This window comes from Gossypium hirsutum, chromosome D02, assembly GCF_007990345.1.
Source record: "Gossypium hirsutum isolate 1008001.06 chromosome D02, Gossypium_hirsutum_v2.1, whole genome shotgun sequence".
NCBI classification, from domain to species: domain Eukaryota; kingdom Viridiplantae; phylum Streptophyta; class Magnoliopsida; order Malvales; family Malvaceae; genus Gossypium; species Gossypium hirsutum.
In genome coordinates, this window is record NC_053438.1 from 22,159,266 (window position 1) to 22,231,354 (window position 72,089).

The following is a 72,089-nucleotide window of genomic DNA, read 5'->3' on the forward strand; positions in this document are numbered from 1 at the left end:
GATAGAGATTTTAAATGTTAAACATTGTCTTTAAAAGGTTCAAATCTAGTGAATTTGGGAAATATTTAGTTGTGGTAAGCTAAGGTAGTGGAGGTAGGCAATTGGGGTCAAACTACTATAAATTCTTGAGTCTCCATTGTTTGTCATAATTACTTCAAAAAATTTTAAACACCAATTTACCCCTCTTGGTGATTATTGATATTAACAACATGAGAAGGCTTTAAGCCTTCACTTAGAACCATCCCCAACCATTAGTTCTTCTCCCACTCATTATTATACTTTGAAGTATATTTTAGGAAATCTTTTAATTAAGATTTTCATTAGTTTGTAAACTTTTTAGTATTGGTGAAGTTATCATCTGGTGTTGGTGCCCAAGGAAGTAGATAATTTGCTAAACCTTGTAAATTTGGTGTGTTCTCTCCTTTATTTATTAATTTTTGCATTTATTGGTTTTTCAATCACATTTTAATATTCAATAGTTATTTTTCGGGTTTATTCGTTGTGCTTGGATAGTTTCAATTTGGTATTGGTGTTCCCAATTAGATTTCAGTGTTCAATATTCAAGGTACAGTTGTGTGGGATATTACTTTGTGTTCTCACCAATTGGTAGTAAAACTCAGTGAAAAAATGTTAATTTTCTTAGTGTGCTTTGTAGTTGTGACATTGTATGATCTTCCATATCATAAAATAAATTTTCACTATTGGAGATTATTTGTGATTGTTCAGTTACTGGATATAAGTGTAGTTGTGTGAAAGTGAATTTCTAAGAAAAGCTCTAGCTAGGAAAAACTTGGTTTTTAATAGCGTCTTTATGACCCATCTCTTTTTCTTAGAAACTATCGCGTGTGAATATAATATCCGAATGTGTAAGTGTACACGTCGAATCAAGTAATAAAGCAGTAAGTAAGACCATCTCCTCAAGGATCAGATAGGATTAATTCGGTTAAGCTATTACTATAAACTATATGAATCAGGCTGTGGCAAAATAGAATAACAATTTGTAGAGGAATAATCACATATGTAATATTAAAATCAAATATCTAACTTAAAATGATGTGGCAAAGATACAGAGACAAAGTTGAGAGGATCTACGTTGTTGAATGGGAAGGTTGGGATTACTAAGATTCTTTCCTCATAACACAATAATGCCACGGGAAAATCTTAACCAATTTATTATTCAGATTAAATATAAAGCAGTCTACTTCTTTCGAGAGTTAGACTTCAAGCTAACCTATCTAAGGCTTTGCATGTCTACAAGCCTTAAGAAGGATACCCAGCACTGTTTCTTCCTTTCTCTGTACAGAGCACATCGCTACGTCTAGAATGTTGAGTATTCTATCGAATACTCGCTTGTATCATTCGATCACAATCCAACTCATCAAACCTTTTCAGAATTAAATCACGTTTATGGACATGCCATAAATTCATCTATGTCTAGAGACTACATATATACATTTTAAAATAGCGCAAATTGAATGAAACGGTAAATCTAATCAGGATAATCCCTTGTTTATTAAAAGAACTAAAGATTCATCCAGTAATCCCAACTCGATGAGATTGGCTCATGAGTTGGAAATTAAAATCCAAAATGAAAGTATTATTCAACAACATATTTCCATAGTTAAAATTAGCAGAAAAAATTAAGATAATGAAGAAAGAACTTCAGGAAGCTTTCGCCAACCTAGCTTTCAACTCTAGTGCTACAATATCTTACAAATCCCAGGGTTGAATGCTTCTCCTTCTTCCTTGTGTTGTTGCTCTATTCCTTAGCTGCTACCCACTTTTCTTGCGTCTCTGGATCTCCCACGAGAAACTGTGTAAGCGGAAAAATCACCTCCTTCCTCTCTTTCTCTTTCTTCTATTTGTAGGGTAGGTCCCCCTTTCAGCACACACTCTTTTTTCCCTCTTTTTCAGGTGGATATTTCTGGTACAATTATAACTGGTTGAGAGTGGCATGGATTGACTACTGAGTCAGCATCTTCCTAGAATTGTCATGGCATTTGTGCTGGCAATCTATCCAACCTTTTGCCAAGACAAAACTTCACTTCTTCACTTTTCCTTCTTTCTGCACTTGCTATAAACAACACGTAATTACTTTCCTTCCACAAGTAAAAGTAACATCTAGTGACATTGAAAGCAAAATCCAAGCTTCATGATGCAGTGTTATAAAAAAACTAATATAATATCCTAAAATGCAACTAAATTTACTCAAGTACAAACAATTAACCAAGTCTAGAGGCCTGAATTATAACTTTTCAAGAGTTATCACACCCCCAAACCTGAATTTTTACTTGTCCTCAAGCAAAATATGTATGAATGCATGATTGAATGAATGAATTGCCACAATAAGATAATTACCTTTTGTAATGTCAGACTATGTAGAGCATATTTTATACTTTAGTTCCCAGCAATCTTCTGTGTCCAAAAATTTGCTCATGTTTTATAAGCTTGTTTAGAAAAAAAAAGTGCAAAAAATATTGCTCTAAAAATAAAAACTTCTAATTACTCATGCAATTTCAACTATAACAAGCACCTCCTAATGTACTTAGGTGTAATTGTTATCCAAGCTTAGTTTCCTTTTAACAATCTGGCCTTGCATAATTCAATCACAAGTATTTTTACTAGAGGATTCATCTTGTCACATGATTTTCTTTATTTGACAATCTCAGTGGAGCATGCATTAAATTGCCAGGTATTCCATCATGTCGCAATTTGAATACTCACTCATAAAGTTAAGGCTTTTAACTTAGAAGATGGATGGGGCAAACAACTACCCCTTAGCTACTCAACCTAGCACTATAGTGGAGTGTCCCTAAACTGCTTCTTTTATTGAATCATTCTTACTTAAACTTACTTTTCTAATCAACAACACGATGGAGCAAACAAAGTGATGCTGACTTACTAGGCAATTCTAAGCATTGGAGTATTTGATGATATCATTATTTTAAAATATTATATATTTTTTAATCATTGAGTATTGTTGTTGCACCGAACTTAGCCTCAAGAATTTCTAAGTCTATCAAAACAAACCTACTATAGACTAATTATAATTGAAATGAATGGATTCTACTTTTTGGGGTCAACTTTCAAGCATCTATCCTAAGCTAAACTAACCTAATTCACTGTCACAATTTTCTAGGAATGTCGAAGAATTAAATTCCTCATTGAACATCATAGGAAAAATACACTCATTATAGCCTAACAATTCTTTGGCATTTATGTGTCATGGCAAAATGAATGTCAAAGACAAAATGAACAACTATTCAAATGCAACATATATGCACAACACACCCTCAAACCTATTGGATGCATTGTCCTCAATGCATGAACATACAAAAATTATGAATGCACAAACATATATATGGATAGAAAATGATAAGACAAAAATGATGAATGCATGCTAAAATGAAATGAAAAACAAATAACATAAAAAAATGAATGAAGCTTTGAGTGAAATTGTTGTTACTTTAATTTGGACAAGTGGATTTTCATGTAGCATGCTTGTAGCACTGCTTCCTTTTCAACATGTTGATTGCCACCTCATCTTCCTTATCATCTAATTTTGTGAGATCATCAATCAGCTTATTGATTTCATGATCTTGTTGTGTCATTGGCGTAGTCAATTGAGGTAGGACAAGTGCAGTAGCATCCGGAGGTGGTGCAGAAGTTGTGTTTGCTTCTTCTCTATCACGGTTAGTCTCAATACTCACTGATTCAGTCTTCTCATCTTCCTGTCTATTTGTATATCTGTTTTAATGGAAATCTATACTTAACATCATTTTATTTGTTTGCCTTGTAATTTATTAAACTAACATATCTAACTTTAGAAATTGTGATTTAATTGTATATCACTCTAAAATTATATGTTTATATGTATTATCTTGTTAATACATTTCTGCCTAATTTCTTGTATCAAGCTAGCTCGAGTACATTTTCTTTTCTTTGAATGTTTATTTCCAGTTTTTAGTTTAGTTTGTTTTTTTTATTTTGTTTCGCCTAGTTTGCTTGAGGACAAGCAAAGACTTAAGTGTGGGGGTATTTGACCTATCGTCAAATGTAGTGGTAAATTTTGTCCATTTCTGCACTTATGGAGCTTGTTTTCTACCCAATTTAGTATTTAGTATTGTAATTTAGGTATTTAAAGTTAGTATTAAAAGCTAATAAAAATAATTGTTTTTAACACAATTTGTGAATGTTGTGACCTATTAGGCCGATAGAGTCTTAGGTAGTGCTAATTTGTCTAATTGAGTGTGAAGGATGATGATTTTTGGGCCCAATTGATGTAGGAGTGAGGGACGAGTGGTGCACAAGCTTTTCGAGTCATTCAACCATAAAAAAAACCAAAGACGATGTGGATCACATGTATTGTCGCACCATACAAGGCCTATGGCGTGACATAAGTCGACATGTTACCCAAGTTTGTCAGGGTTATTTTATACGAAGACCTAGGACATGCCGGAGACCTAATTAGGGCTGCCAACACTTCTATAAATAAGACCTTAGGGGTTTGATGTAACTAATTCATCTTAAACGCCTTCAAAACCCTCGTAGATTAGGAGTAGAATTAAACTTAGTTTTCTTTCAACTTTTCATAAACTTTTTGTTCTTTCCTCTTGGGATCGATTTTGATCCAAGAGTTATTTTATAATGTCAAAGTATTTCATTTATTTTCTTTTGCAAACGATGATATTCATTATTTCGATCGAGAGATTTACTACTATGTTCTTCAATCGACATCAAATCCAAGATTATCCGAATCTCTTTTATCTTTTGATTCAATTGTGTTCTTTACATTTTTTATTCAATTGAGATTAAGATTATGAATAATATGAGTTGCTAAATCCCTTATGGGAGATTAACAAGTGGATGGGGACGTGATTAATAGAGGATTTAGGGTTTTCTAAGGGATTAGTTGTATAGATTACACGTCCCTAAAACCTAGGCTTAACAACCTTAGGAAGTAATCGTAGGTTAGACGAGATCAAGAGATAAATCTAACCGAGTAAATCGTAGTTTATCTTGGTTGAAAAAATGAGGTTGGGAGATAAGCAAGTATCAACCAATTGATTGACTAGTTAGAGGCTGGAAGCTAATAATTGGTTAATCGGTGACTAATCCACCCTAAAACCCTAATTTGAAGTTAAATACAAACCTTGAAATGGGTTAATCTTCCTGATTAGTTTTATCGATTTAAGTTGTTTGTTTATTTTCTCGTTTATTTATTTATGTTATTTAATTTCTCTTATTAATCCTTTTTATGATTTGTCACAATATAGGATTTAATTATTACTATTTATACTTATTATTGTAAAAAGGTTTTCTATAGATTTATTTTATCCTCCCTTGGGTACGATTCTCAAAATACTTCATGTGTCCCATTGTACGCATATACTATATTACAATTTGACCTTTATACTTGCAAACATGTCCGTTCTAATTTTATATGTTTTTGGTATGCTATTTTTACTATAAACGATAACATATTTATAGGCGGTCACCTAAGGACTTCAATTCAAATATATCCATAAATTATTTCTAAATCGGGGTGTTACACTAGCCACTTGTTGGAATAAAGAGCCTGAGCAGCCTCAAAGTAATTTGAAAGGTTGGCTGAATCAATGCTCTCCGCAACACTTAGAGCATACGCCACAAGGTTTCCGTTGCAGAACATCTGAGGTGGTTTGATCTCTCGTCTCTCCCTATCATGAGCTAACTTATAATTTTGTAGTTGAGTTATAGGAGATGCTTATAAATCTGATGGCATCTCTAACTAATCTAGGGTGGCTTTAATAGCCTCTTGTTGTCTAAAAACCCTTCAGATTGACTTAAGTGCGAAGTTCGTCATGAAGTTATGACGTCTTGTGTTTCCTTATCATGACATTGCAACAGTTTTGGCTCCAGGTTGCTTAAAACACTCTTTTTATGTCGACAGGAGTAGGCGACTCCTTTCTTGGGTGAATCATTGTAGTTTCATCAAGTGCCACATCTCTACTAATAATAGTTTTCTTAGTTTCTAGGCACCATAACTTTAAACCTTTTCCTCCGGTAGCAAAACCAATAAATATACATCTCATAGCCTTAGGTTCAAGCTTTCTCTCACTAACACGTGCATAAGTAAGACAATTGAATACTTTAAGGTTGGAGTAATTTAAAGGGTTACCCAACCATATCTCATCAGGAACCTTTTCATCCAATGCTCAATCTGGTGATCGGTTCACCAAATAGCTCACCAGGTTGACAGCTTCTGCCTAAAACTCCTTTCCTAAGCCTGCATTAAAAAGTCTGCATCGGGCTCTCTCAATTAAAGTTTTGTTCATCCTTTCTGCAACACCATTTTGCTATAGGTACCAACAACTGTGCAATGCCGCTCAATTCCTTCCCGTTTGTAGTATTCATTAAATCCAATCGAACAGAAATCGAGACCATTATTAGCCCTTAATCGCTGTACAGACTTCACAATCTATTTTTCTAGTAAGTACTTCCACTATTTAAAAAACTCGAAAACTTCATTCTTGTGCTTCAAGAAATAGACCCAAACCTTCCTAGAGTGGTCATCAATAAAAGTTAGGAGATATCTATTGCCTCTTTTAAAGGTGACTTGAACTGGACCCATAAATTAAAATTAATGTAATCAAGGGTGTCTTTGGTCCTATGGACTACAGAATCAAAATTGACTCGTGTCTGCTTCCCACAAATGCAATGCTCATAGAAATCTAACTTTCCAACTTCTACACCCGGGAGAAGTCCTCTCTTAGTCAAAACGATCATTTCTTTCTTGCTTATATGACTAAGTCGTATGCGTCACAGCAGAGTTGGCTCCGAATCCATAATAGATGGAATTTGTTGCGATGTTACGAGACTCCTCTTCACAACGTGGCGACTATTTCAGCTCCAACTCCGTAATTGCTACTACACCAGTCACTGTTGAACCGTACAGAATATATAGACTGTTTGTTTTTTAACCTTTCATCAAAATGAGAGCTCCACGAGATACCTTAATGTTGCTTGAATCAATTACAATTCTACAATTATTCGAGTCTAAAATACCCAGGCTTAGACTGTTGAATCCTTAACTTTGATTTTGACCTAGACTTGCTCTAACATGAATCCTTAGACTGTTGTTTGCCTCTTACAACCAAAACCGAGGCTTGCCCATCTGACTTTATATTCAAACCTAATTCATTGTCATTCATTGTCGAGTTTATCTTTGCTCAACAAGTTTCCCTTTATATCTTCGAACGATAGTTTATCTCTTCCATAAATTAGGGTCTTCCTGAAAGTTTTATATAAAGGAGGCAAAGAGCACAACAATAGCATAACTTGATCTTCATCATTTATATTAGCCTCGACATTCTTCAGGTCATTAGAGTGAGTAATGAATTCACTGATGTGAGCCCTAATAGACGCACCGTCGGCCATAGGGAACATGTATATGTGTTGTTTTAACACCAACTGATTAGTCAAAGACTTTGTCATGTAAAGGGATTCAAGCTTCCTCTATAAGGCTAATATCGTTTTCACCATAAGCACATCCTGCAACACATTATTCGTGAGGTATAACTAAATTGTAGATATAGCCTTCTCATCAAGCTCATCCCATTTTGAATGATCCAAATCTGTGGGCTTTTGCCCTGTAATGACTTTCTTTAGGCCATTCTAAACCAATATTGTAGTCATCCGAACTTGCCATAAACTGGAATTTGTAATCCTATCAAACTTCTTGATATCGAATCTCATTTTCATCATCTTTGAATGGGTTGATTACATAATCCTAACAAAGCTCTGATACATATTTGTTAGGGATCAACCCGTATAAATAACGAGAAAGAAAGAATAGAGAAAATTGGGTACACAAATTTATATGGAAAACTCCTCAAATCAATAGGATAAAAAACCACGGACAAAGGAGACTTCACTAATGAGAAAAAAAAACAAAGAGTACAAGATGGAGAAATTTAAAACAAACCCTAACCCCGAATACAAAGCTCTCTAGCTAAAACACAAAATTTTCTTAAAGCTCTCTCAAAGCCTTTTCTTAATGTTGTTCAATGTTGCTCTTCCTTAGGGTTACTAAAGGCGCTTTTTATAGGCTAGGATTAGAGGGCTAATTTGACTAAAATATCCCTAGAGTAATTAGAGTTTAACTAAGAGAAGAAACTCATTTATGTAGGGAACACATCGTGTTGTGGTGACGTCGTATGTCTCCTCGTCGTGACATCTTATGTCGCGTCGTCAGGACGTCATCTCTATTTTTCTTTGCTTCGAACGTCTTTGCATTGTTACAATGACTATTTTTCTCGTTGCAACAATGTGTGTAAATGCGAGACACCCTCCATAATTTGAGTGCCAGTAACACTTTCTCGAGCAAAAAGAGGATAAGCTTCAATTCAACTTATCGATAGCTTACCTAGCATGGAAGAAAGGTTATCATGGTTATAGGACTGCCTACTCTATTGTCAATCTAAATGGCGAAACTCTTTTCTAGAAAAGCACATGGCATGAGAATTGGGATCTAACCTCTAGCAAGCTACAAACTATACGTGAAGTCTTGACCAAGTGTGGGTTTGGATGGGCAGTGCGGTATAGTACGATACGGTGCGTTTAGCTTACTTTTTGACTCATGTTACAGTATCTAATCTCACTACTATTGTTGTTTTTACACTAACTGCAGATAAACGCACCTCCCATCCAAACCCACCTTAAGGTGGCATCATTAGGAACATGCATTTATATCATCATGCTTCAAGATAAAAAGATAAAGAAGTTCAGACCAAAGCAAATTCGTGGCACTGGAAATATAATCCTTGGACTGATGACATTCGAATCCTACGCTTTCATCAAGTCAGTAATATGGAGCAATTGAGGAAACAAGCAGTCCATCCAAATCAACAAATGGGCAAAAGTTGCAGCTGATTGGAAGGTTTCACATATTATTGATCCACCAATATTTATATTATTAGTTGCTTACTTCTTGTTTTAATAAAAAAACAATTAAATAGTAACTTGGGTCCATGTAATTTTATTACTTAAACAATAATTTGGGTCCATCCATATTATTAAAGTGAGTTTGAATAAACGATATATTTACTTATAATTAATGTAAAAAAGTAGTGATAATAAAATTAAATACTATGGACCATCTCAAAATTTCGTATCGGAATTAGATTCTATACAAACTGTACCGATTGGGTTTGATTCGCTGCCCCACCAAGAAAAATGTCCACAGTGATGAGCAAAGCTGGTTTGAAGATTTTAATAATGATGAAAAAAACAAAAGGGTGCTTTCAAGCAATGTTGGTTGTGGGTCACTGTGTTAACTTTTTCCTTTATAGATTCCGTGTCAAACTAGGTTTTATCTTAATTGGAAGAAATTAAAATATTTGGATGCTTATACATAACCATGCATATGTGGGTGGATGATTTTCTTTTGGGACAAAAAACACAATAAAATAGGATTGCAAGTTGACTCTGTAAACCTTTTTTTTTATAAATTGTAAAACAATCTTAACAAAATCACATTTTCTAGAAAAAAAATCTATCTGTATTTCTTTTTAATTAACCTTTTCATTTTTTATTTTTTTAAACTTAAATTTATAATTTTTTCAAATCACTTTAAAATAGATAGAATTTTTTTTATTTTTTTTACTTGACATAGATGACACATCAATATTTAATTATTTTTAAAATTTTTAAAAATTCAAAAATATTATAAAAATATTTTTAAAAATTAAAATTATTAAAAAATATTAAAAAATTAAAATTTTAAAAATTAATTAAATGTTGATATATTATCTATGTGACAATATACGGTATACAAGTTTAAAAACAAAAAAATAAAAAATTTAATGAATAATTAAAATAATTTTTTTATAAAGTTGGAGAGAAAAAATCATTATGCTTTTTTTTTATGGTGAGAAATATTTCTAACAATTTTGTAATTATAATTTATCATCAATTTAGTAGCTTTTCATGCAATTGACCAAATTATATTTATAAGAATTTTGTTTCATTGTACAAATAAATTTTAAACGTGGAAGTGAATGAACACCATGTTTCTATCACATAAACATGGAATAAAAAGAATGGAGTCAGTCCATCAATTGAACTGATTATACAGAATTTAATGATTTGTTTTGATCCGAAAAGTATATATAAATCCAAAGAGGGTCAAATCGATAAAAAAAACAACTTAAAAAATAAAAAACATGGATTGAAATCTTAAAACCTGACCTTTTTATGTAATTAATAAGATTTTAACCTTTAAACTTTTATTTTATATTTCTGTTTATTATTAATCATTTTTATTAAATATTTTACATTCAATAATTATTAAAATATTAAAAGGAGAAGATTAATTTACAATTTAAATCACCAAACTTAATTCCTATTTTTATTTAAATCATAAACCTTTAATTTAATCAAATTACATCATTTAGATTTTATTATTAATAAATTGAGTCACTTGTTCTAACATTATCAAAATTATTTAACGAAAGGCTGAATCAATATATATATTTGGCTTAAGCTTTTAAATTTTTTCAAAAAAAAGCAATTAAGTCCTTATTTTTTTTTTGCACTCAATTAAGTACTTGAACTTTTAAAATGTATCAAAAAGGCCCTCAAATCTTTTCAAAAAAACAATTAAGCCCTTTTTTTCATTCTATTGGGTTTGAACTATCAAAATGTATCAAAAAGGTCCTTTGACCGTTAAAGTTAACTGTCTCTAATTTTTTCAGTTAAAGCCACCCTGTGTCACAACTACGACATGACATGTGACAAAAAAAATATAAAAACTAAAATTCAATAAATTTTATAAAAATATTAAATTTTAATAAAAAATTATAAAAATCGTAAAAAATATAAAAATTGTAAAATTTAGAAAAATCATTAAAAATATATAAAATGCATCAAAAAGGCTCTTTAACCATTAACTTTAACCGTTGATTGTTAAAGTTATCGACCCCCTAATTTTTTCAGTTAAACTCATCATATTTTGCAACACAGGGTTACATGTGGTGAAAAATGGAAAAAAAAATAAAAATCAATAAAAGTTATATAAAAATTATAAAATATTTCTTTTGGTACGATAGTTTTTATAATTTTTTAAGAATTTTATATTTCTTTACATTTTTTTATAATTTTCTTACGACTTGATAAAATTTTATAATTTTTTCTATATGTCTTTATATTTTATAATCTTTTACAATTTTTATAAAGTTTTACAATATTTTTATGATTTTTATAATTTTTTTTCTAATTTTTATTTTTATTAAAATTTAATAATTTTTAGGTTATGAGACGTGGTGGCTTTAGCTGAAAAAAATTAGGGGCGGTTAACTTTAACGATCAATTGTTAAAGTTAATGGTCAAAGGGCCTTTTTAATACATTTTGCAGTTCAAGTACCCAATTGATTGCAAAAAAAAAAATATCAGTGGCTTAATTGTTTTTTTGAAAAAGTTTGAAGAACTTTTTGATGCATTTTGAAAGTTAAAATACCCAATTGTGTGGAAAAAAAAAGCAGGGTAATTACTTTTTTTGAAAAAGTTTAAAGGTTTTTATACCCTTAAGCCTATATTTTTATACACCATCTTATTGGATTTTTTGGCAAATATCTTACTGGCATTTTAAGTAATAAAGTAGATTTTTTAGGGTTTTCTCAATTTTTGGATTTGGGTAAACTAATAAGAAAAATTAATCTTTTTATTTCCCATTTGATGCGAGATTGATAGATTTGTCAATTGATTTTTTTTTTCATTTTTTTAAAAATTGGAGTCTATGCCAGACATATTACTTGAGCCATTGGAACTCTAATTGCTTCATCCTACAACCCTTACACCTTGACAGGTTTGCTTACGGAAGCCATATTGAACTCTTTATCAACTCAAATTATGGTTTATATGGCTTTAGTAGATCTAATTGCTGCTGATTTTCTGAGTAAGAGGATGAGCTGCAATTTCAGACTTCAAGTAATAACTTACTTTATTCTTTTACTAGGAGCTAGTTTGATGGCTTCCCTTAATCTAGGCCTAAATTTTATATTAGATTAGACTATTCATTACTTCATCTTTTAGCAGTTATAGTTCTTTTTAAATTTCTTCAAGAAAAGGAAATGATGCTAACATAACCAAGATGGATCATATATTGAAAGACTCCTTACTTTTTTCACTTATTGTAAAATATCCAAATCCAGATTTATAAATAATGAAATCAACACCCAAAGTGAGGAAATTGGTGGTTCAATGATAATTGATATGCAGTTCAAAGAGTTTGCTTGTAGATGAAACATATGTCTATATAATATGTCCTCAAATTGCTTTACAAGGAAGGCTAGTGAGCTTCGTTCTAGTTACGAGTCTCTCTTTCCCTCATTCTTGTGGAGTGTGCCTCGCATTTTGGACAAAACATGGTTGACGTCAGGACGAGGAAAAGCCAACGTCCCAACAACATGACACCAATGACACGACATCGACGTTACGACGAGGAGATTCGCTACGTCCCAATGACGCGATGAAGGGCGTCTCGACGAGGTAGCATGCCACGTCACGACGTGACGAAATGTTCCCTACTCAACCCGGATTATTCTCCTAATTAAAATTTGTTATATTTTCCTAGTCTAACTCTGATTATTCTAGAGATGTTTTAGTCATATTTGTACACAAAATTCAGCATATAAATAGACCTCCTAGCAACCCTGGATTGTTCAGAATAACAACAACAAAATTAAGAGAGAGTTTGTGGGAATTTCATGGAATTTTTGTATTTCAGGTTCAGAGTTTATTTTTTTCTCTATTTTGTACTCCCCTTTCGATTTTTGTCGAATTTAGTGAAATTTTCTTTGTTCGTGGTTTTTTATCCTCTTCGGAGTAGTTTTTCTACTTAAATATTTGTGTCTAATTTTCTCGATTTTCATTCGTGTTTGTTGCATAATTTGGGTTCGACCCAATAAACTAGTATCAAAGCCTATTTGAAGGGGTCATTGTATCCCTGTTTTGATATGCCAATCAGCAAGGCCTTTTCTTTGAGGATGACAAGATGTAGTCACATATGCGTTTTTGTGAGGGTTTTCGTAGTAACTATAGAAATAATTTTTTCTTGAATTACAACTTTGTATTCGGGTTTTGGGTATTGTACATTTAGTACATTTAGGTTTATTTTCTCCATATTGTACTCTTGTTTGTTTACTCATTTTGTGAAAAGTCGAAGCTTCCTTTGCCCGTTGTTTTTATCATATTCAGAGGGGGTTTTCCATGTAAATATTTGTGTGTTTGGTCTTCTTAATTTTACTTGTTCGTTGATTATACAAGTCGATCCCTAATAGTTCTCAATCCTTACATCTGCATCATTTATAGAAAAGAAAAAGAGAAAAAGAAACACCTTTTTTGCCAATTCTACATGAGCAAGACAAAGTAAAAAAGAACATTATGATGTTTAAGTGTGGTAATGAATGAACCAAATAATAAAGGACTCTTCTTTTTTTTCAATATCTTTGTTGTTTAAGATTAACTTCTTTTTGTTTGTTTAAGGTTGATTTCATTGGTATACACAAATGGCATGTACCTTTTAAATACGTAAGTCAAATTAAATTATGCCAGAGTGTCTATAGATATAGGAATTAACATTTTCATACTGGTAAGGGAGTATCACTACAATGGCTATTTTTGGCATCCCCAAGAAAGGACTAAAGCTTAATATTATGGTGACAGCGATGGACATGAAAGTATTCCACCTCTAGATTTTGTTTCTATTGTGGATGTAAGGTATAAAGATAAAACAATATGTTCAAAATTCTCTTGGGGCATTCCTAATGTAGATGGATTGCCTAATAGTTGGTTTTACAATAGCCTATTTTGGATTGATCTTCTAAATTATGTTGCTAAAGCAAAAACTATAGCGAAGTTCTAGAGTCATGTTATTTGTACTCAAAAGTATAGAACGAGTTAAAAAAGGATAAGATGAAGAATTAAATTAGATTTGTAACACCCTCACCCGACTCGATTGTCGAATCCAGGTATAGAGTGTCATAAATGGACCCAATTTGAACTAAGGACCACATTACAAACTTAATAAATTTAACTAAGACTTTATTAAATAATATATGTATCTTATATTCAAATCCTTAATATTCAAACAAAATATTACTATACCAAAATTTTGGACTTCTCAGTAACTACTTAGCTACAACATCATTGACCTCGAGGCGAAGCCTCTTATAATACCCCCTTCTTATATGCACGAAACAGCTACGACATCAAAACCTTGGATTAATTCAGATTGACTTAATCCTTTCGCGAGTTTCTTGGCACGCAAATCCTGCAACACAAGTCAAACCCTTGTAAGTTCGGATGAACTTAGTGAGTTTCTACATTACACGAAAATAGACCATATCTTACAGGGGTTTAATTAAATAGAAATAAATGTAAATAAACTCCCTACTTGTTTGCGAAATTTCTCTCAAACCCATTATAGCAGACTTTATCTTATTCCCGATCCTATCTACTGTCGAATAGATTATTGTGCGATTACCTTCCGGACATCCTATCAGCCTTAATCAGCCTTGACAGTTCCTTTGAATGTCTCGCCATCTCTAAGGATTCCATCCTTTCTTTTACGTATATTCTTTCTTTCACCTATCCCCAAATGTGGATTTCTTTTTCCTACCATCCTGTACTATTAATGCGGCCCTTCGGCCTACCTCCTAAAGTCCCTCAGTGGGTATTCCAAATCTGGTTAGTCCATAACAAACTCTTTTTCTTATCATAATTCCGTATGACTTGTTCACATTCCTTTTGTTCGCATGACTATAGGGGTCCCGTGCCACTTCAGTAGACTAAATCTCACTTGGTCTAAATAGTGGTTAGATTACTTCTTCGTAATCTTCTTTAATCACATTACTTTACCCTTAAGCGTAGCACGCCCTTCTGTTACAATCCATTGTGACCTACAGTACTCAATTAACTGTCACTGAGTGGCCATCTAAGTTCACGATTACTTTTTCATACTATATCCCCACATAACTAGCCTTTTTGGCTGATGTTTCCTCAATAGTTTCCTATTTAAGAGAAATAGTCTTGACATACATGACTGTTACCTAGCACCCATTATTGGTACCTTCCTCTCGCTAATTTCATTGAATGCCTTTTGATGGTTCTTAATGGCACACTCACATCTGCAACCCTAGGGTACATCTTCTCTTGCTTGACTTTACTCTCATCCTTAGCACAGCATTTCCCTTGTTTAAATTTTCCTGGGTTATTACCCATATGCCCTTATGACACTCACGACTACTATTCTAATAGTCTTTTCTCATTTTCCTTATGTTTCCCATTCATTGGCAGATTCCTTCGACCCACTAGTAAACTATTTCATGTCCATACTTTCAATTTCCTTCTAACCTTTTTTATTTGTTTGCTAAAATTTCTACGATTACTACCTTGACTATCTACCTGTGTTTACTGTCCTAGTGGACTACCCCGTGTTTACTGTCCCGGTTACTTATGCTGTTATAACCGAGCTATGGTCTTACACAATATACCTTACGTTTAATGTGTTGACGGACTCCATTGGTTGCCAAAACCTAACTATGGTCTTACACTTTGTGGTCTCCATGTTTATTGTCTCGGCGGACTATCCCATGTTTAATGTCCCGACAAATTGTACTAGTTACCTTAACCTAGCTAATGTCCCGAATGACCTTACCGCCATCGTGGTGTTGACCCATAAAGCTTGTTAACCGCCGTCACGGTGTTACTTTATTGAACCTATTAGCCATCAACATCATCATATCTTGTATACACATTGATGCTAGAAAACATAAGTGTCCCCCTTCCTCCCCCACCGGTAATGCTCGAAGCTTCGCACATCATGGGTGCACTTAATGACACTGTATGGCAATATCTAACAGAGTCATCCATTTTCCTATCCGAACTTTGTCTAATCCTAGTGAATATCCCCTTCCATAATTTCCATATGCAATACACACATTTTATAAATAAAACATTATGGGATCATGCATATCGAACTAAAATGGTGGATACTTATAGACCCATACAATTTTTCAACATATTGAACTAAAATTACGATTCGACCATGTAATATTACTTAATATTAGTTAAACATAAGACAATATTAATTTTCATTTTGCTTTGCATGCAAAAATCATTAAGGATAATATACACAGATATTAATGATATTGATAGATATTTTATTAAACCTATTTCTTTGAAAAATTACAAGCACATATAGACAAAAATCACCACACTAAGGGCACTAGATCCCAACAATTACATCATTAGTTTTGGTCATGAAGTTAATCCACTAAAAATACTATGATTGATCTCCCAATTATATACCATTATGAAGGCAACTTAGATTTATGCTTTTGTCCAATGACCTTGTCATTAGTGTGTTACCCCTTATAGGATATCTTTAATCCTTTGGGTTAAATGTGTTAACTCATTATGGTCCTATTTTATATCATGATCACCATAAAAAATAGTAATAACAATCATTCGTCCTAAATGAATGACCGGTGGTCACGTCTTTTTTCATAATTCATGTAATGCCAATGAGAGGATATCATTTACTTTGTAATCGACCTATGAATTTCACTATTGTAAATGAATCCATGCCATACATAAGTCATATACCCAACATATTAACTTTCAGCTCCAATACCAATGGAACATGGACTTTCAATATATCAAAGTATATGAGTTAGATAAACATGGTCAGTTACTTATATAGGATTGGGGTAAGTCATGCCATAAACGTCACAAGTGAATAAAATCATAAATGGATCCAGAATAAATTCTACTTGAATTTTGAAGATGAAGCACGTGATTCTCACACTTGGGTGAAGGCAATGAACATTACTAGACTGAGCAAACCCTAAGGCTTATTTCAATGTGGTAGGTGAATGGAGCTGGACAAATAGAACGTTAACTTTTGTGTATGGGAAAGGTAAAAATCTCATCCAAAATCTCGATCCCTTTGATAAATCAGTTATTACTAGTATTTTTGGGAGGTTTTCCAGATATTTTTCATCTCAAAAGTTTTAACTACGACTGTGAAAAGAAGGCTTGAGGCCTTAAGTAGTCCAGCTCTCAAGATTAGCCCAAAGAAAGCTAAGTTGGTTACTTTGAAATTGAGGACCACCTAAGTAATGGGACCATCATGAATCCGAAGGAGCAAACCATGGGAGACTTCTACGAGTTGAGTTGCGACATATTTTGAATAGAACTTAATGAACCATTAGGAAAATGGTACCATTATTAGAGGGCTGGTAAAATTGATCCCTTGTTAAGATTCATAAGCGGCTCAGTCTAAAGCACAAAAAGAAAAGTTGAGGCTAAAACAGGTGTAGCATGCTATCCAACTCTTTTGACTGAATGCTGAAGATAAGATTGTTGTCACCTATCCGAATATAATGTTGGGATCAACTTTGAGGCAGGAGGATGATAACAAAAGGGGTGTTGGATAACATCTCAAAGGAAGTTTAAGTTTGTTGTGGGATTTAATGTTCGGACTTTAGTTGACTCAACATCTTGTGTTTGTGCTTGATGTATGCCTTCCTTATCTTTTGCTTGGTCTTATTAGTTACTGAAATTAAGGACTAGAAGTATAGTTTAGATCATATGCATTTATATGACTCATTCATATAAATGACTGAAACCTGGATGTAAGGTGATGATCCGTCTCTCAAATTTATTTCTAGAAAGATTAATTAAACTGATTTGTAAATCTTGACCAAGTTGGCATTGGTGTGTATTTGTCGTATGGACTTTCTTCTATTTTGCAATGAAATGACTTCTTGTAAGCATAAAAATCAATAAAAAAACAAGTCCCACAAAAATTATAAAAATGCTAAGCAACTTGAGTATTAAAATAGAATTCTTTTTTAAAAAAATATCAAATCTTAAACGGGATATTTTCATTTCAGCAAACGAAAGGATAACGCGTGTCAAAATTTCATTATCCTATCAATAATATTGGAACCACCGTTATAATCCGTTGTTTCCTCTTTGAAGGCTTCACTCCACAGAGCTCTTTGCTCTATCCCCTTCCAACGATGGACCGCTTCTCTCTTCTCTTCCTCCTCCTTTCCTCCGTCGTTGCTTCGGCCGTCGTCTCCGACGTTAATAGCGACGGCGATCCTCTCATCCGTCAAGTTGTTTCCGATGGTGGTGTCGAGGAGGACTCCGATGACCATCTCCTTAACGCGGAGCACCACTTCACGCTGTTCAAATCCAAGTATGGGAAAACCTACGCATCCCAGGAGGAGCACGATTACCGACTGGGAGTCTTCAAGGCTAACCTGCGTCGGGCCAAGCGTCATCAGCTCCTGGACCCCAGTGCCGTCCATGGCGTCACAAAGTTTTCCGATTTAACTCCATCGGAGTTCCGCCGCCAGTATCTAGGCTTGAAACCGCTCAAGCTCCCAGCCGATGCTCAAAAGGCTCCTATCCTTCCGACTGACAACTTACCGGATGACTTTGACTGGCGTGACCACGGCGCCGTCACTGGCGTTAAAGACCAGGTAATATTAGAATATAATTAGTTTAATCACGCATATCATCCTTTTTATGTCATTAGTTAAATTTCTCGCTTTGTTTATGATGATTCTTATTTGTTTATGTTTATATTTAGGGTTCCTGTGGATCGTGTTGGTCGTTCAGTGCGACGGGGGCTTTGGAGGGAGCCCATTATTTGGCGACAGGAGAGCTTGTAAGCTTGAGTGAGCAGCAACTTGTTGATTGTGATCACGAGGTTTCAATCTTTCTTACTTTTCTTTACATCTCTTGATTATTTACCAAAAGAATTTTATCCTTCTACTTACAAGAATTAAAATCCTAATTCTATTATTTTAATTTATCCGAATTTAATGATGATATTTTAGTAAAAATGAGAAGTTAATTAAATTGGGTTGATATTGTTAAACCTTGTAGCAAGTTATATGCAAGTAGTTTAACAATTGATTTGTAATAAATTAGTAAAATTTACCTATTTTAATTCATGTATTTACTAACAACTGAACTAACTTGTCAGTTTTTGTGAAGTATGACAACCCTTGTAGAGACTGATGCTTTAGATGGGTGAAAACTGTCTGTTAAGGATGTTAATTAACTGGGAAAACTTTGATGCTGTTCTGTAATTTCAAAATTTTCTTTTACATGGTTTTTGGCTGCAAATTCAGTGCTAACATTTGGCTACCCGCTAAAAACACGCATTAATTATCAATCTAACAAACAACAATCTTTCAACTAAAGATTGGGTATTTTACAGTGTGATCCACAACAATATGGTGCGTGTGACTCAGGGTGTAATGGTGGTCTAATGACCTCTGCTTTCGAGTACACCCTGAAGGTTGGTGGACTTGAGAGAGAGAAGGATTACCCTTACACTGGGAATGACCGTGGTCCCTGCAAATTTGACAAGACCAAAATCGCTGCCTCTGTTTCTAACTTCAGTGTCATTTCTGTTGATGAGGATCAAATCGCTGCTAATTTGGTGAAGCATGGTCCCCTTGCTGGTAAGTTTCATGCCGTTGGGAGTGTCTGTTACGGTCATTGATTTGTGAACGAATCTAATCTAAATATGTTTTGGTTCTTGCAGTGGGTATCAATGCAGTTTTCATGCAGACATATATGGGAGGGGTTTCATGTCCTTATATTTGCTTTAGAACTTTGGATCATGGAGTTCTTCTGGTAGGGTATGGAGCTGCTGGTTACTCCCCAATCCGCTTTAAGGACAAGCCTTTCTGGATCATAAAGAATTCATGGGGAGCAAACTGGGGAGAGGACGGATATTACAAAATATGCAGAGGTCGCAATGTTTGTGGAGTAGACTCCATGGTCTCAAGTGTGGCGGCTTTGCATACAAAGTCTCAGTAGCATTGCCCTGTAAATGACTGATATAAGTAACGGTAATATTAGTATCCGTCAGTATGTCTTATCTCTGGATTTATGCCATCTGCTAGAACGGGTTTATTCCAATCCTGGTTTATGCAGCCACCTTTAAAAGGCTGCATTTAGTAGCTTTAGAATTTGAATCTCAGCATATGAACCTCTTTTTTCTTGGGCAATGATTTTCATTGTACCAAAGAAAAGGGGTGTATGCTAGAGATGATTATTACTTATTTGTGTTGTAACCAAGTGTTGTGATGTATATCAGTCTACCTATATATGAATTTGGAACTTGGTATTATCTCTGGGCAGGCCAATGGCAGATTCCCCTTTATTGTTTCTCCTTTTTCGCGGTAACTCTTGGCCTTGATGATGGTTGTAATACAGAGATGTTGAATCCAGCTATTGGATACTAATACTCGCCATGTAGGGTAAAATGTGTGTTCTTTCCGTCTCTTTCTGTTCACTAATTTTCCCGTGGTCTTCCTTTAGTAATCACAGAAGAAAAAGGTTGTTAGATACATGACGCATACAAGAGCGTCAATTCCTTTTTGTTTTCCAAGACTGCTTTGTAGTTCACCAATCGTTGCGCATAAAAATACAATAATACGCGTCAGCCAAAGGGCCCTTCAGTCTCACCGTCTATTCTGTCTCTATAGTCTCAATAATATCTAAAAGCTACAAACCTTTATTCCCTGATTTGATTCCTGTCCCACGCAAAAAAAAAAAAATCTTGTCATTTCATTTTATTTTTTTTGGGTTATGTGAGTAATTAGGGTAGATAATTGAATTCATCTTACCGGTTAATTATTTATAGATATAATGATTTGATAAATAATACAAGGATTAAAAGAAATTAAAAATTAAAATGAGTATTTTCATTTTATAAAATTAAAAGGCGAAACAAATTTTGATGCCTAACATAAAATACAACTTGATGGTTTTAGACGGGTTATGAGGTAAGCAACGAAAGTCTTCTGGCCCCATTCATGCCTCCTTCGTCATATTAAGTTAGGTGTTTATATTTTTTTATATTTTTCTAATTTCATATTAATTGTAAAAAGATAAGGATAATAAATTGGAATAATAAATAAGAAATCAAATCAATTCATTATTTTTAACTGTAAAATACAAAAATAGAAATAGTGAGAAGATTGCCTCAAGATAATAAGTTGAGTTTTCACACAAGATGGTTGTTAAATTAAATGTATAACATTAAATTATAAGTAATGATTTGATACATAATTTTTAGAGTTTTTAAACTCTTAAATAGACTTTTTCAAGAGTAGAGTAGTTTTCTCAGCCTGATCGACAAGGAATTTTGCACCTCAGTCTGGCCTAAATTTAATTTAAATAATAAAAAATATTTTTAAAATTAAAATTTAATTATAAAATTATATAAAATATCAATTAAAAATATAAAATATAATATTTTATTATTTTTTGAATAGTGAAATGAGCTTTTTAGGCAAGCCGGTTCGCCGAGAAAATGGACTTGAACATGAAAATTTTTGGAACCGGGCCTTGGCCCGGCCCGGCCTGACCCATGAACATCTCTACTCCATGAACATCTCTATGCACATGTATTCACATGTTTATTTATTTTAAATTAATTATATATTTTTATTTTATTTAATTAATGTAAATAATAATTATTTAAAATACATGATCAATTACAAAATATTTATTTAATAATATATTTTTATTTTATGAAATATATAATAATATTACTTATGAAGATTTTTTTTTTGACAAAAAAGGACCCAAAGGTCACTACCTCAAATTAAATTGCATCCGAAATAACAATGTTATGGTTATCACTAGGATAATCCATATTAAAGTTCAAGTTACAACACTTAGAAAGAGACCAGTTACAAAGAAAATCGACTAATTTGTTACAATTGCGATTTTTTATATTTATTACAAAGAGACCAATTACTTATTAAGACTTAATTTAATTAGTAAGTGATTACTATTCTAATCTATTTTTTATATTTTTTACATTATTTTATATTATTTTTATTATTTATTAATAAAATTAATATTAAAATAATATTTTGAATCCAATACTCTATTATATAATAAATAAAAATAGAATTAATATAATTTTATCAATAATCATTCAACACAGTTGTATAGATATTTTTGTTTTGTATTAACTCATATGTATAATTAAAAGAATTAAACTTTGTTATATATATGATTATTTTATATGAATTTAGTTATTATTAATTATTAAATAATATTAAAATAACAATATAAAAATAAAACTCTTTTCAAATTTTATCGATTATTATTATCCACCATAGTTTAAATGTATATAAATTCTATTATTATATTTATAAGACATTATTCATGATAAGTAACCTAATATTTTTATATTTACCCCATCAATTAATATTATTTTTTGTTAATAATAATAAATAATATACTGTAACAATTGATTTTTCGTGGTACCGAAAAATACTATTTCGAAACTCCATTTCTGTAAATCAAGTATAAAAATATATCAAATATTGGTCTAGTAATTTTATCAAATTAATAGTTAATTAAGACTCAGAAACTAAATTGTAAAGTTCAATTGCTATAGAGTTTTAATTGACGAAAGGCGTGGGGACTTAGATAGCAATTAATCAAAGGGTCAAAATGGTTAATAAGCCACTATTAAGTACAAGTTAATGGAAAATGATAACAATCTTTGCTAAGTAAAATTAAAAGTGGATTATGGTAATTAATTATGATTTAATTAAGTTAACTATATACTAATTAAACTATTTATATAAATTTAAGTGGAAAGAAAGAGAATATCATCTTCTTTCTCTTTTTTCGTAGTCCATAGAGAGAAAAAGGTTGAAGAAACTTTCAAACCCTTGGTTATTCAGCTATATATTTAGGTAAGAAATCCAAGCATTTATTCTTGTAATTTTTATAGATTTGTGATCATGGGAGCTTGATTTAACTAGCCATGTATCAATTTCATAATATGTTACAGTTTTATAAAGTTTCCGTTGTACGTTGCTTGAAGAATTATGCTTGAAATTGATATATTCTAAGTGATACGAGTCACAAAGGCCCAACCCAAGTTCAAGAACGTGATGGGCTCAAATTACCACAAGGCCCAATAACGATATCAAAGGCCCGACAAATGCGTTCCAAACTAAATGGGACCATTCAGGAGTTCGTTAGCAAGGCCTTAGATGCGTACACAAAAGAACGAGAAAATCAAGATTCACTTTCTTGTTTTCAAGAAAATCAAGAAACCGAATCTTGGCCCAATTTTGCTGTTTGGAGCGATTTCAAGAATCAAGAAAATCAAGATTTCAAATCTTGGAAATCTTGGTCCAAGAAACCGAATCTTGCAGCCAAAGCACATTGGATCTCCGTCACGAGCATCAACGACTCAATTTCGGTAAAAGATGGATCACAAGCCCAAGTTCTTGAAGGCAAGGCCCAATAAGAATATTTCAAGCCCAATCAAGGAATACACCCATATTTAGTTGAAAATCAGGCCAAATTATCAAAGGGCCCAATTTGTAAACATTTTAATTGTTAATTTAAATTTTAGGCTTTAGGAATGTTACATGTTAAAATTCGGCCCAAAATAGTCCATTTAAGTGCATGGCCGAATTTGCCTATTATTTTTATTAATTAGGTTTAATTTTTAAATTTTCTAATAAGATTAGTATTAGTCTAAGGCCTATTTAAAGGCATGGCCGGCCACCCTTGTATTCACTACTTAGAATTTTATTGAAATTTTAGATTTGTTGAGTGCAGAATTTTCTTTGAGGTTTTCTCCAAGAATTCTCTCTTGAGTTTTCTTTAGAAGTTGTTTTAACAATCTTTTGATTGTGGGAGCCATCTTCAACCTTCTTCTTGCCATTGATATTCTTTGGAGGGGAGATTAGAGTCGTTTGAAGGGAGTTGTGAAGTCTTTCGGGATTTCAAGGCTTCTTAGGACTTTAATTTAATTTCTTGCTGTTCAATTTCTTTTCTTTATTTCTGCTTGTGCTGAGTCTTTATCTAATTGCTTTGCTGTTCTTATTTGCGTTTCAGCCTTGTTTATACTCCAAGAATTCTTCGTCTAATCGGTTCCCTTCTTGGCAGTAGAGAATCGATCCAAAATTCCCTAATTTCTAGGGTTCTTACCGATTATTGCCTCCTCTTTTTGGGTGAAATTTGGCTGTTGGAATTTGGGCATTCTTTGCCGAATTGATTTGTTGGCAGATTCGCATTACTTCTATACTTCCAAAATCATTTGAGCCATCTATTTTATTTCTTTCTTGCCGTTCCAATCCCTAATATTCAATTAAATTTCTAATTGTTTTCTTTTGATCTGAAATCTGATTCGTTTTGTTTTTTTTTTCGTAATTGATAGGGTCGACTGTTGGGAAATCATTGCCTAAGCACAATTCGATTCTTGGCTTCCAAGAATAACCATCTCTAAGGGTGTCTTGGTTTCTTGCTGTTTATTAGTCGTTTGTTTAAGATCTATCTCGTATCTAACTTTAATTTTCTGTTTGGTTCAGATCTGATTGTTTAGAGCCTCGTAGGAGTTTCCTCGTGACTTGACAACTCGATCTTGGTCCGCGCGCAACCCTCTATCATTTGGTATCAGATTTTGGGTGTTTTGGGTGTTCTTGTTTTATTTCTAAAGTGATCTCTATTTTTTAAACTACAAACAGCAGTTTTACCCAGAAAAAATTTTTCGAAAAAAATTCATTTGAGTGGGTAAACGTTGTCTGATTGATCTGAAATTTTACGGAGGCGATTATATATGGAAATTATACAAATTGCATACATATAACTCAATTAAAACATATAAATACACAATTTAATTACACGAACTTACCTCGATGAGTATATGTAGATACGGAGGCGATTAATCCGAGATTTTCTCTTTGCCTTGACCTAACTTTGTACGAGGTCTGACTGGATCTATATGGATAATTTAACCCAATTCAATATATTTCACATTCAATTTAGTCTAACAAATATTTTTGCAAAATTACCATTTTGCCCTTATACTTTTAATTTCTTTACAATTTAGTCCCTAGTTCATAAAAATGGAAATTTACACAATTTTACCACAACCCACTATGGATGAATATCAAATAGGTCCTTGGAAAGCACTATACTTCAATTATTTCACAATTTTACCATGTAATATTTCCTATTTTTCAATTTAATCCCTATTTGACAATTTCACTAAAAATTCCTTTTCAAAAGTTGTTTATCTAACAACAACCATTCATTTTCTATCATCAAACTTCAAAAATCATATACATTCATCAATGGTAAAACCCTAATAGTTAAACAGTTTCACAAATCAGTCCCCGGGCTAGCTAGATTAAGCTACCACGATCCTGAAAACATAGAAATCATTAAAAACAGATTAAAAATATATACCTAATTGAAGAAATTAGGGTTGCCGAAAGTTAAGCTTCAACAACGGTTTCTCCCCTTCTAAATTCGGATGAAAACAATTAAAAGATGATGGCTTTTTCATTTGTTTTATTTATTATAACATATAATTACTAATTTCCAAAATTAATCTTAATTAACTTTAATGATTACAAAATTGCCAAGCCAACATCTATCACTAACTCACAAATGGTCTAATTACCATATAAAGACTTCCATTTTAAAGTTATATAGCTATTTAATACCTTTAGCTATTAGAACTGAACTTTTGCACTTTACGTAATTTAGTCATTTTTATCAAATTAAACATGTAAACGGTAAAATTTCTTAACAAAATTTTTATACGGTAATACTATCATGCGGTAGACCATAAAATAATAAAATAAAAATTTCAACTTCAGAATTGTGGTCCCGAAACCACTATTCTAATTTCACTGAAAACAAGCTATTACAACTCTTCCCCTTAAAATAATTTTTGTCCCCGAAAATCTTACCAGAAAAGAGGTTCGGATATTGCTTTCCCATAGCTTCCTCGGGTTACTAGGTAGCTTCTTCTATTCCGTGTCACTGCCAGAGAACTTTTACTAAAGTTATGTTCTTATTTCTCAATTCTTTCACCTCTCATGCCAGAATTCTGATCGATTCTTGACTATATGTCATGTCAGATTGAATCTCGATATCTGTTGGGGAAATGAAATTTGAAAGGTCAGATCGGTACCATCGTAACATAGACACATGATAGACATTATGAATTCTTTCAAGTTTTGACGGTAAAGCTAATCGATATGCAACAGGTCAAATTCTTTCTGTAATCTCATATGGCCCAAAAAATTGAGGGCTCAACTTTTCTTTGCGACCAAACCGAAGAACTTTCTTCTAGGGCAAAACTTTCAAGAATACTCTATCGCCGACTTGGAATTCTATATCTTTATGTTTAAGACCTGCATACGATTTCTGACGATTTGAAGTTGCTTTCAAGCTATCTCATAATATTTTCACTTTTTCATCAATCTCACGAATCAAATCAACCCCGTGTATCTTTTTCTCACTGAGCTTGGTCCGGTATAATGGAGTTCGGTATCTACAACCATACAGAGCCTCATACAGTGCCATTTTTATACTCGACTGAAAACTGTTATTATACGTTAATTCGATTAACGGTAAATATTTCTCCTAATTGCCTTCATACTTTAATACACAACAATGAAGCATATCTTTGAGAATCTGAATCACACGTTCGGACTGACCATCGGTCTGAGGGAGAAATGTAGTCCTTAAAAGCAACCGTGTACCAAGAGCTTCCTATAACTTTCTCCAAAATCGCGATGTAAACCGTAGATCTCTATTCGAAATAATGGAGACTGGCACTTCGTGTAATCTAAAAATATCAGAGACATATAAATCAACCAATCTATCAAGGGAGAAATCTATACGTACCGGAATTAAATGTGCAGAATTCGACAAACGGTCAACGATAACCCAGATGACATCTTTCTTTCTCGGTGATAGGGGTAACCCCGATACTAAATCCATAGTAACTCTATCACATTTCCACTCTGCTATCATCACTAGTTGTAACAGTCTTGAAGGTACTTGATGTTTAGCTTTAACTTGTTGATATATCAAACATCTTGATACGAAATCATAAATCTCACATTTCATTCCCAGCCACTAGTACATCTATCTCAAGTCATCATACATTTTATTACTTCCCGAATGAACAAATAAGCTACCACTATGAGCTTCATGTAAGATTCTCTAAATAAGCTCTAGATTCTTCGGTACACAAACTTTACCTCTGAACTATAAGCAGTCATTAGGTCCTATCTAAAATTCTGAATCATAAGTCAATTCACACTGTACCCATTTAGGTAACAACGTACTATCACATTTCTGAGCTTTACAGATCTATTGCAAAAATATTGATTTAGCTTTTAACTCGGATAAGATTGAGCCACCATCAGATAACATCAGTTGTGTATTCATCGCTCGCAGAGCAAACAAGGACTTTCTACTCAAAGCATCAACAAATACGTTTGCTTTTCCAGGATGATAATCAAGATCAATTTATAATCTTTTAACAGTTCGAGCCATCTACGTTGTCTTAGATTCAGATCTTTCTATGACATTAGACACTTTAAACTCTTGTGATCGGTAAATATGTGAAATTTTTTGCCAAACAAATGGTGTCGCCAAATTGTTAACTCAAACACAATTGTTGCCAACTCTAAGTCATGTGTCAGATAGTTCTTTTCCTGCAGCTTTAACTGTCTGGAAGCATAAGATATTACTTTGCCTTCCCGCATCAAAACACAGCCTAATCCATTTAAACATGCATCATTGAAAATCACAAATTCTTTACCCGATTTAGGCTGAACTAGAACTGGTCTTTCAGTCAACAGTGCTTTCAACTGATTGAAACTTTGTTGACATTTATCAGACCATTCAAACTTCACATCTTTCTGTAATAATCGCATTATCGGTGTAGCTATCATTGAGAACCCTTTAACAAATCTTTGGTGATAGCCAGCTAATCCCAGAAAACTTCTGACTTTAGGTACATTTCTCGGTGGTTTCCAGTCAACAACTACAAAAATTTTACTTGGATCAACTCTGATGCCTTCAGCTGACACTATATGTCCCAAAAAACCGACTTCTAGAAGCCAAAACTCACATTTTCTAATTTTGGCTAATAATTGTTTATCTTGCAGAGTTTGCAAAAAAATTCTCAAATGCTCAGCATACTCGGATTCATCTCGGGAATATATCAGAATATCGTCAATAAATACCACAACAAATTTGTCTAGATATGGTCTAAAGATTCTGTTCATCAAATCCATAAATAATGTAGGTGCGCTAGTTAAACCAAACGGCATCACAAGAAATTCATAGTGTTTGTACCTGGTTTTAAATAAAGTTTTCGGCACATTTGAATCTTTCACTCGTAGCTGATAGTAACCAGAACGAAGATCAATATTTGAGAATACTGTAGCACCTTTCAATTGATCGAATAAATCGTCAATACGGGGCAGTGGATTGATTGTAACTTTTTTGAGTTGACAATAATCTATACACAATCTCATCGATCTGTATTTTTTCTTAACAAACAGAACCGGTGCACCCTAAGGTGAAAAATTGGGTCAAGCAAAACCCTTATCTGTCAACTCTTGTAGCTGTGCTTTCAATTCTTTCAATTTAGTAGGAGCCTTTCTGTAAGGTGCTATCAATATCGGTGATGTTCCCGGTACAAGTTCTATAGCAAACTCGACCTCTTTGACTAGAGGTAATCCAGGTAACTCCTTTGGAAACACATCAGGATATTCACAAACCATTGGCACTGATTCAGGCTTCGATTCAGACACTTTAGTATCCAATACATAAGCAAGGTAAGCATTGCAACCTTTTCTCACATATTTCTACGCTGACATAGTTGATATAACAATAGGCAACCCATTCGGATTATCTGATTCAATACAAAACGTCTTATTGTTTTGACATTTTAATAGGATAAGCTTTCGTCTATAGTTTACAATAGCATTATGCAGAGTTAGCCAATCCATACCCAGAATCACATTAAATTCATCAAACAGTAACAGCATCAAATCAGCCGAAAAACTGTAACCTCGTGTCATCAAAGGAGAGTTCTTGCAAACTTTATCAACTAACACATATTGACCTAAGGGGTTCGATACTTTAACCACAAATTCAGTGGACTCAGCAGTTAAATTCTTACTAGAGACTAAATTCATTCACACATAAGAATGAGTGGATATCAGATCAATCAAAGTAGTAATATTAGTATCAAAAATAAAGAAAGTATCGATAATAACATCTGGCGCAGAAGCATCTTCTCGTGCGCGAATAGCATAAGCCCTAACTGGTGCTCGTGCCTCAGATTTCACAGCAGAATCTTTCGTTACACCACAACTACCACTCACAGTTTTAAGATTACGAGGTGGTCTACCTCTCGCAGTTGTGTTGCTTGGCCTCATAGTTTAAACTCTCTCTTTCTCAGATTTCTCTAAACAATCTATAAGATAGTGGTCTAAGGAACCACACCTGGCTTCTTTCTTCCCTCGACACTTACCATAATATGGTCTGTTACAGTGCTTACACTCAGGTTTGACATCTCTAACGCTACCCACACTCGCTATAGATGTAGCTTGAGGTTTAGGACTAGAGCGTGGAGTACCTCTGTTTTTACTAGAATATCCCACAGAAGTAGTAGAACTAGTGTGATGTTCTTTTAATTTCTTTGATACTGACTGATAGAAATTCCCAGTCGATCTCTTTCTCGAGTCTCTAGCTTCAAAATCTGCACATTTATTTTCTTTACTCAGTTCTTTGGCCTTATGTAACCGATCAACTAGTATAACGAATTCTTTCAACTCAAGAATTCCGACCAGAATCTTTTATGCCTTTGTTTAATCCATCTTCGAATCTCTTACACATAGCAGTCTCAGTCAGAATACACTTCCAAGCATATTTGCTCAATCTGACAAATTTCCACTCGTATTTTGATACAGTCATACAACCCTGTTTGAGCTCTAAAAATTCTTTACATTTTTTATCCAGAAACCTCTGACTGATATGCTTCTTTTGGAACTCAATTTGGAAGAATTCCCAGGTGACCCACTCTCTCAGTACAATTAAAATCAACTTGTTCCACCACTGATACGCTGTATCTTTTAGTAATAATACTACACATTTAACACATTTAGCTGGTGTATAGGATAGCTCATCAAAAACCCTGATCATATTATCTAACTAGAATTCATCTCTCTCGGGATCATTCTCAGTTGTAGCTTAGAATTTTTTGGCCTTGTACTTATGTATCTTATCAATAGGAGGCTTACTAACTCAGATTGATTCCATACCTTGAGGAATAATGGGAACCAATTGGGGAACAGGACGGTGTAGAGGTTTTTAAGTAGCTGGGTTCGTTTGTACAAACTCAGTGAACCATTGATTCAACATTTGGAAGAAGGCTTCCTTAGCCTCTCCTCCTCGGCCCTCAGATACAAGCCTCATACCGTTCAAAGCTGCTCCGTGAACAGAGGCTTGAGCATTACTCTCTACTTCATCAAAATCAGCTCGGTTGGAAGTCATTGCTATATGAAAACATGTTTAGAACAATCAGGAGATATCACACTATCGCAAGTTATATAATGGCATGTATAACTTATTTTGGCTAATGTTGGCCTATATGTTTTGTTGTGATTATGGCCACTTATTTGGCTTGTGGTTGGCATATTTTGGATGTGCATAAGTTGTCTTAATATGGTTGATATGTGGTGTGAATTGTGGTTGAATTATGGAAAATGAAATAGTTGTTGAATGTGCACATTAGATATTTCATAAGGTTTGATGTGAATTTGTGCTTTGTTGTGGAAGGTATATATGTATATTGATGTTAGGTTAAAATGGTATAATTGGTACTAATTGGGAAGTTTTGGTATGTTTTGGTAAGTAAGCTAAGTGGCGTGAAATGATGCAAATTGCTTTGAAGGTTGTTGGCTTATTTGGTCCAATTATGTACATAATTATACATGATATGGATTGTCATTTGAGGTACCTAAGGGCATATTGGTTGTATGTGAATATACCATATGTTTAAGTCTTGATTATACTTGTTTTGGATGCCTTAATATGGCTTGTTCATATGCATAATGTTGGATGTAGGTTTAAGCCAAATTGGGTGAGAAATAGGGCTTGTAAAATGGCCTATTTTCATCCACACGGGCGTGTGTCTCAATCGTGTGTGGCACTTGGCCAGGTGACACATCCGTGTATCTCCTGTAGCTTGCAAAGGGATTGCATGTCAGGCTGTTACACGGCCTAGCACATGGCCTGGCACACAGGCGTGTGAAGTTACTTCGAAGGGTACACGACCTAGCATACGGGCGTATGGCTTCGCTGTGTGGCCCAAGTTAGTGAGTTACATGGGCATAGACATAGGCTGGGACACGGCCATGTGTCCTTATTTTGAATGCCCATATGGCTTGAGACTCGTGTGTGTCATTGGCTGTGTGACCCCTTTAGCTTTGAAATTTTTCAATGTTTTCTGAAAAATTCCTTGAGTTTTCGATTTAGTCTGACTTGTTTCTAAAGCGTATTTAGGGCCTCGAGGGCTCGTATAAGGGACAATATATATGATTTTGATTGGTTCTGATGTAATTATTAACATGTTATGAAATGTGTGAAATTTTTGTCCATTTGATTTGTAATTATCGGTAATGATCCATAACCCTGTTCTGGCGACGAATTTGAGTTAGGGTGTTCCAATCATCGTGGTGAGGCTTCTAATGTTTTGTATTATGCATGACATGGGGGTGTTGTCAAAATTTCCACAATCGAAGAACGGATTTTGTATTTAAAATTGTACTCATGAAACTATGATTCCAATGAAATTTTTAATAAATTATTTTTGGTTTCCAAAGTGTATTATATTATTTATCCGTGAATGACAAATATTTTATATTTCATACTAACTTAAACTGCAGTTTAAATTAGTTTACATCAGATGTGATTTTAAAGATAATGATTTTTTAGGTAGTGACAAGCCATTCATGGATTTTCCTTATTTGTCGAGTATGGATCATAGTTCAAATACTTTGTGATCCATTTCATATATCCCATGCTCCAAATACTAGAATGACTATCTGACGGGATAAAACTAACTCTATCAAGATGGCAAACCTATTTTCTGTACTATCAATAGGATCAGTTATAACAATTCACATACTCATATTTCGAAAATACAGAAACAAATAAATTTCACGGTCAAACTACCGAAATAGAATGGGGATAAAAAAATATGATAACTAAAAGTTTCACTTTTTGTATTGAAAAGCGAGGTTTCGTGATTCTTGTAAATCTAATTCATTGAAATTCCATTAGTAAAACGGAAGAACTATAAATCTCCAAAATAATAGATAAGAATATCGCAAATAAAGCCATTGCGACACCCATAAAAGGAGTCGTTCCCCATCCAGGAGATACCTTACCATATTCCGAATTCAATGGTTTCAAAAAATCCCCTACAATTGTTTGTCTAGGACCAGACCTAGAATTACCCTCAACGGTTTGTGTAGCCATAAATATTATTTTGTATTCAGTGAGATCTGTTGACTTTGTATATCATTCTACTGTAAATAAACAATCTTATCATAGACCCATTGTGATCTTGAAATTATATAATAATGGAATCAGCAACCTTAGTCGCCATCTCTATATTTGGTTTACTTGTAAGTTTTACTGGGTACGCATAATATAATGCTTTTGGGCAACCCTCTCAACAATTAAGAGATCCATTCGAGGAACATGGGACTAATTGGAGTAATGAGCCTTCCAATTAAGATAATTAAAAATCATTTCATAGTTTTAGTTATAATTTTAGGCGATTCTCGAAAAAAGATAGCAAAAAAAATTATCCCTAGAGTAGATATTAAGAGCAATGTATAAACCGATGCTTCCATAAATTCGATCGTGGTTTACAATTATAGCTTCTGTACCTATTTATTTGGAATCATCTCCCAAATAAAATAAAGAAAGAATAAGAATCAAAGAAAAGGCAGCGATTTAAATCAAGATTTTTCTAGTAGCCTATGGCAAATCACAAATAGAAGTAGAAGTGAAAAATAACAAAGAAATCTTGCATCAGACTACTTGTCTTCTTGTAGTTGGATCTCCAAGTTTTTAGAATGCTCCAAATTCCACTTGAGCATCCAAATTTGGATCAATACCGGCAAAAATATCTTTGAATAGGGTTCTAGCACCATGCCAAATGTGTCCGAAAAAGAAAAGCAAGGCAAACGAAGCATGCCCAAAAGTAAACCAATCCCTCAAACTATTACGAAAAACACCATCGGATTTCAAAGTAGCACGATCTAATTAAAAAATTTCACCCAATTGAGCACATCTAGCATATTTTTTCACAATAGCCGGATCACTATAACTCACTCCATTGAGTTCACCGTAATAGAACTCAGCAGTTACACCTACTGGTTTGACACTATACTTTGATTCTGCCCTTTTAGAAGGGGTATCCGCTCTAACAATTTTGTCTCCTTCTACCAATACAACCGAAAATGTTTCAAAAAACAAAAGTAGGCATACGATGTACAAAAATTTCACACTCGTCTTTATCTCTAAAGATAGGGTGCCCTAACCACCCAACAGCTATTCCATCCCTGTTGTCCATTGAACCCATTTTGAATAATCCTCCTTTTGCTGGATTATTGCCAATGTAATCATAAAAAGCTAATTTTTCAGGAATTTTACACCAAGCTTCTAATAAACTTTGATTTTCGGCTAACCCAGCACTAACCCTTTGATATATTTCTTGTTGGAAGTATCCTTGATCCCATTGATAACGAGAAGGACCAAATAATTTGATGGGGGTAGTTGCTGAACCACACCACATAGTTTCAGCAACAACAAAAGCTACAAAAAAAATAACAACTATACTAATGGAAAGGACGATTTCAATATTTCCCATACGTAATCCTTTGTATAAACGTTGGGGCGGGCGAACACTAAGATGAAATAAGCCCGCTAATATGCCCAATGTCCCTGCTGCAATATGATGAGAGGCTATTCCTCTCGGAACAAAATGATCAAAACCTTCCACGCCCCACACCGGATTTACAGGTTGGACCTTGCCAGTTAGTCCATAAGGGTCCGACACCCATATTCCAGGACCATACAATCCTATTACATGAAATGCGCCAAAGCCAAAGCAAGCCACTCTTGAGAGAAAGAAATGAATTTCAAAAATCTTGGGCAAATCTAAAGAAGGTTTTCCTGTGCGATTATCACAAAAAATTTCTAGATCCCAATATACCCAATGCCAGATAGCTGCCAAGAAGCACAAACCAGAAAACAAAATATGTGCTCCGGCCACACCTTCGTAACTCTAAATACCCAGATTTGTTATAGTCCCCCAGTAATACTCCAACTACCCTATGAATTGGTTATTCCTAAACGAGTCATGAAAGGTAGAACGAACATACCTTGTCTCCACATTGGATCAAGAACATGATCGGAGGGATAGAAAATGACTAATTCATATAGAGCCATTGAACTGACCCAACCAGCAACCAAAGCCGTATGCATTATATGAACAAAAAGCAAGTAACCGAGATCATTCACTACGACAGTATGAACACGATACCAAGGCAAACCCATGGAAATACCCTTTTATTAATGAAAAATAGACACGTGTAACTTTATTGCATTGGAATACCTCCCCTTTTTGGTGAATTCTTTCGGAGAAAGGATTCATATTTGTTCTATTCCATTAGTAATTAAGGGAAGAATTCGGCTCAGAAGAAAAAAAAAAGAAGCAGATCTATTCTATACCCGATAAGTATCAATATGCAATGGGGGTTGATCTTATTTTTTATGAATAAACGCATCCTTATTTGTTCGTGATTCAAAGGACTTATTGGTAATAATTCTCTTTCATTCATTCTGTCTTTCATTATTTTATGGCCTTATTCTATGTATAAAATATAAGGCCAATATTATTAAGACCATTATTACACTTCCAGATCAAAGTGAAATATAGTATTTAATTTTTTTTCTTTCATTTAATGCCTATTGGTGTTCCAAAAGTTCCTTTTCAAAAACCGAGAGAGGAAGATGAAGTTTGGGTTGACGTATAGTATGACTTATCAAATATAGTGGGTTATATGGGATTCCCCTGTGCTTTCGCCCGATCGGGATATCCTTTGTTTCACCCAAAAAACATTGATTGAATTATCAGAAATTTGTAGTGCGAAGTTTAATGAAGTGCAATTAGAGATCCATTTCATTTTTGGGGGGAGTGTCCAGATTAATATTTTCAATTAGAATGATTTATGGTTGGCTTGGTTGGACTAAAAAAATGAAGCATCCACACTCCGTCTAGAAAAAACCCAATTGGTAATACATTTATGATTACCACTTATATCATAATCGTAAATTTTTTTATTTACAAATTAGAAATAGAAATAAGATCGATTTCAAACTATTAACCAATTGAATAATATGAGAAATATGTTGAATATTTGGTGAACAACATGAAAGAAAAAGTAATTAAATTAAAATAAAAAAGAAAATGAAATCATAGCAAAAAGATGTGGTATTGGGTTATTTGTCCTATATGCACAAATCAAAATCGGGTAGATCTTTTCTTGGAGTAGAGCATAGACCTAAAAAAATTGAATAAAAAATTGATGAAACCCATTCACGAACAAGAAAATGACATCGTGATTTGGATTGAATCCCAATGAAAAAAAATAGATCAATGAAAAGTTTTTGCGATAAGTTTAACGAATTTTTCTATATTATAGATTATAGGAAAACAAGCCAAAACTTATCTTTCTTTAATTTCATTTTGAATTTCATTTTATTTAAAAAAACATAAGAAAAAGCCCATTCGTTAGAAATTAGAAGTTAAGAATGGCTGGAATCTACACATTGATTCCTAATAGAATGAAAACTTCATTCTCGATTCTACGAGAATTTTTATGAAAGCCTTTCATTTGCTTCTCTTTGATGGAAGTTTTATTTTCCAAGAATGTATCCTAATTTTGGGCCTAATTCTTCTTCTGATGATCAATTCAACCTCTGGTAAAAAAGATATACATTGGTTATATTTCATCTCTTCAACAAGTTTAGTAATGAGCATAATGGCCCTATTGTTCAGATGCAGAGAAGAACCTGTGATTAGCTTTTCAAGAAATTTCCAAATGAACAATTTCAACAAAATCTTTTAATTTCTTATTTTACTATGTTCAACTCTATGTATTACTCTATCCATAGAGTACATTGAATGTACAAAAATGGCTATAGTAGAGTTTATGTTATTCGTATTAACAACTACTCTAGGAGGAATGTTTATATGCGGTGCTAACGATTTAATAACTATCTTTGCAGCTCCAGAATGTTTCAGTTTATGCTCCTACCAATTATCTGGATATACCAAGAAAGATTTACGATCTAATAAGGCTACTACAAACTATTTACTCATTAATGGGGCAAGCTCTTCTATTCTGGTTCATGGTTTCTCTTGGCTATATGGTTCATCCGGGGGAGAGATAAAGCTTCAAGAAATAGTGAATGGTCTTATCAATAAACAAATGTATAAATCCCTAATAATTTCAATTGCGCTTATATTTGTCACTGTAGGAATTGGGTTCAAGCTTTCCCCAGTCCCTTCTCATCAATGGACTCCTAACGTATACGAAGGAGTGCGGTTCGTTTGATAAATTCCTACCTCTCTATCTATCTCTAAGATGTTTTGAATTTTCAAAACTCCATGGACATGCAAAAGAGAAATGCTATCCCCACTTAGACCAAGACATAACTTTGACTTTGACTTTAACTTGTTCAAATAACAATTAAGGTGAAGCAAGGTCAGGAACAACGATTCTCTTTATGATAAACAGGTCTATTTTGCAAGTTTGTTATTACGGGTAGCAGTTAAACTTGTGGCAAATGTTGAATTTGCATGAGAAGTTTAGTGCATGAACTAAATGATGTATTGTTTTAGCTATGGTTGATGTTATTTAGTTTATGATTTAAAACTTGCACATGTTATATATATATGGTATGGTTTGTATATGGAAGTAATTGGCAAGTAAGTTTGATAGCTAGTTTGAATATGTTTAGGTTTTGAACATAAGTTTTTATGCTGTTTGAATGATTATTTTTCAAAGGTATTATAAACTTGTTTTAGCATCAATTGGCAAGTTTTGGAGTAGGTGAAATTTTTATGTGAATAAGTGTAATAAAATGTTTTTGTTGCAAGCAAATGAATAGGTACCAAATGTGCTTTTTGCCAAAATAGGGGCAACGTCGTGAGCTCGAGCCCCGACATCCAACATAGGTTTATAGTGAGTGATGTTGCGATGTCAAAGGGTTTAAAGTCATGACGTAAATCACTATTTGACATTGTCGCGACATTGGTTGGAACTTTTGAAAACTTTATAAATTGGTCTTAATTTGACCTCAGGTTAACATAAGAGCTTTCGTAAGCTCGTATAGGATCCGAAAATGATTATAAAGCATAGAATGAATGTTAAATACTCTTAAATTCATGTGTGAATGATTGTGTGGTGTATATTTCACTGTAGTTGCTCCAACAACGGTTGTGACATCTCGTAGCACAGACTCATGGACCGGGTCAAGTATGGGGTGTTACATTTAGTGGTATCAGGGCTACAGTTTAGTTGATTTTAGGACTAAATTGTAGTATGTGTCGAGTGTAGAAATACTCGCGATAATAGTCTGTAGTAGTGTGATGCGTTCTTATCTAAATTGGCTTTGATTTTCAATATAGATTAACCATGTCAGTTGATTCAAACCAAGTTGTGAGTGATTGACCTAGCACAATTCATTGTGGAAAATTTTGTGACAAATTAGACTCATTCTGGAACTTAACGAGCTTGTTTTTAGGCCATTTTATATTATTTTAATGCATTTTCGGTTTTAGTGACTTAGATTTAATTTCTAGCAAAATAAGCATTTTTATACACAATTCAGCTTTAGTTGACCAAATGGGCTGATAAGGGCTTAATGTAGTTTTAATGAGCTTAATCTAGTGCATAATACATCTATTTTTAGGCCTAGGAGCATCATAACGACACAGTTGAGTTGCAACATGAGCTTCTAGGATTGTAACACAGTAGAATAAGTTCTAGAATTTAGGTTCAAAGTTGTTTGTCGTGACACACACATCCTGTGTCGTGACACAGCTGTGATGAGGGCCAAAAATTAATTTGGTGTGTTTTTGTCCACACAATCCAAATTTATCATAATTTAGGCCTGTTTTGGACCTAATTATAGCCGTTAATTATGCTTATAAATAGCAGGTCCTAGGATGAGCTATAGCAGGTGAGTTAGGAGGCCATTAGTTAGGTTTAGACATTAGATTTAGTTTTCAATTAGGTTTTTATTTCAGTTTTAAAATAGTTTACTTTCTTGTTTCTAAGTTGGATTCAATTTGAGTTCAAGCCTACGTTATTTAGTATTTTAGTATTTTTCATTTACTTTTCTCTTGCAATGATCGATATCTCGTTAGCTGTTGAAGGATTTTCTACAACCGAGCACGCTCAACCTCTCAACGGATCGATTTCTCTTTTCCCTGTGTTTGAGCTTAATTAGTGTGTTTTGCATGATTAAATATTTTCTAAGGAAAATTATATTTAGATTCATGAGTGGCTAATTTCTTTAGAAAGATTAATGAGCGGATGTGGGAGTAATTAACGGGAAAATAAGGGTTTATCTTGGAATTAGTTGGCTTAAATTGTGCATGCTTAAACCCTAGGATTGACGACCCTAGAAAGTAATCCAGGTATATAGGCCGAAAGGATAAGTTTACCGAGTACATCATAATTTATCCCAATTTTAAACTACGAGGTTGAAAGATAAGTGGATTTTTATCGATTAATTAATCAGTTAGAGGCCGAAAGGTAATAATTGGTTAGTGATTAGCTAATTCACTAAAACCTTAGTTTTAAAGTTAATTACAAACATTTAAGCGAGTTAATCTTTTGTCCGTGATGCAGCGGAAAAAATATTTCGACGATCCTCAGCCATTGATCCATGTATGAGGAACGAAATGGGTTGAAATAAGGTTGAAGATACACCTTCTTAATTGAAAAACAATGAAAGGATGTTGTTTATTCGATGTCGATTCCAAGCCACAACGAAAATGTCCCAGCCTCTACGTAGTCTGCCCGCTATTAAAATGAACGGAAAAAACTCTCTTGGATCTTTTCCAAAGAAAAATCTCCCGAAACGGCTACTAGACATTTTTCTTATTTTTTTAAAACACACTTAACCCTAATTCGGGATTTTGGTATCCATATATTGAAAACAGAATCATCCTATAGAAAATATATGGAAAGCATTAAAAACGTTATATTCTTTCCAAAAAGGATTGTAATTATCATGTTTTAATGCTTGACCGGAATAGTAATTTGAATAATTTATTATAATAATTTCGGTAAACTATATCCTGTGAAAACTTTATATGAATCAAATTCATATTTTAGTTTTAACTATGTTCTCTATTTGTGTACAACAATCTTATATATTTAATTCGTTTAATATTTAACTGTCAAATTATTAATTTAATTTAATTCATGTTACAGCTCAACACGATAACAATTATGTTTGGATTTTGTTCGTTTTAACCATAGGGTGTGACCCTGTAGGTTCTTGCAATGTTAGTAGTAATATCAAAACATTTCTAATAATACAAGCAATGAGTGACATTTAGCAATGCATCATTGCTACCTAAGTTATAAGAAGTCGTAATTCGACATAACCTTTCTGTGATAAACTTTTCATGTATTACATCCTTTTGTCCTTTATATCTAGATTAGACACAAGTCATGGAACAGTCACACTTGCATAATCCAATCTCATGTTTCTTGATATCTCGGGTAGGCTATAATAAATAGATAATTATGATATCTCATATCAACTTATTCGAGTATGGCCATACATTTCTTGTCTCACTCAATCAAGTGACCTAAGATATTGCTCTCATTATGTAGGAGGGACAAATCTTATATTGATCAACTTTATCCCACTACATAGATTGTGGCATATCCAACATTAGTCTTTTCAGTACAACCTATTACGGAAGACATTTGACTGTATCAAAATATACGACTAACAATGTTGGGATAATGATGATCTCAAGTCTGAGAATCTTATACATAGTTATCACTATGAGTAATGTTGTGACTATTACATAATAATCCAAGAAACATATTCATAGCGGGTCAGTCCAATATGTTGTTCTTTAGCACATACTCATGTATTGATTTTGACATCCCTATGTTCATGACAACACTTTGTCACCAATCAACTACACATTAGTTTAAATGTATTATTGTTGTCCAAGCCCATAATAATACTTGACTAAGGACCTTTTAAGAATAATCATATTTTTCTTAGGACTTTATTACAATTCAGTTTATTTATATACACAGAAAAAGAAACTGAAATAATAACGGCAATGTCTTATATTAATAAACAAGGTAAAATAAGTATGTAATTACAATCATCTCATGATTGGTCTTTGGGCATACTATAACAGAAAGAACGTAGAGAATAAAAAAGGTGAAACATCCCAGCTATCAGCCTCTTTATAGACTAAAATTTACTGGGGGGTCAAAAAATCCCACTATAGCCCTTGAAACTCGAGAATAGACTAAAATTTGAAACCTAATTATCTACCAAACATAACAACTACCACTAATTAACTTAGTGAGTAGTAAAATGTTGCTTGCACACAAAAACAGGTTAAATAAACAAGTCATTTAGCTACCTAAACACATCAATTTGTCATATATAATACTCTAGTTCAATCCCAACTAGGCCTCTATTAAATGATACTTACTGAGCCATTGTTTTTTTTAAGAAAACAAGTCATATATCTGTGAACCAGCGAGTTCGCCCAAGAATCTAGGGTTGGCGGTTATATCTCAAAAGAGTCCACCAAAACCTAGAGTTTGCCAAGTGGTGAATTCTAGTGAGGCATTCCGCAAATGGGTGTATTGTTGAATCCACGCAATTCGCCACCTAGACTCTTAGCGAATAATTCACCAATCTTATCATTCTTCTACCCTGGCTTACTCAATGTTACACCAAACAGCTTATCGATACAATCTACGTTTGGTGGGAAATTACATAGGCTCTAATACCACTAAATTGTAACACCCAAATTCGAACCGATCGTCGGGTCCGGGTACCAAGTGTCACAATTAACCCGAGTTACATAATCTACGTTTTGAACATGTTTTAATTATAAACTTCGACAACATTGAATTGTAAACCCACATTTACCATGCAAATTTATTCTAAATCCCTAAGTTACAACATGTTTCAAAAAGTAACTTCAAATAAAATCTCTATTATAGAAGTACTAAATTTTTTCAATCATTTCCCATACTAGGCCTGTATATTTACACTTATTATGAATTTAGAATTAATTTAGAACAATACACTTGTCCAACCCCCGAGTGTAGCCTCGAGTGCCCCTTATACGTATGATACAACTATCACCATTCACATGGACTTGGTGATGTCTAGCTTGGTCCCTCCACATGAACCTCAAGTCATTGATTGACCCTACATACAAGGTAGTACATTTGTAAGTTCAGATGAACTTAGTGAGATTTTGTGCAACCATAATCATAAAAGACTCTAAATTTTGAGGGTAATAAGGATAAAAGCAAAGAATTAAAACTCCCTAAGTATCTTAGGAGATTCCATAGATTTACTACCGTAACTGGTGTATTGCATTCTTTTGGCTAACCATTGATGAATATGTCCACTGATTTAGTCGTAACTGTACTTTTTAAATAACATTTTTCTGGGCCTTCACCTTGTCTAGCTTCATCTTAAACTTTCAATTCATGTTTCCTAGGTTGACTCATTTAAGATATTTATGTATGTGAATATACAGACTAGTGACTACTATTGGCAGACTAATAGATATCTCGCCACAACTGTGAATTTTTACCCTAATCCTTCATTCCACACTGAACTTAATATAAACTTACTATATTACCCCGACAGTTATCTTCTTATGACCTAGCCTGTGCACAACCCCTTCCTTTATGGAAGTCCCATTTACAAAATCCTCATTTATGGTATTGAATATGAGATTTGACTGGTAAATAAGCTTCTCATTCTTTGTGGACTCATATTGGAAAGATAGTCCCATAGGACTTTCCCACTTCAAACCATTCTACCAAGATACTCTCGGTAACAGATAATTCCCAAGTTGACTTCCCTACACTAGATAGTCTTGATGGACGTCCTCTTTTTTTATTAATCTATGACAGACTTTACTGATCAATCAGTTATAGGTGAATATTACCTCTGAAGTGGTCTTTAGAGGACTTCCCACTTTTCTGGTGACCACTTTGTTAATAAACCTTAGAATTTTAAAAACCTAAAGAATTGTTTTGATACTTCATAGCCCATGATGGTTTGTAAGTCAACTTTGGTAGACTTTTGATAGAGGGTACTTATTTACAAATACCTTAAAGGGAATATCCCTTCATTCAATATATGCACGCATTAAAATGCTTCTACCAGTTCCTCTTACCTTTGTGTTTTGACAAATCCTCTTGTTAGCACACTTACCAACATTCTGAGACGCGTCATGACCATCGTGGTAGGTTTTTCACCATGCGAGTCATACAATGGCTTCCCCTTTTATTCCTTGATAGGCTTCCCTGTTTATTGTCCTTGAGAACACCATTTTTGTCATAAGGTGTATCTGTTCATCACTGGATCATACTATAACAACCCATTTTTAGTGAAGTCAGAATAGTGGTTTTAGGATTAGAAATCTAACGAGAAAAAAATTATTTTATTATTATTTTAATGTCTATGGAATTTTGGAAAGGCCTTATAAAAATTTCGTTAAGAAATTTTGACGTTTCCATGCTGAATTACGTAAAAAGGATTAAATTGTAAAAAGTGCAAAAGTAAAGTTCTAGTATCTAAAGGTATTAAATAGCTATGAACTTAAATGTGAGTGACTTAAATGGTAATTAGACCAGTAAAATGTTAGTGGACTTTATGGACATGTTATTAAATGATTTAAAGGTTAGTTAATAAGGTTAATTTTGTAATTAGATAAAATAAGTTATGTTAATAGTAAAAGATGAAATAAAAACATCATCTTCCTCATTTTAAACCTTAAGAACTGACCACCATTGCTGAGATAAGGAGGAAGTTTCGGCCAAGCAAAATTACCTCGCATGTAAGTGGTTTTGATCTTGTTTTTAATGATTATTATATTCGAAGTCGTTGTAGCTTAACCTAGCTAACCTAGGAATTAATTTGCAAAATTGTTAAATATTTAAGGTTTTTCCATGAATATGCTTGTATGGTTTTTGATGTTTGGTGGAAGATTATGAGTCCTTGTTGTTAAATAAACAAGTTATGTAAATGAATTTTTGATGAAAATTTCATTTAGGGACTTATTTGTAAAAATGATAAAACTTAAAGTTAAATTCATGAAATGGTGATTTTTATGAGTTGGCTGATGTCCCCAGTGAATTTGGCTAGCATTAAATGAGGATAAAAATGCTTAGATTTCAATTTACGAGCTTAAGGACTAAAGTGTAAAAAGGTTAAAATGTTAGGGGCAAAATGGTAACTTTACAAAAATATGAAATTTGGACTAAATTGAATAATGGAATTATTAAATGAATTGAATTTGTCTATTTAGATCAAGACAGACCTTGTACAGATTTAGATCAGGGAAAAGCAAAAGCCTCGGATTGGTTGACCATGTTTTTACGCTTTGTTTGTCGAGGTAAGTTCGTATGGTTAAATAACATTTTAATGTTATATTGATCTATAAGTTCATTTATTATTTGCTATGTATCTAAATGATGTTTATCCAGCCATAGGATTTCATAGGATACAAATGACATGTCATTAGGGTTTTCATGTTTCGGGTGCTGGTCTTGAATGTCCTACCGATGGCTGAAGTCCTATATTTTTTGTAGAAACTCCACAACTCCTGTGAGCAGCACCGTGTAGCTCACATTTCGACCTACAGCTCGTGTGAGCAACAATGTAATAGAAAAGAAAAGGTTATATGTTTAGCACACTTCGTGTGAGATTCACCGCGTATCCGATGTTATTTTTAATGGTTCAACGGGCATGAAAATGAAAGGAATGGTAAGTGTTCAAATGAACTACATCATGAATCTATGAAAAGGATTGAAATGGAAGTGTTCAATGAAAGTATATCTAAGTTCATGAAATGGATGAATTCAAAAGTATTATGTTCTTGTACATCTAGCTTACCTTATGATAATTCAAGTGATTTATGTGTTTCTGCACTAAAATGTATTGTTGATGGTGCTTAGGCTTGTGCCAAGCTTATGGTTGGATTATATCATGTTTAATTTTAATGTTATGCATTGAATGTTAAGTTATGTTCTTGTTTTACGAACTTATTAAGCATTATATGGTTATGTAGTTTTCTTCCCCATGTTTTATAGATAATTGAAGGCTTGATCGATTTGAAAGCTCGACGGAGATTTATCACACTATCAAGCGATTATATCGGTATTTTTTGATGTTTTGGCCAAGGTTATAATGGCATGTATAAGTGGACTTGTGTTTGATGTTAGTTAAATGTTAGTTAATAAGTTTGAAATGTATATGTTATTTTGGATTGATGTACTTTTGATATTTGATGCCTTATTGGTATGTGTTAATATGACTAAGTTTGATGCATGTTTTAATGGTCAATATCTATGTGAGGGAATGTTTCAAATGGTCAAGATAAGTTATGCTTTGGAAAGGTATTGAACCATATGTGTATGAATCATGTATGGTCAAATATACATATGTTTAGGTATGTTGTATGTTTGCTTTTGAGGTGCCTTGAATGGCATATTGGTTTTATGGATTTGGTCTTTTGTATTGGTCATTTCATTCATGTTTTGGTAAGGTTTTGAAGCTTTGAAGTTATGCACAAAATGCTTGTAGGTACATGTTTGGGCTGGTGAAGGAAAAGGCTTGAGTTTGGCAAATTTCATGTCCACACAGGCATGTGACTCAACCGTGTGTGACACACGGCGATGCGACACTGTCTTGTGTCCCCTGTAGGTTTTAAAGTTTGCAAGTCAGGCAATTACATGGCATAGCACACAAGGTTTGTGGCCATTTTGAGAGTTACACGAGTTGGCACATGGACGTGTGGCTTTGCTGTGTGACCCAATTTCGAAAGTTACACGGGCACAGACACGGGCTGGGACACGGCTGTGACCCTATTTCGATTGTTACACAACCTGAGACACTATTGTGTGTCTTAGCCGTGTGACCTCTGCAGTTTAATTTTTTCAGCTGTTTCTTAAATGTTCCAAATATTTTCAATTTAGTCTCGATTTGTTTCTAAAGTGTTTTTAAGGCCTCAAAGGCTCGATTAAGGGACTATGTGCATGTAGATGAATGAATGATGCTATGTTTATATTAATTTTTTGAAATGTATGTTTTATGTTACATTTATCCGGTAATGCTCTGTAACCTTATTCCTGTGACGGATACAGGTTAGGGGTGTTACATTTAATGGTATCAGAGCTACGATTTAGTCGGTTCTTGGGCTGAACATAGCATGTATAAGTCTAGAAATACATGTCGTTATATATATAATGTCGTCCAATCGATTTGATTCTGATGAGGTAGAAAGTAATGCGCAAGCCTTCATTCACGGAGCAACGTCTAGTGGAAGTAGGCTCGTATCTGACTGTAGGGGAGGAGAGGATAAAGAAGCCTTCTTCTAGATGATGAATGAATGGTTCATCGAGTTCGTATGAATGAACCTTATGGCTCCACGACCTCCACCCCCACTAGTACCCCAACTGGTTCCCGTAGTTCCCCAAGGTTTGGAACCAGTACGAGTGAGCAAGCCACCAGTTGATAAAATCTATAAATATGGGGCTAGGGATTTTAGAGGTACATCTGAAGATGATCCAGAGAGAGCCGAGTTCTAGTTGGAAAATACGATTAGTGTTTTCAATGAATTATCATGTACACTGATAGAATGTGTGAAACGTGTTTATCATTATTGAAAGATTCAGCTTATTAGTGATAGAACACCTTAGTTTCAGTTGTGTTGAAGGAACGAGTAGACTACGAATTCTTTTAGACTGAGTTTCAAAAGAAATATGTAAGCCAAAGATTTCTTGATAAGAAACGTAAAGAGTTTCTTGAACTAAAATAGGGTCAGATGATAATATCTGAATACGAAAGGGAATTTGTTTAACTCAGCAAGTATGCCCGAGAATGTATACTGATAAAGGTTGCTATGTGCACACGATTTGAAGATGGTTTAAACAAAGACATCAAGTTTTTAGTCGGTATCCTTGAATTAAAAGAATTTGTAGTTCTAGTTGACAGAGCTCACAAACCCGAAGAACTGAGTAGAGGAAAAAGAAAAACCGATTATGAACCTTGTGATTTAGGAAAGAGATCAACGGGAAAGTCATACTAATCGTCAACGAAGAAGTCAAAAGAATATCATGGTCATTCATCAGCTTCAGTGGATTATTCGGGTAAAGATAGAGGAAAACAACATGCAAGCTCGAAATCTCAAGCTACATCTGTAGCAAGCATTGGCAGTGTTAGAAACAACAAGCCCGAATGTTAATAATGTAATCAATGACACTTTGGTGAATGCAAACTAAAGGACGGGGTATGTTTTAAATGTGGCTCGTATGAACATTATCTTAGAGATTGCCCGAAAAGGTTTGACGAAGAAAAGGCTCAAACTACTTTACCGAACAATACAACTGCGGGGTGGAGACCACCACGAAACACTGGAAATGCAGGTAACAGCCATAATGGGACAAAGGAATCAGTTGTGAGATCTGAGGCATGAGTGTCGGCTAGAGCTTATGTGATCCATGCTCAAGAAATCACTGGTACATTTTCTATCTTTGATACTGATGCTACTACTTTGATTGACCCGGGGTCAACACATTCTTATGTACGTATGACTTTAGTGTCAAATAAGAAATTGCCTTTCGAGTCTACTGAGTTTATGGTTAAAGTAACGAACCTTTTAGGTCAGTATGTGTTAGTTGATAAAGTTTATAAAAATTATCCTTTGATGATTCGAGGTTGCAACTTTCCGGCTGATTAGATGTTACTACCCTTTGATGAGTTTGACTTGATTTTGGGTATGGACTGGTTAACTCTGCATGATGCTGTTGTGAATTGTAGACAAAAGCATATTGAGGTTAAATGTCAGAATGATGAAAAGCTTCGAATTGAATCAGATAGACTAGATAGTGTATCTAATATTATTTCAGCTATGTTGGTACAGAAATATGTTAGAAAAGGTTGTGATGCTATCTCGCTTATATATTTGATTCTAGAGTTTTCGAGTTGAAGCTAGAATTGGCTCCAGTGGTATGTGAGTATATGAATGTGTTTCCAAAAGAGTTGCTAGGATTACCGTCGATCAAAGAGATTGAATTTGCTATTGAGTAAATGCCGACGACATCTTCGATATCGGTAGCTCCTTATAAAATGACACCTACAGAGTTGAAAGCACAGTTGCAAGAGTTGATAGATAGAGGTTTTGCTCGACCCAGCTTTTCTCCTTGGGGTGCTCCTTGTTATTTGTTAAGAAAAAGGACAAATACATTGCCACGTATTGATGATATGTTTGATTAGTTGAAAGGTACAATAGTATTTTCAAAGCTCGATCTTCGTTCTAGTTATTATCAGTTGAGTTAAAGACTCAGATGTGCCTAAAATCAATTTCAGAATCAAGTATGAACATTATGAGCTTCTTGTGATGCCATTTGGTTTAACTAATGCACCTGTAGCATTTATGGACTTGATGAACAGAATATTCAGACCATACTTAGACAAATTTGTTGTCATATTCATTGATGATATTTTGATCTATTCACGAGATGAGCCAGAGCATGCCCAGCATCTGAGATTTATTTTGCTAACTTTACGTGAAAAACAATTATTCGCTAAGTTTAGCAAATGTGAGTTCTGGCTTTGAGAAGTTAAATTTTTAGGACATGTTGTATCATCTGATAGCATTAGAGTTTATCTGAGTAAAATTTCAATTGTGGTAGACTAGAAACCTTCAAGAAATGTATTTGAGGTCAAAAGTTTTCTGGGTTTAGCCGGATATTACAAAAGATTCCTCAAGGGATTTTCGATGATAGCTACACCGTTGATGAAATTGTTGCAAAAAGATGTTAAGTTAGAATGGTCCAAGAAATGTCAGCAAAGCTTTAATTAGTTGAAATCATTGTTAATCGAGGCACCTATATTAGTTCAGCCAAAGTTCGGTAAAGAATTTATGGTTCATAGTGTTGATTCGTTGAATGGTTTGGGCTATGTTTTGATGTAAAATGGCAAAGTGATAGCATATGCTTTTAGACAGTTGAAACCGCATGAAAAGAATTATTTGACTCATGATTTAAAGCTTGCAGCGAATGTATTTGCCTTGAAGATTTGGCGACATCATTTGTACGAAGAAAAATGTCATATCTTCACGGATCATAAAAGCCTAAAGTATTTGATGTCTCAAAAAGATTTGAATTTGAGATAGTGCAGATGACTCGATTTATTAAAAGATTACTACTTGATTATTGATTATCATCCAAGGGTTGGTTAGTATGTCTTCAAGGAATTGAGGGTGCGATTTCGGTTGACTTCGATAAGGGGGTTTCGATTGTTGATCGATTTTTAATTTCATTAGGCTTTGATTGAAAAACGAGTTAAGTAGTTGATGGAATTATGTTTTGGTTGAATCTAGGTTTTAGAGTACTCAGAGTGCAGGTTAACTTCAAACGAAAACAGATGTGTAAACACAACATTGAAAATCGATAGTCGATGAAAAGCTAAAAAGTGGGACTGTTGAAGCCACACGGGCGTGTGGTCAACAGTGCGGTTAGCCGTGTGACTGAACACAGACGTCTTATCGACGAGGCTAGTTGTGTACGATACACGGGCTAGACCGAATTAGGCCGTGTGGTCCCACACGGGTGAACCACACGGGCATGTGAGAATATTAGGCTAGGCCGTGAGATCCACACGGCCAAGGCCATTTTGGGCTGTGTGGGCCACACGACCGTGTGGGCCTATATGGGCATGCAACATGGGTCGTGGGCCCATTTTCACTATTTGACTGCTAATGTTGCACTGGTCACCCGAGTCTACTGTGGATCTACTGTAGGGTCGGTAAGCTTACCTAGACCCCTAATTGACTGAAATGACTGTATGACTAATACGATTATGCATGTTATTAAGCATGATGATGTCCCACTGGTTTGATACTGTATGCCCTGATTTTATGCATGATATTATGTTTTAGCATGTCATATATTTATATTGCATTGCATTAGGGTGGGGTTATATTGTTTGAAAGAAGTGTACTGAAAGGCCTCAAGCTTAAATTACTGGTAGCTCAGCTGCAAACTACTATCTAGTGCCGTATTCGGTACTTTTTGGAGTGTAGGGATGGGTGCATTGATTATATCCTCACATGGAGTGTAGGGTTGGATGGAGTTGGAGTGTAGAGGCTAGCTGGGCAGGATTTGATACTGCACATCTATTATTGTACTGAGTATTGATACCGTAATGGGCCAAGGCCCAAATGCATGACTGCTTCTATATTTTAATGGCTCAGGCCTTAACTGAAACTGAAACTGTTACCGAAATGGGCTTAGATTCGACCATAACGTCCAAGCCAAGTTTAGGGTGTTATAGAAGAAATCTACATTAGTGATTTTCATATTCAAAACCCATTTCCCCTTTAAAATTATCAAGATTTATTTTTCTATGAGAAAGCACAATTTTTAGCAATATAAGTGAAATTTCTCATAATCATTTTTTTATCATTGCCCCTTGTGTCGAGGTGACTCTTGATTAGGGTTCATTCCAAGAAAGAAAATAATATTAGGCCTAAAGGGGTAGTAAGGGATACATTTTCTACAAGTGAACTGAACTATGAAATTTTGTCATTTATCATTTCAAATATACTTATTTTCATCGACAAGACATCGTTGGAAAAATTCACAATCAATGTTAGGATTATAAACCTCATAAGCATGATTTTCACACTTACCCCATGACTTAAAATAAAGGACAAATAGTCACTAACTCATGTTTTTCTCCCAAATTTTCCCTCCAAAGTTTTATTCGAACAAAATAATTAATTAGGCTTAAAAGGGGTGGCAAAGGGGAATATTTTCTACAAGTGAAGGATAACAAAAGGAATGTCATTTTTCACCTTAACTGTGAATACTTTCCTTAAAATCATTGATATAAATTCATGAGAAATCTGTTAACTACATTTCTTTGAGTCATTATTCTAACACATTATGCCATATTTAGATCGGACCTTTCACATTCTACTCTTAAGATGTCAATATGGATTTCTTTTCATTATAGTAATTTCATGGTGAGCACAAAGCATAATCATTTCATACGTCTTTGTTTTGTTGTGATAATTAATAATGTCACATCCCAAAAATTGGGTTAGAAGAAATTGGGTTAGTGAACTAGAAGTTTTCTTGCTCTGACTTTTAAAGTTGTGTTTGAGTGATTATGAAAAGATTGACTATCTGGCCTAATGATTAAGAAGTAATGTAAGTAGACCTTGAGGCTCGAGTTTGATTCTCTTTTGATCATATTTTTTATTATTTTTTTCATTTAAGATAGTGTTGTCCATATCCTTAGTCAGCTGTCAAATTCCAGTCTAACTCAAACATTGAAAAAATTTGATTATCTTGAACAAAATAATTGATTTTACAAATTATCTTAAAGCCTTATTAGTTTTTCTTTTTCAAAGTATAGTTTTTTAAATTTGGTTTTTAATTTTTCCATCTTTTCTTTTTTTTTCTTTCTTTTCTTTTTTTCATCTTTTATCTTCTTTTTGCTGTCCCTCTTTCCATATTCCTCTAATCTCTCAATTTTTCTCTCCACTTTCTCACTTTTGTTGCCCCTAGAACCTAGTTTTTTCCATTATTGTATCACCCATATCTCCTCCATTCTTATTTTTTTTTATTCCTTTTGTTTGATGCAATTTTTACACCTTTTTTGGTTGAATCTTTTACTGCCGTTACAGTACCATTGTATCCCTTTTTTTGGTTGATTTTTCTATTACACTGCCACCGAAAAGTCTTCACTTTGCATCTATTTTCTTCTTGGATTTGCATTCATTTTCTATAATTTTTCTATCCTTTTTGGCTACGGATTTGATCACTGATATTACCCATTTTGCTATCTATTTAACCTCTTTATTGTCACACAAAATAGCCTTATTTACTGCCAACTTTTGTGGTGTTACCGCCCTTTAGATACACCAAAAGAGGCTATTGTTTTTCTTTCCATTTGTTGCACGTCCTTGCTGTCATTTTCTTCACTTTTCCCTTGTTAAAATAAAACCTAATGTTTTCATTTAAGTATGCATCTGATTTCATCTAAACCGTCATCTCGGATCTAAAAATAGTGAAATGTAACTGCTATTTCGGTAGTGATCTAACATCACTTTCTTTGTCGTTACTTTTTTGTTATGTCTGAATGCCTCTAAGGCCTTAACCATTTTTTTTAGCTGCTAATTTTTTATGATCTTTATGTTGAAGGATCGAATCTAAACTCCTCAGATCAACAGGGACAACTAACTTAATTCACATTTTCATTTAGTAGTGAAATAGTGTAAGTTTATTTATCGAAGTTGGATTTGAAGTGTCACTTCTGTAGTACTTATTGACTGAACCTTATAAAGGTGTTTTAGTTTTGTTGTAACCTTCTTTTTTCCACGTTGTATGATTAGGTTTGTTAAGTTTTGAGTCGGAGAAAATTACAGATTAGCGATTGGGCTGCGAACTTGCGTAATTCAAGTGTGGGACTTAGTTAAATGTGAATTGTGTAGGTAAGTACTTCTTGTTTGATTTGGCCGAATGATGATGTGTCTTTGAGAGTTTTTCGATTGATGCTTACGTTTGGTGTTTAGCTGAATTGTGTGTGAACCCTTCAAGGAGGAAACCGAATGCACATACATTTCTTTTAGATGCATGTCTAATGTGAAGTGTGGGTGTTACCTTTGTGTACACTATTTGTAATTGATATTATGTGTTAATAATTAATAAATTAAGCTTGTTGGTTTGGGCATGGCCAAATGGCCTAAATTTAAATTGGGGAATGCTGAGCAAGGTTTGTATGAAGTAATTTAGTCAAATGTTAAAGGCTCCGTTAGGATCGCCTGAATGTGAAATCATTATATGTGATTTTCGAATGGTTTGCCTTTATTAAGGTTGATTATATGCATGATTGTGACGTGCATTATATTGTATATGATGAAAATTATTATTCATTGGTTGCTTGTATAACATGCAACTCTCTGTGAGACTTCTCGAATTGCATATTAAATATGCCCTGGTTATATTGTACATTGTTTGTTTGTTACATACCATTGATGCAATTGATTAGCATGTTAAACATGCCATTATTCTGCGTTGTAACTATTTCTGTCATACATGATTGTGTTTCATCCATGGCATATCATATTACATTGCATGGGAATTGGGATTGATGGGTGAAGGATGAGTTCCATGAAGTTTTGGTAGTATTTAAATTTGAAATATTGTTGTCAGTGCACTGCACCGAAGTATTGTAGTAGGTATTGGATATTGGTGGCTTGACCACAACATTGGCAGCACTATCTGCACCTTATTGGCAGCTTGTTTGCATTATTGGCGGTTTACCGCAATTGTATTGGCAGTTTATTTGCATTTCAAGTGGCTCATCCACGGTACCGTTAGCTTGTTTACATACTATTATTGGTGGTTTATCCATACTAAGCTATGGATCCTAATTGTTTTGGTGATCTGGTAGATGGGTTCAGGGAAACATGCGTTGTGTAGCAGATTGATCGGTAGAATCTTTTTACATTCTCATTCTCAAGCATGCATGTGCATATGCATAACTATTGGAAGAACCATGATTCTATGAAATTTGTGTACTATTGTAATTACCGATGGTCTGTTAGGTTTTGTGCTTAATTGTTAAATGAGTTTCTTACATGATTTGTAAGTATTGCATACTCTGTTTACCTTTGATTAAGACTTACATTGGGATTCTTAAATTCATCTCATTAGTTTAACATATTTCAAGTATTTTGCAAGGGTAGGCTTGAATTCGGCAATTTGGAGGTTTAATCTCAGTTTTTATTAAATAAAGTATTTAATTTTATATTTTATATTTATTTGGTTTGTAATATTTTATTTTACGAATTGTAGCATGGGATTGTTTTTTGGGATATATTTAGTTATTGCATGCATGAACGTTAAGAGTTTGATAAGTTAAATAACTGAGTGAATAAGTAATTTGTCATTAAAGTTAGTATTATGGTTTTAGTAACAAATTGTGACCTCTTATTTTTTTTCGTTTCAAAACTAGAGTTTTTAGAAACTCTGAATAACAATTAATGATCCAATATGTAATATGTTTTTAAATATAATGAGAATATTTTTAATTGGAATTTTAATTAAACTTGACAAAAGTAGATGCTCACTACGGTTTTCAAAAAATAAGTAAATTTTTCTAAAATAAGTTTTTGAGAGCCCGCTTGATTCTTCTGGGCCATTTCAATAGCTGATGTGACCTTCAAAATTTGATCTTAACTTCTAGGCAATGTTGGGCAGCTTACATTTTTTGGTATCAGAGCCAAGTCTAAAAACTCGGCTTGAGATTTTAACGAGTCTACATACATGAATTAGAAAAATGGTATTTTGGGGAAAACATGCCACAGTGTTTTGAAATTATTTTTTAAAATAAAATTTTTGAGACTCCGATGTCAGTCCAAATAAAACTCTAAAACTATAGACTAGAATAGTAAAATATTGGGTAATAACAAGTGTTGTATTTTTGGAAATTGTAGATACCCTAAGATTGTTTGACTTAAAGTTGCTATGGAAACTCGTGAGATGCAAAACCATGAGGCTCAGCACAGTGCAACTCAAGATGAGTCATCTGCTTCTCAAGGATGTCTGCTTGCCCCTAAGACGAATGTCACCATGGTTACACTGACCGCTAAAGGTGGAAACCTAAAAGCTAGGGATAGTGTAGTGTCTCAAGTGATGTTGGGAGTTTTAGAGGAAGTCTTTGAGACAATCGATAAAAGGGCCAAGGAAGTGGAAGAGAGTAAGCACTTGGAGTGTGAGAAAAAGGAAAATGGTAGAGTTCAAAATAAGAAAGGTTTCGGTCCTATTGGTTTGATTTTGTGACCTTCAAAATGGGCCAGAGAGGTCAGACCTCAGCAGAATGTCGTAGGAGCTAAAGTTAGAGGTTCCATCGGTTTACCGAGAATCCTAATTTTTAAGTATTATAATAAGCGCCATTCGAGTGAGTGTTGGAGAAAGTAAGGTATGTGTTTTAGATGTGGGTCTGTAGACCACCGTGTTAAGGACTGTTCTTGTTGTCCTCCTAGACAGATGCAAGCTTTGACTTAAGACTCAGAATCAAGAGCTGGATCAGACGTCAATGCAAGTACTTTTGCAATCTACTTTAATTCATACCTTGCATTGAATGAGACTGTGTTACTCAATTGTTGTGATTGTATGTTTTTTAAAACAAGGGTTTGGGGTAGAAAATAAGATCTTAAAGGGATGTCTGTTGTCTGAAATTGCGTTGTAATCAGAGTTGCACAGTGGAAGCGTGGTTGTTGGTCTGGAAACAATGGGGAAACATATTTCGCAGCTAAGTGACTGATGTGTCAATAGGGAAATTTCGGGGATGAATTTTCTTTTGAGGGAAGAGTTTTCACATGCAAAAAATCAGGTTAGAAGAAATTGGGTTAGTGAACTGAAAGTTTTCTTACTCTGACTTTTAAATTTATGTTTGAACAATTATGAAGAGATTGAATATTAGGCCTAATGGATAAGAAGTAGTGTAAATAGACCTTGAGACTCGAGTTCGATTCTCTTTCTCTTTTTTATTATTATTTTCATTTAAGCCAATGTCGTCCTTATCCTTAGTCAGTTGTCAAGTTCAAGTCTAACTCAAGCATTGAAAAAATCTAATTATTTTGAATAAAATAATTGATTTTTACAAATTATCTTAAAGCCTTATAGTTTTTCTTTTTCAAAGTGTGATTTTTTTAAATGTTTTTATCTTTTCTTTCTTTCATTTTTTTCCTTATTTCTCTTTTTTTGTCGCCCCTTCTTCCCTCTTTCTCTCATATTTCAATTTTTCTCTCTATTTTCTTATTTGTGTCACCACTACAACCAAATTTTCTCCATTGTTGCGCCGCCCCTACCTTCTAAATTATTATTATTTTATTCCTTTTGTTTCCTACCATTTTTACACCTTTCTTGGCAAAATCTTTTACTTCCTTTAAAACTCCAGTATAACCTCTTTTCTTGCTGATTTTTATCTTACGTTGCTGCATGAAAAGTCTTCACTTTGCATTTATTTCGTTCTTCAATTTGCTATCATTTTCAGTACTTTTCCAGACTTAATGGTTGTTGTTTTGATCACCGAAATTGCCTCTTTTGTTATCCATTTAATCTCCTTATTGTTGCACAAAACAACCCCTTTTGCTGCCAACTTTTGTTGTTGCCCCATAAATACACCAAAAGAGGTTGATTTTCTTTCCCTTTGTTGTATGTCCTTGTTGCCATTTTCTTCACTTTTCCCTTGTTAAAACAACCACTAATATTGCCATTTAAGTGTGCATCCGATTTTTTTGGAATCGTCATTTGTTGTATGATCTTTATGTTGAAGGATCAAATCTAAACTCCTCAGATCAATAGTGACGACGAACCTAATTCGCATTTTCATTTGGTAGCGAAATAGTGTAAGTTTATTTACTGAAGCTGGACTTGAAGTGTTGCTTATTTAGTACTAATTAGCCAAACCCCATGAAAGTGTTTTAGGTTGGTTGTAACCTTGTTTTTTCCATGTTGTATGATTAGGTTCGTTTGGTTTTGAGTCGGGGAAAATTGCAGATTAGCGATTAGGATGCGAACTTGTGTAATTCAGGTGTGGAACTTAGTTAAATGAAAACTTGTGGATTAGCATGGTCGAATGGCCTAAAGTCAAATTAGGGAGATGTCCAGCAAGGTACGTATCAAGTAATTTGGCCGAATATAAAAGGCCCTTTTGGGACTGCCTGAATGCGAAATCGTCATATGTGATTGTCGGATGGTTTGCCTTTATTAAGTTTGATTATATGCATGATTGTGATGTGCACTATATTGTATATTATGAAAATTGTTATTGTTCATTAGTTGCTTGTATAACATGTGACTCTCTATGATACTTCTCGAATTGCATATTGAGTATGCCCTAACTGTATTATACGCTGTTTGTTTGTTACATACCATTGATGCCATTGATTGATTGTCTGAAAGTGTGCAAGTCATAAACTGAAACTGCTACCGAAAGCATGTTAAACATGCCATTGTTTTGCACTGTAACTATTTCTATCATGCATGATTGTATTTCATCCATGGCATATCATATTGCATTGCATGGGAATTGGGATTGATGAGTGATGGAGGAGTTTTGTGGAGTTTTGGTTGTATTTAAATCCGCAATATTGTTGTCAATGCATTGCACCAAACTATCGTAGGAGGTATTTGATATTGGAGGCTTGACCAGAACATTGGCAGCACTGTTTGCACCTTATTGGTAGCTTGTCTGCATTATTGGCGGTTTATCGCAATCATATTGGCAGTTTATTTGCATTTATAGTGGTTTGTCCACATTATCGGTAGCTTATCTACATACTGTTATTGGTGGTTTATCCACACTGTGCTACGTCTCCTAATTGTCTTGGTGATTTGGTAGACGGGTTCTGAGGATCTCGTGGTGTGTAGCGGATGGATGGGTAGGACCTTTTTGCATTGTCATTCTCGAGCATGCATATGTATAACAGTTGGAAGCACTATGATTCTGTGAATTCTGTGTATTACTATAATTACCGATAGTCTGTTAGCTTTAATGATCAATTATTAAACGGGTTTCTTACATGATTTGTAAGTTTTGTATACTCTGTTTACCTTTGATTAAGACTTACACCGAGCTTTTTAAGCTCATCCCATTAGTTTAACATTTTTCAGGTAGTTCGCAAGGTTAGGCTTGGATGCGACAATTTGGAGGTCTAGTATCAGTTTTTATTAAATAACGTATTTAATTTTATATTTTTATTTTTTTGGTTTTTAATATTTTATTTTACAAATTATGGCATGGGATTAGTTTTTGGGATATATTTAGTTATTGCATGCATGAACGTTAAGAATTGGATAAGTTAAATAAATGTATGAATAATAATTGGTCATTAAAGTTAGTAATTGTGGCTTTAATAACAAATTGTGAACACTTATTTTTCGCCGCAAAACTGGATTTTTTAGAAACTCTAAATAACAATTGATGATATATGTAATATGCCTTTAAATTTAATGAGAATCTTTTTAATTAGAATTTTAATTAAACTTGGCAAAAAGAGATGCTCGTAATGGTTTGTCGAAAATAAGCAAATATTTTGAAAATAAGTTTTAGAGAGCCCACTTGATTCTTTTGGGTCATTTCGGTGGCTGATGCGACCTTCAAAATTCGGTCATAATTTTATTCCGAATTGGGGAGGTTACAAATAAAGCACAAGGCTAAACAATACTGATAGTAGGAATGTATTTGTCATAACATGTTTTTTCTCATGGATAGTTGTATGTTGTATTATCTAGAGTGGTTTCAATGTCTTCATTAAAAATATTAGTCAAGTTAGACAAAGAAAAACACACAAAAGGGACATACATGAAAAATGTGGTATATAAGGAGGTGTTACTGCAAGATATGTATATATACAACAGTTATGTTAAAATTGAAAATAACATTTTTATTAAGTGCATTTATATTATAACTAATTTATTTGTATCGATTTTGTGGTGATCAAAATAGTGAAGATTGAAGAGTAGAAAGTATATTTCTATTTTGGTCACTTATGTTTAATTTTTTTATTTTAGTCACTAACATTATCAAAATTTAATATCTTAGCCACTCATCCACTAAACCACTTAAGGTGTGCTAATTTGGCCATTTTTCATTGGGATAATAACAAATTTAACCCTCCAATCTTTATAGATTCTATCAATTTGCTCCTAAATCTAAAAAATCTAGCAACTTTAACCCTTAGCTTTACACATTATGCCAATTTAGCCTTGATTCACTGCAGCAAAATTGGTTTTTACACCCTTATAAGCGCCGCTAAAACAATTTTGCGACGTTTTGATAAGCGCCTCAAAAAACGCCACTAAATTTTACGGCGTTTATGTGGGAAAACGCCGCTATAGAACATGATCTTTACTGTCACTTCTCATAAAAATGCCACTAAAGAACATGATCTTTAACGGTGTTTTTTCTACAAACGTCGCTAAAAACATGGTCTTTAGTTTAGCGGCGTTTTTTTACAAACGCCACTAATGAACATGGTCTATAGCGGTGTTTTTTTACAAATGCTGCTAAAGAACATGATCTTTAGCAGCTTTTTTTCTACAAACGCCACTAAAGATCATGTTTTATAGCGGCGTTTGTAGGAAAAGTGCCGCTAAAGACCATGATCTTTAGCGGGGTTTGTGAGAAAATGCCATTAACTTTAGCAGATTTTACCAGCCCATTTTATTTCATATAGAACCTGAATTTTCAACATATTTTCCTGTAACATCAAATCCAACCAAAAACTTCAAATCTAGATGATACTATCACGAAACATAGAAAACGCCATTTTATTTCATATGATCTAAATTAATAAATGAAATAACAAAATGTATTCAAAAGTTATATATTCTCACAATAAGAAAACAAAAGTCTAAGATGGCGGATTTTGCAATTGATTTTGTTGAAACATCTTTATAATATTTTGAAGCTGTAGTTGGAGTTCGTCATACTTTCTTGTTGCCTTTGTTTCCTTCGTTGTTGCCTCCGCTTTAAGTTGTAGCTGGAATTCATCTTATTTTCTTTGAGCCTCTGCTTCTCTCCATGTTGCCTCCCTTTTAAGTCGAGCAATTTGCTCAACTGTGCTCACTTGCATCTGAGCCATCTGGTCTTTTAACCTATAAACTTCAGCTTGAGCCTGATTCACCGAAGGCATGTATTGCTGCGAGCTGGATCCAAAATATTGGGTTGGGTTAACAAAAGATCCTTGAAATTAAACCTGACCATACCTTTCAGGACCCAAAACTTTAGCAATAATTCGGTTATCAATGTCGTCCAGATTAACAGAACTATCACTTGAAGCGATCGCTTCATACTCTGCCCTTTTATCCTTTAGTTTCTCCTAATAAATCAATTAAGGAGTTAGAAACGAAATATATAATCAAACAAATGTAACAAAACTTGGCTTTATTTGCATTACAAACGACAAATTAAAACATTATAATTAAACATGATAAATATTTAAAATATTTCAAATTTTATTAAGTAAATATACCATAATTTCTACAGCTTCAGTAGTCATAGGAGATCCATCTTTTTTTCTATGTGTAATGTCAAAAAGCTGAAGGCATCCAACTTTTTGACCAAATGACAGTTCCTACAATATAGTAGGAAAAATATTATTTAGTAGAAAGTAATTAATATTTGAAACAATTAATAAATTCAAAATACATTGTCATCAGCTAAACAAGCAAAACTTTTCAACCCAACTGTGTGCGTGAATTTTTATTTTTGCCTACTTGTAGTTCTAATTCGCTCACAATTCTACATTATGAAATTATTGTTACTTATATAGTAAATACTATAAACCGAAATATTCATAAAATTTTGGAAGTACATAATACCTCTCATTTCTTTGAATTCCAAAATCTAACTACATCTTCCAATTGGTACCGCAGCATTCCCGGCGAGAGATTTCGCAATTTCTCTTCGAGGCTTATATTTTTCTTAAGAAATTCCTTCTTTAAAGTACTTTTATGGTCTCTCCATTTCTTTCCTAATGCTTTCTTTACATAATTATCCAAGACCTCTAATGAAAATCTCTCTTACAAATAACACAAGTTTAGAAAGTAAATATAAATGAAACTTAAACCAAAGTATTATAAATTACATTCACGCTATTGCCTTAATATTATCAAGAGCCTGATTTTTGTTACTATCAGGCATATGATGCCATGACTCGAAGTTGATTGGCAACAGATTGGCATTTCATGCTATAACGCCCAAGTATCCTGCTAAAAGTTGAGCTTCTGATCCAATAGACTGACCATGATTGTTTCTAGATACTTTGACATGCTCCACGGAATTTAGATTGTATAAATTATTTAATAGCGTACGTCCTCGAGTTTTGCACCTCCCACCGCTTTCAGCTAAAAAAATGGTATATGATAATATAAGAATTTGAAACAAAATCAATAATAAAAGTCAACATGGATGTAAATTAAAGTTAACATTACTTTGAATTTCTACAGGTTCTCAGCTGTATTCGGAACATTCGAAGATCCAATAGCAGTCTATTGATCACTATTTGTTTCTTCAGAATTCAGAAGATTTTGAATAATACTTAGATCTCGCAATCTTCTTCTAGGCATATTATTTGCAATACACATAAAATAGTTGAAATATTAGTAACTAATTACAACAATAATAGTATATATAAAATAGTTGAAATATTTAACAAGATCAAGATTTAAATTATAATATTACATATAATTAAAAAATAGTAAAATATTAATACATCATGGTTCGTAAATATTTTCATCCACATCCTAGTGAACCCATTGAAATTGTGTACTAGTAATAGGGATAGTTTCATTTAAGTTTTCTTCTGGAAAAGAAAAAAACTTCTGATCTTTTGTCGATGTCATCTCAATTTCCATTGCCCATGTCAAACAAGTCTTTAGGGGTGTTACGGAGTACAGCGTACCAACCCTCATCAGTTGGATCTTTCGAGTAAAAAACTTGTTTGACTTGAGAAGAAAATACATACGGCTCATCTATCAATTGTTATCTAGTGTGAATTAATCGAGAGAAGTTCACCGTTGTAAAACCAAATTGATCATTTTTAATTTAGCGAGCAGTATTAACATCAGCCCAATCATATCGAAATAAGACAACCTTTCGTTTGCCATAGTAATCCAACTCAATAATGTTCGTAAGAAGTCCATAATACTCCACATCCCCCTCAACAGGATTACTGTCCCTAGCACTAGCATAACTTGTAATTGAATAATTAACAAATATTCCACAATTTTGATTTCTCCTCAATCTTTCACGAGATTTTGTATGAAACCTGAATCCATTAATGAGGAAGTCAGTATATCTTTTTACTACTCTATTCGGACCTTGGGAAACCATTTAACTTCTTCATTGACGTCCTTTCCACTCCAAACCTATTGAATTGAAAGTAAATTGATTAATTATAATGTTATACGAAAACATTATTATTTGTCAATGAAAGTTTCAATTGCATACCTTCTACCCAAACCATTCATGAAAAGATTCTGTGGATAACTTATGAATCTCTTGATGTTGTAATCTTTGGGAGCGTGAACAAAATCTCAAGATTTGTTTGTACTCACTATGTTAAAAAGTGAATTACTTGGTTAGAAGATAAACAAATGAAAAAGATGAATATTTATAAAATTCTAAAACTTACTTGCGTAATGGTTCAATTAAATCGTGGTGAAAAAGAACATATCGATGTGCTTGTACCCAAGATGTATCATCTAAGTGTGCAATTTCAACTTTACTGATTAGTTGTCCATAACTTCAAAATAGATAAGTTTCAACTAAGTTATGATTAGTGAGCCCAACATTTCTACTTGGTCTATTCAGTCTTGTTTCAACATCTTCTAAATATCTAGAGTAGAAAGTCATGCACTCATCTACCAAGTAACCTTCAACAATTGACCTTCTGGATAACGTTTATTACGACAATAAGACTTCAATTTGCATAGGAAACTAAACACTATATAAAACATTATCAAAAGTTGTAATTAAAGGTATATTCATGAATGAATGAATAAAAACTTTGCAAATAAATTAGCACCTCTTTATAGGATACATCCATCGATAGAAAATCGATCCACCAAGTTTTGCTTCATAAGGGAGATGGATTAGCAAGTGCACTATAATAGTGAAGAACGAAGGTGGAAAGATCTTCTCCAAGTTGCATAAAGTCAAGGTGGCTCAATCTTCTACTTTCTCAAGTTCTTCAACAATCAAAACTTTGTTATAAATAGCTTTCATTATATTGGATAGTTCAATTATACAAGACATCACCTTTTTTGACATACAACACCGTAAAGCAACTGGCAGTAAATCTTGCATCAAGATGTGATAATCATGTGATTTTAGGGAATATAGTCTTTGATCTTTAAGACTCACACATTGAGATTTATTTGATGCATACGCATCTGGGACTTTTGTATCCTTCAACATCTTGCAGAACACTTCTTTTTCTTTCTTCGACATTGCATAAATAGAAGGCAACAACCGAGATTTTCCATTCAAAAGTAATTGGGGATGAAGGTCACGTCGAATTCCCATGTCAACTAGATCAAGTCAACTCTGAAGATTGTTTTTCAATTTTCTATCGACATTCAAAATTGTCCTGATGATGTTCTCGCAAACATCTTTTCAATATGCATGACATCAGGTTGTGTCACAATATGCAATGCTCCCAATAAGGCAACTAAAAAAATATTTTTTCCCACAAGTCCGCCTCATTAGGATCCTCTTCATCAGATTTACTATCACTCTGCTGGTCAACATCGCCAACATACGCCCCCCTCGGTCTTCTCGTTGTATGCTTGTTGAGTGGTTGATTTATCTTCCCATAACTGAAATTGATATCTTTTAACATAAATAAGATTTCAGATCCAATGGTTTGCTCAGGAGCTTCTTTGAACTCTTTAGTACCATCAAATAGAATCTTTTGAAATCTAAATCTATGATTTTCATCTAACCACCGATGATGCCCCATATAAGAGAACTTCTTCACATTATATAACCACTTTGAACATGTTTGTGCAGCACAATAAAGATAAACATAATGTCCTTTGGTACTCCAACCAGATAAATTGGCATAAGCCAGGAAATCATTAATAATCCACAACAAAGCTGCATGTAAATAAAAGTTCTCCTTTCTCAAGACATCATATGTTTTAACACCCGGCCATAACTATTTCAACTCTTCAATACGTGGCTGCATATAAATGTCAATATCATTCTCGGGACCTTTCTCTCCAAGGATAATCATAGATAAGATAAAAGAATATTGCTTCATGTAAATCCACGGAGGCAAATTGTAAGGAACAAGCACTACAGGCTTAGTACTATACGCAGTATTCATGATTTTAAAAGGATTAAATCCATCAGATGCTAGCCTAAGCCTCACATTCCGAGGATCGCTTGAAAAGCTTGGAAATTTACTGTCAAATGATTTCCAAGCTAAAGAATCCGCAGGATGCCTTAATAATCCATCATCGATTCGTTGATCATGATGCCACCTCATAGACTCGGCTGTCTTTGACGACATAGAAAACCGTTGAAGTCTTGGTATTAGTGGAAAATATCGAAAAATCTTTACTGTCTTCTTTATTGACTGTGTCTCACCTTCATCCTCATTCACATCTCCTACATTCGTATTCATCTAATGAGATTTACCGCAAATATGACAAGACTATTGGTTTTTTCGATCACCCCAATACAACATGCAGTCATCTGGGCAACTATAATTTTTTTCGTACCCAATGCCTAAATCCTTTATCAGTTTCTTCATATCTTTGCATGAATGAGGGATTTTTGCAAACAGAAACATATCTCTGAAAAACTCTAATAGCAGCGTAAAAGAGTTTCTGATCCACTCTCCTAAACATTTTAAGTGAAAAAGGCGAATGCAGAATGACAGTTTTGAAATTTTCGATCCCTCATAAAGTTCTTCATTCATTTCATTAAGTAACTTGTAGAACTTCGCCACTTCTCCATTTGGCTCTTGATCAAGTGCACTTCTTCCCATTTCAGTAAAAGCATTTTCACCAATATCACAAACATCGGATGCAAAAATTTCAGGTGGAAACGATTGCAAACCATGACTGTGCATATTAAATGCATCTCGCAACATACCTTCCATGTCATCTATGAGGTGTACACTCTCCATGGAAAATCCATTTTTTATACCCCAAATAAAGCCATCAACAATTAGATGTTCGTAGAAAAGTTCACGAATATGCTAATTGATGTTGTCACACTTCTTACACGGGTAAAGAATTATATTCTCTTGGCTTGCATTTTGAAATGCAAAATTTAGAAAATTTTGTACTCCATTTCGATAATCGTTGCTTACCATTGACAAATCCATCCAACTCTTATACATTTCGTAGTTCTTGAAGTCTAAAGTTGACAATAAACTACGGTTACTTAAGTGTTCTAAATAGATTTAATTCATGTTTATAATATGGTTACTTAAGTGACCTAAATAGATATAAGTCAAATTTCAATTGTAATTTTTATATTATGCTCAAATTTATATCTTAATGTTTATAATATGATTAATTAATCTTAATTTTTTATTCCGTAAATTTAAGGCTGTAAATAAATAGTTTATGAGTTGGATCTTTGTTTATTTATATTCGTTTGTTAAGTTGAATAAATTAACATTAATAAAAATTTAAAATTTCTTTATTAAATTAACCTAATATAAAAGAAACGTATCCAAACTAATTATCTTCATGATAGTAATATCACAATGAGATATGTAAGATATTATGCCTTAATTCAAATCACTAACATGGATTTATCTCAAAAAAATGTTGTATTAAATTAAAACATGTAAGTAATACGAGGTACTTACAAATTATGTTAAGTAGAGCTTAAAATGGAGTTGTTTGATTAGGCAATTCAAATGAGCCTATCAAATACTTCTTTTGTAGGGATCCAATTCACTATTTCAATAAAAAAAACATAATAAATAAATGATAAGATAAATTTACATTAATATGTATTAATTCATGTTATTTAAATTCATTAAATCCCAAGCAGTTAGATGCATATGCAAATTTGCAATTTGGTGAATGCATAGTGAAATTAAGTCTTTTATTTTACACCTACATTTTAAATTAAATTATTTTTTTTAAATTAATAAAATCAATAATTGATCTAACACATTTTTATATTTAATTAAAAGATTATTTTGATTTACAGCTAATTAATTTAATGAGTCAGATGATCAAAATTTTAAAATAAGACTCATATTATAAGGATTTAATTTAATTTAAAAATAAAAAAAATGTTCTCTTTTAAAGAAAATGTCCCACCGATATAGTCAAAATTAATTAACACAATTATTTAATTTTGTACTATTTTCTCAATAAAAGTTATTTTACTATAGGTCTAGTTAATTCATCTCACAATTTTTTAAAAAAAATAGGTAAAATGTGTACGAGAAATTCACTATTTAAAATGCATTGGAAATATCCAATATTTAGTAAATAAGTTTTTTGTTATTTTACTTTTATAAATATGATATAAAGTTATATGCTATATTTGAAAAGAAACACCTAACAATCTACTCAACATTGTTTTAATTGTTGAAAAATGTGAAATTAAACCATAGCTAATTGAAACTTATATATCTATAAATCTCATTAAATAGATTCACATAACATGGAAAAAGCAACGATTAATTATATGCAATTTTAAAACATATATTGTTAAAACTTGTGATTTATTTCAGTTAAAAATATAGTTAAAGAAGTATTACTTGCATTTTTTTATTCAATTTTCATTATTTGATGCATTCTCAGTAAATAAAATATATTATTTATATTATTTTTTAGAACATACTTAAATAAAATAAAATGGAAAAGATGAATGAAGGCAGATTTTGCTGTCTGGCTGTCCATGAGTTGGGCATTCTTAAATTTCTTATCCGATTTGTTTTCTTTTTCTTTTTCTTTTTCCCAAATGAAAATAGTGTAAAAAAGAGAGCAATAAGAGAAGGCATCAAAATTCAGTGGAAACAGTTATAGCATTAGAAGTAAGAAATGAAGATTGGGCAACATTCAAATAGCTCCAGCAATCGTCAGTCAGCACTTGTGCCAACTTTATGAAGCTTGAAATGTAAAATAAAAAATAAAATAAAATAACAAAATGAACAAATTTCAGATGGAAAGAAAAAGCTTCAGTTTTCATTCTTCAAAAGGAAGTATGGTGCATGGAACACCAGCTGAAAAACAGGGAGATAAAGAAAACAGTTGAACCTACTTCTCTAGCCAAAATGTATGAGATTAATAAAATTTCAACAAAGATTATAAATGTCTAAGCATCAAAGTGCATTGCTTTTTTAATTAGAATAAACTATGAACATCATCATTTGGCATTATCAGAAGGAAGGATAGTCCAACATCAATGGCATACTTCACTAAACTAGTAAAAAATCAGTTACTTCCATAATCAACCCTAATGTAATCTTCACCCCCATGTAGTCACTGAATCACCGTTTTCCCCCTCATTCAAAGAAACCCAAATTTCCTTAGTGTCATTTTGTCAAACATTTCACGTGCATAACCCGGGAACCCACAAAAATAGACAATTTCGTTTGCCTATTCAACAATAACTGCAGTGATTTGCTTAAAGCTCAGACCTTCAAATAAAGCAACTAATTTTTTTTTTTTAAAAAGCATGAAACAAGAATTAAGAACTAAGACAGATTTTAAAAAATCATTAACGAAAGAGGCACAAGCAAAGGGACTTATCGGTCATAATCAATTATACTTCAAAAAATAACTCAAAAAAACCCTAAAAATTTACAGTCCCAACTCGTAAAATTCAACAACCCGATAACATTATTCGAAATTAAAAAAATATATAAAAAATATAGAATGAAATGAAAAATTACCATAATTTTTTGGTTTCAGCGAAGAGAACAGCGATAAGAAATTTTTGGTTCCTGTTTCGGGTGAAGAATTTATACAGAAGAGAAAAGGGTTAGGATTTGAAAGATGAGAAAATAAATTAACAAGAAAACAAAATGAAAAACATAAAAACTTACACGGCGATGCAGTAGAGGACTGTCGACGGCGATGTAGCAGATGTTGGGGAAAGTTAGGGATTTCAGGGAGGGGAACTGATTTGGGGAAAAGATGTTGGGGAAAAAAGTAAGGGAATTGGGGGGAAAATTAGGGATTTCGGGGAGAGGAACTGATTTGGGGAAAAAATTAAGGGATTTCGGGGCTATCAAAACAGCGCTGTTTCAATAAAATTTAATAAACATTCGCGACATTTATAAAAAAAGCTATTGCTTACCTTTTGCGGTGTTTATGAGAAAAATGTTGCTATAGTTCTAACCTTTTGCGGCATTCTTCTCATAAACACCGCTATTGCTTTACTTATTGCAGCGTTTTTCAGTTAGCACCACTAATGTATTGTAATACCCCAAAAATTTTTACAGTAAGATATTATCTTTGATATAGTAAGGAAATAAAGTGACATAAAGGAGACTTTTGAGTTATGACAACATTGGGGAGTATATTATGACATATTAATTAAAGAAAGGATTAAATTGCAAAAGTGAGAAAAATTTTGTTACCCAAGAGTAAATGCTCAAAATTTGAGGGGTTAAAGTGTAAATATGAAAATTTTGAAGGACCAATAGTGTAGAATAATCTAAAAACTAAGGAAAATGGATGAATTGGGACCAAATTGAATAGATGAAGAATTATGAGGGACTAAATTGTAATTTTACCAAATTAAGTGATGACTCAAGGATGGAATTTTAAAAGATCTAAAGGGAAAATGGTCAATTAGAAGAAAGAGAAATCTATAAAATAATGATGATGTTGGAGATATTTTAGATTAAATAAATATTAGTTTATTAATATTTTAATTTAATTTTTAAATGATATTTTATCATTTTATTATTATTTTATTTACTATATATATGGAAGAAAAGATGAAGAATCATCATCTTCTCTTATGCATTCCAACGTATGAAGAGAAAAGAAATAAAGAAACTTTCTTTTCTTTACAATTTGGTCCTCTCACTAAAAATTCACTATTTTCACTTAGAAATCAAAGAAATTTCCATAGCCACCAAGAGAGAAAATTGATAAGGATACCATGGGAAGCTAGAATATCAAGTTAGATTCAAGAAATAGAGGCTGTAGGAGAGATAAAATCAAGTTAAAGATTGAAATCAATAGAGCAAGGTAAGAACATCAAGATTTCAATATATTTTTGAGTTTGATATTATTGAAAAAGTATGAAATTGATGTTAATGTAGGGTTTTATTATATAAGGTTCTATGTTCTTGATACGTTAGTGAAGGGAAACAGGAGGAATTGATAGAAAATATTGTAAAGAAAGGAAAGGAGGGTATTATAAATTTGATTATCAACATCTTGCACTAAAATAATTTTGGATAGCAGCGGTAGGTTAACTTTAAAAAATCACCATAAATCATAGAAATTGAATTAGAGAATGAAAAAAATAGGAAATTAAATATTATTAAGTCTAGTTTCTCATAGAATAAACATTGTAAGTAATGTAATTTTAAATCATGAGTTATAATAAATTTTGTGAGATAAAGTCAGAATGATTTCAGGTTCCCCTGTTCTGACTTTGGAAAATCATCAAAAATTTGATAAAAATGATTAGGGGCTTAAATTTATATGCTTAAAATATTTAATGAGTCTATTTTCAATATAAATAGACGAGAACACTATCTGAATTCTGTAAGAGGAGATAATTAATTTTTAGTAAAGAAGGGTCAAAACTGTTAGACAGCAGAATAGGGATGAATTTAGAGAATAAACTGTACTTATTGGTTAAACCAAAAATTATAAAAAATTTATAGTAAGAATATATGTGAGTCTAGTTTCATATAAAATTAACGTATCTCAATTTAGAGTTACTTAGCTCAAGATATAAATAATTTTGTGACTATGACTCAAGTGGACAGCTTTGAATGAACAAATAAGTAAATAATAAAATTATAGATAATGTTACATATAAGCATGTTATATACATTTAAGGGTGTGGAATGGAGAGGAGGAGGAGGAAAACATATGATTATTCAACTAGCATTAGTTTTCATTAAAAATGGCTGATTTGCATGTTTTAGGTTCAGGGACTAAATTGAATAAAAGTAAAATTTTTTTGTAAAAATGTCAAAAAGTGACCAAATTGCATGAAATGAATTTTTTTATCATTTAAATTAATAAATTGAATTAAATATTAATTTAGATCAAGATTGGGTGGAAATTCGAGGAAAATAAAAAATTACCAAAATGTCCCTGAATTTTGGTATTTCTGCAATTTAGCCTGGTAAGTTCGTATGAACTATATTTTGTATAATTTTAATTAAAGTGAATGTTATTTGGTGATGAATATTATATAAATATGTATTTTATTATTGGAATTGAATTATTATTGGTAATATGTATAATTATTAGATGCATTGAAATGATTATCGGAAAATCGATTGGATTGAAAGCTTGTCGGAGATATATCACATTATCCATTGGTTCTATCGGTAATTTTGGATGATTTGATTCTGGCTATAATGGCATGAATAAGTTAAATTGGCCAACGTTAGCTCATTAATGTTTTGATTTTGATTGGTTATAAATATGAATGCCTGATGAAATAATGAAATGTTTGTAAATTAATTTGTAAACTCCGGTAATGCCCTATAACCCTATTCTGGCGATGGATATGGGTTAGGGGTGTTACATGTATAACCTTTGCAGCGTTTTCGATCCAAACGCCACTTAAAGCTTAATTTCCAATAGTGATTCCTAAAAATTAAAAATTAAAAATTAAAAAAAACCTTTCAAAAAGTAAAAAAAATAATTCGAAAGTTCATTTACAACAAAATACATAAGAATTTTTTAAAAATATACATACAAAATTTAAAAAATTAGTATACTTTTTTCTTTATTTCTAACATGAAATTTATTTATTAAAATGATTATAAAAAAAGTTCACTACAGCAAAACAGGTTTTTAGCGGCGTTTATAGCGGCGTTTGAACCAAAAACGCCGCAAAAGTTGTACATTACTGGTGCTAGTATGAAAACGCCGCAAAAGGTTAGAACTATAACGGCGTTTATGACAAAAACGTTGCAAAAGGTCAAGCATTAGCGGCGTTTCTAAAACAAACGTCGCTATAGGTTGAGCATTAGCTGCGCTTTTTGAAAAACGCCACTATAGATCGAGCATTAGCAGCGCTTTTCAAAAAATGCCGCTATAGATTGAGCATTAGCGACACTTTTTGGAAAACACCGCAAAAAAGTTGAGCAAAACAAGTGAGCTTTAGTGGCATTAGCGGCGCTTTTTAAAAATCGCAGCAATAGATCGAGCATTAGCGACGATATTTAAAAAACGCCACTATAGATCGAGCATTAGCGGCACTTTTTGGAAAATGCCGCAAAAAAGTTGAGCAAAATGACATCGTTTGTTGTTGAGCTTTAGTGGCATTAGCAGTGCTTTTTAAAAAATGCTGCAATAAATCGAGAATTAGCGGCACTTTGTTGAAAAACGCCTCTATAGATCGAGCATTAGCGGCACTTTTCGAAAAAATGCCACAAAAAAGTTGAGCAAAACGACGTCGTTTGTTGTTGAGCTTTAGTGGCATTAGCTGTGCTTTTTTAAAAAACGTCGAAATAGATTGAGAATTAGCGGCGCTTGTTGAAAAATGCCGCTATAGATCGAGCATTAGTGGCGCTTTTTGTAAAACACCGTAAAAAAGTTGAGAAAACGACCTCGTTTGTTCTCGAGCTTTAGTGGCATTAGCGTCATTTTTATCAAAAATGCCACAAAAAAATCATTTTATTTTAGGGTTTAGGGTTTATTATTTAAGGTTTAATGTTTATGGTTTAGGGTTTTAGGGTTTATGATATAATGTTTATTATTTTGGGATTAGAGTTTTGAGTTTAGGGTTTATGGTTTAGAGTTTATGGTTTATGGTTTTATAGTTAGGGTCTTAGTACTATTCATGATTTTAGGGGTTAGGCTATTAGGGTTTAAGGGTTAGGATTTTTGATAAAATGACAAAAAATCAATTTATTTTAGGGTTTAGGTAAGCAATAAGATTCTTTTTTAATTACTTTTGTCCCTTGTAATATATATTTAGGGTTTAGGGAATAGGTTTATATTTTGAGGTTTAAGGTTTAAGGTTTATGATTTAGTGTTAAGAGTTTAGTGTTTACGATTTAGGGTGTAGGTTTATGGTTTATGGTTTAGTGTTTAGGATTTATGGTTTAGTGGTTATGGTTTAGGGGTTAGGGGCTTAGGGTTTAAAGTTTATGATTTAGGGGCTTAGGGTTTATGTTTAGTGTTTAGGGTCTGATTTTAAACAAAACAGCACCAGTTTGCTCCTTGTATTCTCACCCATCATCCAAGTGGCCATCATGTATTCTTTTCGACAACTCATGCACTCTTTCATCCTCTTCTATTTATTATTTAACTAGTTTCTATGTATTAATTAAAATACAACTTATTTTTAATTTAATATTTAAAATCTTCAAAAAAAATTAATGACACGTAGAAAAAATTTGAAAATAAAGACATAGAAAAATATATGTTAAAAATAAAAAAATTAAAATACTATTATTTAAAATAATTTTAAAGTGTTTTGGGTATATGACTGATTAAGTTTTTTAATTTATATATTAAATAATTTATTATATAATTGTAAAAGAGATAATATGAATTTTAATATATTAAAATTATCATTATAGTTTTTAAAGCTTTTTTTTTCATATTTTGTTTTTGTTTTCTTACATAAAAAACTATATAAAATTTTTAAAATTTATCTAATTCTTTTAAATATTACTTAAATTTTCAAAAATTATTTATTTAAAATTGATATGAATTATATAATAATTAAATAAAAAATTGTAAAAAAAGTCAATCATTAGCGGCGTTTATGAGAAAAATGCCGCAAAAGGTAAGCAATAGCGGGCTTGGACCAAAAACGCCGCAATTATGTATTAAAAATTTTCAAAACGGCGCCGTTTCACTACAGGAATTTAATTTTTTAGTGGCGTTTTTGCTGAAAATGCCACAAAAGTTATACAATTAATGGTGTTTTTTATAAGCGCCGCAAATATTGCAATACCAATTTGACTTAAACGGTGTCATTTTCTTCCCCAAATCACATTTGACTTAAACGTCGAAAGTCCATTTTCTTCCCCAAATCACATTTCCTCAAAATTTTTCCCAAATCCCCTAACTGATAGGAAACCTTAACTG

General features: G+C 33.1%; 1 protein-coding gene and 1 pseudogene across 1 annotated transcript; one reads left to right on the forward strand and one right to left on the reverse strand.

Moving 5' to 3' along the window:
- Positions 1–17,891: 17,891 nt before the first annotated feature.
- Positions 17,892–20,203, forward strand: LOC107910208 (cysteine proteinase 15A). Its single transcript, XM_016837990.2, has 4 exons — positions 17,892–18,536; positions 18,647–18,766; positions 19,283–19,529; positions 19,613–20,203. The coding sequence occupies exons 1-4, from the start codon at positions 18,069–18,071 to the stop codon at positions 19,888–19,890; spliced, it is 1,113 nt and encodes a 370-aa protein (XP_016693479.1). The 5' UTR covers positions 17,892–18,068; the 3' UTR covers positions 19,891–20,203.
- A 12,735-nt stretch (positions 20,204–32,938) lies between these two features.
- LOC121214528 (photosystem II CP47 reaction center protein-like) lies at positions 32,939–34,512 on the reverse strand (annotated as a pseudogene).
- Between the last annotated feature and the right edge of the window lie 37,577 nt (positions 34,513–72,089).

Bases quoted from the DNA above. Each gene is read 5' to 3' on its own strand.
- LOC107910208 (XM_016837990.2), top strand. From the start codon at position 18,069: ATGGACCGCTTCTCTCTTCTCTTCCTCCTCCTTTCCTCCGTCGTTGCT. The intron at 18,537-18,646 runs GTAATATTAGAA...GTTTATATTTAG, and splicing joins TCACTGGCGTTAAAGACCAG to GGTTCCTGTGGATCGTGTTG. The intron at 18,767-19,282 runs GTTTCAATCTTT...GGTATTTTACAG, and splicing joins TTGTTGATTGTGATCACGAG to TGTGATCCACAACAATATGG.